This window comes from Lolium perenne, chromosome 6, assembly GCF_019359855.2.
Source record: "Lolium perenne isolate Kyuss_39 chromosome 6, Kyuss_2.0, whole genome shotgun sequence".
In the NCBI taxonomy this organism is placed as follows: domain Eukaryota; kingdom Viridiplantae; phylum Streptophyta; class Magnoliopsida; order Poales; family Poaceae; genus Lolium; species Lolium perenne.
Genome location: NC_067249.2, coordinates 245,935,031 through 246,007,119, shown reverse-complemented (window position 1 = coordinate 246,007,119; position 72,089 = coordinate 245,935,031). Strand labels below are relative to the sequence as shown.

General features: G+C 43.2%; 1 protein-coding gene and 1 long non-coding RNA gene across 3 annotated transcripts in view; one reads left to right on the top strand and one right to left on the bottom strand.

Moving 5' to 3' along the window:
• Window positions 1-56,942: 56,942 nt before the first annotated feature.
• Window positions 56,943-58,333, top strand: LOC127309903 (uncharacterized). Its single transcript, XM_071822493.1, has 2 exons — window positions 56,943-57,627; window positions 58,122-58,333. Exons 1-2 carry the CDS (start codon window positions 56,943-56,945, stop codon window positions 58,331-58,333), a joined length of 897 nt encoding a protein of 298 aa, XP_071678594.1.
• An 11,493-nt stretch (window positions 58,334-69,826) lies between these two features.
• Window positions 69,827-72,089, bottom strand: part of LOC127305612 (uncharacterized) — a 2,627-nt gene continuing 364 nt past the window's right edge. Inside the window, exons 1-4 of one of the 2 annotated variants that reach the window (XR_007854038.2) lie at window positions 71,717-72,089; window positions 71,025-71,104; window positions 70,643-70,862; window positions 69,827-69,934 (exon numbers count right to left, since the gene is read on the bottom strand). The exon at window positions 71,717-72,089 is cut by the window's right edge and continues 364 nt beyond it. This is a non-coding gene — a long non-coding RNA (uncharacterized lncRNA). The remainder of the gene's footprint in view (window positions 69,935-70,642; window positions 70,863-71,024; window positions 71,105-71,716) is intronic. The other variant, XR_007854037.2, reaches the window with a different exon arrangement.

Genomic DNA, 72,089 nt, shown 5'->3' with positions numbered 1-72,089 from the left:
CTTGTGGTAGGAAATAAAATGTGACATCTTAGAAAATATGTCTACTACCACAAATATAGAATCATGGCCTCTCTTAGTATGCGACAAACCCAACACAAAATCTATACTTATATCCTCCCAAGGTGTAGTAGGTGCAGGCAAAGAAGTATACAAACCGTGAGGCTTCAGCTTGGACTTGGACTTGTTGCGAGTAATACACCTCTTCACATACCTGTCCACATCCCGCCTCATCTTTGGCCAATAAAAATGGTCAGCTAGCATGAGTAGCGTCTTCTCACGCCCAAAGTGACCCATGAAACCGCCAACATGTGATTCCTGTAATAAGAGCAAACGCACAGACGATTCTGGAACACATAGTTTGTTAGCTCTAAACAAAAACCCATCATGTATGCGATATTTTTCCCGTGCTTTACCAATAGCACACAAGTGATATGGTTCAGCAAAATCATGATCAGTGGCATACAAATCACATAGTACTTCTAATCCAGGAATTTTAACATCAAGTTGAGTTAATATCATATTCTTCCTAGATAGATGATACGTCTCCGACGTATCGATAATTTCTTATGTTCCATGCCACATTATTGATGATATCTACATGTTTTATGTACACTTTATGTCATATTTATGCGTTTTCCGGAACTAACCTATTGACGAGATGCCGAAGGGCCAGTTCCTGTTTTCTGCTGTCATATTTATGCGTTTTCCGGAACTAACCTATTGATGAGTAGGAACTAAGCTTGGGGATGCTGATACGTCTCCAACATATCGATAATTTCTTATGTTCCATGCTTGTTTTATGATGATACTCATATGTTTTATACATACTTTATGTCATATTTATGCATTTTCCGGCACTAATCTATTAACAAGATGCCGAAGAGCCAGTTGCTGTTTTCTGCTGTTTTTGGTTTCAGAAATCCTAGTAAGGAAATATTCTCGGAATCGGACGAAATCAACGCCCAGCATCCTATTTTTCCACGAAGCTTCCAGAACACCCGAGAGTCGCCAGAGGGGAGCCCTGGTGGGCCCAGGAGGTAGGCCGGCGTGGCCCAGGCCCTGGCCGCGCCGCCCTATCATCTCACCGCCTCTTCGACCCTCTGACGCCGCCTCTTCGCCTATTTAAGCCCCCTCGACCTAAAACCTCGAGACGGAAAAACCACGGTACGAGAAACCTTCCAGAGCCGCCGCCATCGCGAAGCCAAGATCTGGGGGACAGGAGTCTCTGTTCCGGCACGCCGCCGGGATGGGGAAGTGCCCCCGGAAGGCTCCTCCATCGACACCACCGCCATCTCCATCAACGCTGCTGTCTCCCATGAGGAGGGAGTAGTTCTCCATCGAGGCTCGGGGCTGTACCGGTAGCTATGTGGTTAATCTCTCTCCCTATGTACTTCAATACAATAATCTCATGAGCTGCCTTACATGATTGAGATTCATATGATGATGCTTGTAATCTAGATGTCATTATGCTAGTCAAGTGGATTTTACTTATGTGATCTCCGGAGACTCCTTGTCCCACGTGTGTAAAGGTGACAGTGTGTGCACCGTGTGGGTCTCTTAGGCTATATTTCACAGAATACTTATTCACTGTTATGAATGTCATAGTGAAGTGCTTATTTATATCTCTTTATGATTGCAATGTGTTTTGTATCACAATTTATCTGTGTGCTACTCTAGTGATGTTATTAAAGTAGTTTATTCCTCCTGCACGGTGTAATGGTGACAGTGTGTGCATCGTGTTAGTACTTGGTGTAGGCTATGATTGTGATCTCTTGTAGATTATGAAGTTAACTATTGCTATGATAGTATTGATGTGATCTATGCCTCCTTTCGTAGCGTGAAGGTGACAGTGTGCATGCTATGTTAGTACTTGGTTTGGTTATGTTGATCTTTCATGCACTCTAAGGTTATTTAAATATGAACATCGAATATTGTGGAGCTTGTTAACTCCGGCATTAAGGGTTCGTGTAATCCTACACAGTTAGTGGTGTTCATCATCCAACAAGAGGGTGTAGAGTCTAGCATCTATCTATTTACTCTATTATGTGATTAATGTTGAGAGTGTCCACTAGTGAAAGTATGATCCCTAGGCCTTGTTCCTAAATACTACTATCGCTGCTTGTTTATCGTTTTTCTTGTATCGCTCTGCAATATTACCACCATCAACCACACGCCAGTCCTGGACAACAAAGCACTTTTCTGGTGTCGTTGCTACTGCTCATATTTATTCATACCACCTGTATTTCACTATCTCTTCGCCGAACTAGTGCACCTATTAGGTGTGTTGGGGACACAAGAGACTTCTTGCTTTGTGGTTGCAGGGTTGCATGAGAGGGATATCTTTGACCTCTTCCTCCCTGAGTTCGATAAACCTTGGGTGATCCACTTAAGGGAAACTTGCTGCTGTTCTACAAACCTCTGCTCTTGGAGGCCCAACACTGTCTACAAGAATAGAAGCACCCGTAGACATCAAGCACTTTTCTGGCGCCGTTGCCGGGGAGGAAAGGTAAAAGGCACTCATACTCCGGTTCCAGGTAACAGTACTTTTCTGGCGCCATTGTATGTGTGCTCGAAGCTATTTCCTTTAGATCCTGCAATTGCATCTTTTTGTTTCTTGTTTACACTAGTTAGGCATAATGGAAAACAACAAAAATATGAGAGATCTTTATGAACTTTATCTTGAATTAGGACATGATGTGTTTGAAGAGAGAATTAAAAAAACCCATGGAACTTTATATGCACTCTAATGGGAATGTTATTAATATGAATGCTTTGAACACTATTGTTGCTAATGCTATGGAAAATTCTAAGCTTGGGGAAGCTGGCTTTGATGAGCATGATATTTTTAGTCCCCCGGGCATTGAGGAGAAAATTTACTTTGATGATACTTTGCCTCCAATTTATGATGATTATAATGATAGTAGTCTTTTGTTACTACCTGTTATGGAGGATAAATTTGATTATGATTACAATATACCTCCTATATTTGATGATGAGAATAATAATGCTAGCTACTTTGTTGAATTTGCTCCCACTACAACTAATAAAATTGATTATGCTTATGTGGAGAGTAATAATTTTATGCATGAGACTCATGATAAGAATGCTTTATGTGATAGTTATATTGTTGAGTTTGCTCATGATTCTACTGAAAGTTATTATGAGAGAGGAAAATATGGTTGTAGAAATTTTCATGTTACTAAAACACCTCTCTATGTGCTGAAATTTTTGAAGCTACACTTGTTTTATCTTTCTATGCTTGTTGCATTATGCTTCTTGAATTTGTTTATTTACAAGATTCCTATGCATAGGAAGCATGTTAGGCTTAAATTTGTTTTGAATTTGCCTCTTGATGCTTGACTGCCTACAACAGGCGCGTGGTTGACGAGGGAGGAAATCCCTGTATTGTAGCTTTTTGTTCCCCGGCAACGGCGCCAGAAAATAGCTTGATGTCTACGCCCCCCTCCTTTTCCTGTAGACAGTGTTGGGCCTCCAAGAGCAGAGGTTTGTAGAACAGCAGCAAGTTTTCCCTTAAGTGGATCACCCAAGGTTTATCGAACTCAGGGAGGAAGAGGTCAAAGATATCCCTCTCATGCAACCCTGCAACCACAAAGCAAGAAGTCTCTTGTGTCCCCAACACACCAAATAGGTGCACTAGTTCGGCGAAGAGATAGTGAAATACAGGTGGTATAAATAAGTAGTAGCAACGGCACCAGAAAAGTGCTTTGCCCAGGACAGTAAACAAGCAGTAGTAACGCAGCAGTAGTAACGCAGTAAAACAGTAAAACAAGCAGCAATAGCAGTATTTAGGAACAAGGCCTAGGGATCATACTTTCACTAGTGGACACTCTCAACATTGATCACATAACAGAATAGATAAATGCATACTCTACACTCTATTGTTGGATGATGAACACATTGCGTAGGATTACACGAACCCTCAATGCCGGAGTTAACAAGCTCCACAATTCAATGTTCATATTTAAATAACCTTAGAGTGTAAGATAGATCAACACAACTAAACCAAGTACTAACGTAGCATGCACACTGTCACCTTAATGCTAAGAAAGGAGGCATAGATCACATCAATACTATCATAGCAATAGTTAACTTCATAATCTACAAGAGATCATAATCATAGCCTACGCCAAGTACTAACACGGATGCACACACTGTCACCATTACACCGTGCAGGAGGAATAAAACTACTTTAATAACATCACTAGAGTAGCACATAGATAAATTGTGATACAAAACACATTGCAATCATAAAGAGATATAAATAAGCACTTCACTATGCCATTCATAACAGTGAATAAGTATTCTGTGAAATATAGCCTAAGAGACCCACACGGTGCACACACTGTCACCTTTACACACGTGGGACAAGGAGTCTCCGGAGATCACATAAGTAAAATTCACTTGACTAGCATAACGCCATCTAGATTACAAGCATCATCATATGAATCTTAATCATGTAAGGCAGCTCATGAGATTATTGTATTGAAGTACATAGGAGAGAGATTAACCACATAGCTACCGGTACAGCCCCGAGCCTCGATGGAGAACTACTCCCTCCTCATGGGAGATAGCAGCGGTGATGAAGATGGCGGTGGTGTCGATGGAGGAGCCTTCCGGGGGCACTTCCCCGTCCCGGCGGCGTGCCGGAACAGAGACTCCTATCCCCCAGATCTTGGCTTCGCGATGGCGGCGGCTCTGGATGGTTTCTCGTACCGTGGCTTTTCCGTATCGAGGTTTTAGGTCCAGGGGCTTTATATAGGCGAAGAGGCGGCGTCAGAAGGTCGAAGGGGCGACCACACTATAGGGGGGCGCGGCCCCCCTTGGCCGCGCCGGCCTAGGGTTTGGTGGGCATGTGCTCCTCCTCTGGCGGTTCTCGTGTGTTCTGGATGCTTCCGGGCAAAATAGGAACCTGGGCGTTGATTTCGTCCGATTCCGAGAATATTTCGTTACTAGGATTTCTGAAACCAAAAACAGCAGAAAACAGGAACTGGCACTTCGGCATCTTGTTAATAGGTTAGTTCCAGAAAATGCACGAATATGACATAAAGTGTGCATAAAACATGTAGATATCATCAATAATGTGGCATGGAACATAAGAAATTATCGATACGTCGGAGACGTATCAGCATCCCCAAGCTTAGTTTCTGCTCGTCCCGAGCAGGTAAACGATAACAAAGATAATTTCTGGAGTGACATGCCATCATAACCTTGATCATACTATTCGTAAGCATATGTAATGAATGCAGCAATCCAAGACAATGGTAATTGACATGAGTAAACAAATGAATCATAAAGCAAAGACTTTTCATGAATAGTACTTCAAGACAAGCATCAATAAGTCTTGCATAAGAGTTAACTCATCAAGCAATAATTCAAAGTAAAGGCATTGAAGCAACACAAAGGAAGATTAAGTTTCAGCGGTTGCTTTCAACTTGTAACATGTATATCTCATGGATAGTTGTCAATGCAAAGCAATATAACAAGTGCAATATGCAAGTATGTAGGAATCAATGCACAGTTCACACAAGTGTTTGCTTCTTAAGATGGAGAGAAATAGGTGAACTGACTCAACATAAAAGTAAAAGAAAGGTCCTTCAAAGAGGAAAAGCATCGATTGCTATATTTGTGCTAGAGCTTTGATTTTGAAAACAAGAAACAATTTTGTCAACGGTAGTAATAAAGCATATGTATCATGTAAATTATATCTTACAAGTTGCAAGCCTCATGCATAGTATAATATTAGTGCCCGCACCTTGTCCTAATTAGCTTGGACTACCGGGATCATCGCAATGCACATGTTTTAACCAAGTGTCACAAAGGGGTACCTCTATGCCGCCTGTACAAAGGTCTAAGGAGAAAGCTCGCATTGGATTTCTCGCTATTGATTATTCTCAACTTAGACATCCATACCGGGACAACATAGACAACAGATAATGGACTCCTCTTTTATGCATAAGCATGTAACAACAATTAATTTTCTCATTTGAGATTGAGGATATATGTCCAAAACTGAAACTTCCACCATGGATCATGGCTTTAGTTAGCGGCCCAATGTTCTTCTCTAACAATATGCATGCTCCAACCATAAGGTGGTAGATCGCTCTTACTTCAGACAAGACGAACATGCATAGCAACTCACATGATATTCAACAAAGAGTAGTTGATGGCGTCCCCAGGAACATGGTTATCGCACAACAAGCAACTTATAAGAAATAAAATGCATAAGTACATATTCAATACCACAATAGTTTTTAAGCTATTTGTCCCATGAGCTATATATTGCAAAGGTAGAGGATAGAAATTTAAAGGTAGCACTTCAAGCAATTTACTTTGGAATGGCGGAGAAATACCATGTAGTAGGTAGGTATGGTGGACACAAATGGCATAGTGGTTGGCTCAAGGATTTTGGATGCATGAGAAGTATTCCCTCTCGATACAAGGTTTAGGCTAGCAAGGTTTATATGAAACAAACACAAGGATGAACCGGTGCAGCAAAACTTACATAAAAGACATATTGAAAACATTATAAGACTCTACACCGTCTTCCTTGTTGTTCAAAACTCAATACTAGAAATTATCTAGACTTTAGAGAGACCAATTATGCAAACCAAATTTTAGCATGCTCCATGTATTTCTTCATTAATGGGTGCAAAGTATATGATGCAAGAGCTTAAACATGAGCACAACAATTGCCAAGTATCACATTATCCAAGACATTTATGCAAATACTACATGTATCATTTTCCAATCCCAACCATATAACAATTTAACGAAGAAGAAACTTCGCCATGAATACTATGAGTAAAGCCTAAGGACATACTTGTCCATATGCTACAACGGAGCGTGTCTCTCTCCCACAAAGTGAATGCTAGGATCCATTTTATTCAAACAAAACAAAAACAAAAACAAACCGACGCTCCAAGAAAAGCACATAAGATGTGATGGAATAAAAATATAGTTTCAGGGGAGGAACCTGATAATGTTGTCGATGAAGAAGGGGATGCCTTGGGCATCCCCAAGCTTAGACGCTTGAGTCTTCTTGATATATGCAGGGGTGAACCACCGGGGCATCCCCAAGCTTAGAGCTTTCACTCTTCTTGATCATAGTATATCATCCTCCTCTCTTGACCCTTGAAAACTTCCTTCACACCAAACTTCTCATAAACTTCATTAGAGGGGTTAGTACATAATCAAAAACTCACATGTTCAGAGGTGACACAATCATTCTTAACACTTCTGGACATTGCTCAAAGCTACTAGAAGGTAATGGAACAAAGAAATCCACCCAACACAGCGAAAGAAGCAATGCGAAATAAAAGGCAGAATCTGTCAAAACAGAACAGTCCGTAAAGATGAATTTCTAATAAATACTTCCGTTGCTCAGATCAGAAAACTCAAAACTAATGAAAGTTGCGTACATATCTGACGCACTTAAATTGGCATATTTTTCTGAGTTACCTACAGAGAAAACAGCCCAGATTCGTGACAGATAGAAATCTGTTTCTGCGCAGAAATCCAAATCTAGTATCAACCTTCGATTAGAGGCTTCACTTGGCACAACAAAACACAAAACTAAGATAAGGAGAGGTTGCTACAGTAGTAAACAACTTCCAAGACACAAATATAAAACAAAGTACTGTAGCAAAATAACACATGGGTTATCTCCCAAGAAGTTCTTTCTTTATAGCCATCAAGATGGGCTCAGCAGTTTTAATGATGCACTTGCAAGAAATAGTAGTTGAAACAAAAGAGAGCATCAAGAAGCAAGTTCAAAACAAATTTAAGCCTAACATGCTTCCTATGCATAGGAATCTTGTAAATAAACAAATTCATGAAGCATAATGCAACAAGCATAGAAAGATAAAACAAGTGTAGCTTGAAAAATTTCAGCACATAGAGAGGTGTTTTAGTAACATGAAAATTTCTACAACCATATTTTCCTCTCTCATAATAACTTTCAGTAGCAACATGAGCAAACTCAACAATATAACTATCACATAAAGCATTCTTATCATGAGTCTCATGCATGAAATTATTACTCTCCACATGGGCATAATCAATTTTATTAGTAATAGCGGGAGCAAATTCAACAACGTAGCTATCATATATAGGAGGTATATTGTAATCATAATCAAATTTATCCTCCATAACAGGTGGTACCAAAAGACTACTATCATTATAATCATCATAAATAGGAGGCAAAGTATCATCAAAGAAAATTTTCTCCTCAATGCTTGGGGGACTAAAAATATCATGCAAACAAGCTTCCCCAAGCTTAGAATTTTCCATATTATTAGCAACAATGGTGTTCAAAGTATTCATGCTAACATGTTCCATGGGTTTTTTAATTTTCGGATCAAACCATCCATGTCTTAACTCAGGAAATAGAATAAAAAGCTCATTGTTGTCCATTATGCCAAACTAGTGTAAACAAGAAACAAAAAGATGTAATTGCAGGATCTAAAGGAAATAGCTTCGAGTACTTACAATGGCGGAAAATAGCTTGGTAGCCGAGGTCCGGAGTGTGAGTACCTTTTACCTTTCCTCCCCGGCAACGGCGCCAGAAAATAGCTTGACTGCCTACAACTGGCGCGTGGTTGACGAGGGAGGAAATCCCTGTATTGTAGCTTTTTGTTCCCCGGCAACGGCGCCAGAAAATAGCTTGATGTCTACGCCCCCCCTCCTTTTCCTGTAGACAGTGTTGGGCCTCCAAGAGCAGAGGTTTGTAGAACAGCAGCAAGTTTTCCCTTAAGTGGATCACCCAAGGTTTATCGAACTCAGGGAGGAAGAGGTCAAAGATATCCCTCTCATGCAACCCTGCAACCACAAAGCAAGAAGTCTCTTGTATCCCCAACACACCAAATATGTGCACTAGTTCGGCGAAGAGATAGTGAAATACAGGTGGTATAAATAAGTAGTAGCAACGGCACCAGAAAAGTGCTTTGCCCAGGACAGTAAACAAGCAGTAGTAACGCAGCAGTAGTAACGCAGTAAAACAGTAAACAAGCAGCAATAGCAGTATTTAGGAACAAGGCCTAGGGATCATACTTTCACTAGTGGACACTCTCAACATTGATCACATAACAGAATAGATAAATGCATACTCTACACTCTCTTGTTGGATGATGAACACATTGCGTAGGATTACACGAACCCTCAATGCCGGAGTTAACAAGCTCCACAATTCAATGTTCATATTTAAATAACCTTAGAGTGTAAGATAGATCAACACAACTAAACCAAGTACTAACGTAGCATGCACACTGTCACCTTCATGCTAAGAAAGGAGGCATAGATCACATCAATACTATCATAGCAATAGTTAACTTCATAATCTACAAGAGATCATAATCATAGCGTACGCCAAGTACTAACACGGATGCACACACTGTCACCATTACACCGTGCAGGAGGAATAAAACTACTTTAATAACATCACTAGAGTAGCACATAGATAAATTGTGATACAAAACACATTGCAATCATAAAGAGATATAAATAAGCACTTCACTATGCCATTCATAACAGTGAATAAGTATTCTGTGAAATATAGCCTAAGAGACCCACATGGTGCACACACTGTCACCTTTACACACGTGGGACAAGGAGTCTCCGGAGATCACATAAGTAAAATTCACTTGACTAGCATAACGACATCTAGATTACAAGCATCATCATATGAATCTCAATCATGTAAGGCAGCTCATGAGATTATTGTATTGAAGTACATAGGAGAGAGATTAACCACATAGCTACCGGTACAGCCCCGAGCCTCGATGGAGAACTACTCCCTCCTCATGGGCGATAGCAGCGGTGATGAAGATGGCGGTGGTGTCGATGGAGGAGCCTTCCGGGGGCACTTCCCCATCCGGGCGGCGTGCCTGAACAGAGACTCTTGTCCCCCAGATCTTGGCTTCGCGATGGCGGCGGCTCTGGATGGTTTCTCGTACCGTGGCTTTTCCGTATCGAGGTTTTAGGTCCAGGGGCTTTATATAGGCGAAGAGGCGGCGTCAGAAGGTCGAAGGGGCGACCACACTATAGGGGGGCGCGGGCCCCCCCTTGGCCGCGCCGGCCTAGGGTTTGGTGGGCCTGTGCCCCTCCTCTGGCGGTTCTCGTGTGTTCTGGATGCTTCCGAGCAAAATAGGAACCTGGGTGTTGATTTCGTCCGATTCCGAGAATATTTCGTTACTAGGATTTCTGAAACCAAAAACAGCAGAAAACAGGAACTGGCACTTCGGCATCTTGTTAATAGGTTAGTTCCAGAAAATGCACGAATATGACATAAAGTGTGCATAAAACATGTAGATATCATCAATAATGTGGCATGGAACATAAGAAATTATCGATACGTCGGAGACGTATCAATGCTCTCTTTTGCTTCAAATACTATTTCTTGCGAGTGCATCATTAAAACTGCTGAGCCCATCTTAATGGCTATAAAGAAAGCACTTCTTGGGAGATAACCCATGTGTTTATTTTGCTACAGTAATTTGTTTTATATTTGTGTTTTGGAAGTTGTTACTACTGTAGCAACCTCTCCTTATCTTAGTTTTGTGTTTTGTTGTGCCAAGTAAAGTCGTTGATAGTAAGGTTCATACTAGATTTGGATTACTGCGCAGAAACAAATTTCTTTGCTGTCACGAATCTGGGCAAAATTCTCTGTAGGTAACTCAGAAAATTATGAAAATTTACGTGAGTGATCCTCAGATATGTACGCAACTTTCATTCAATTTGAGCATTTTCATTTGAGCAAGTCTGGTACCTCAATAAAATTCGTCTTTACGGACTGTTCTGTTTTGACAGATTCTGCCTTTTATTTCGCATTGCTTCTTTTGCTATGTGGGATGGATTTCTTTGTTCCATTAACTTCCAGTAGCTTTGGGCAATGTCCAGAAGTGTTAAGAATGATTGTGTCACCTCTGAACATGTGAATTTTTGATTATGCACTAACCCTCTAATGAGTTTGTTTCGAGTTTGGTGTGAAGGAAGTTTTCAAGGGTCAAGAGAGGAGGATGATAAACTACGATCAAGAAGAGTGAAGAGTCTAAGCTTGGGGATGCCCCCATGGTTCACCCCTGCATATATCAAGAAGACTCAAGCGTCTAAGCTTGGGGATGCCCAAGGCATCCCCTTCTTCATCGACAAATTATCAGGTTCCTTCTCTTGAAACTATATTTTTATTCGGTCACATCTTATGTACTTTACTTGGAGTGTCTGTGTGCTTTTGTTTTTGTTTTTGTTTGAATAAATGCTTGTGTGGGAGAGAGACACGCTCCGCTGGTTCATATGAACACATGTGTTCTTAGCCTTTAATTTTCATGGCGAAGGTTGAAACTGCTTCGTTAAATTGTTATATGGTTGGAATTGGAAAATGATACATGTAGTAATTGCTAAAATGTTTTGGATAATGTGATACTTGGCAATTGTTGTGATCATGTTTAAGCACTTGCATCATATACTTTGCACCCATTAATGAAGAAATACATAGAGCATGCTAAAATTTGGTTTGCATAATTGGTCTCTCTAAGGTCTAGATAATTTCTAGTATTGAGTTTGAACAACAAGGAAGACAATGTATAGTCTTATAATGTTTACAATATGTCTTTTATGTGAGTTTTTCTGCACCGGTTCATCCTTGTGTTTGTTTCAAATAAACCTTGCTAGCCTAAACCTTGTATCGAGAGGGAATACTTCTCATGCATCCAAAATCCTTGAGCCAACCACTATGCCATTTGTGTCCACCATACCTACCTACTACATGGTATTTCTCCGCCATTCCAAAGTAAATTGCTTGAGTGCTATCTTTAAACACTTCAAAAGTTATTACCTCTTATTTGTGTCAATGTTTTATAGCTCATGAGGAAGTATGTGGTGTTTATCTTTCAATCTTGTTGGGCAACTTTCACCAATGGACTAGTGGCTTCATCCACTTATCCAATAATTTTGCAAAAAGAGCTGGCAATGGGATTCCCAGTCCCAAATTAATTAACTTAAATAGACACTCCTCCATGGTATGTGATTGTTGGACGGCACCCGAAGGATTCGGTTAGCCATGGCTTGAAAAAGCAAAGGTGGGGAGGAGTGTCATCATAATAAAACTAAAATAAAAAGGCACTCCTTCATGGTATGAGATTGTTGGCAGGCACCCGAGGATTCGGTTAGCCATGGTTTGTGAAAGAAAGGTTGGAAGGAGTGCCACACAAAAATAAAAATAAAATGGGAGCCGCTCTTTGAAGGTTTGTCTGGCAAGGGGGTTAGAGTGCCCACTACCATTCGTTGACAACAACAAACACCTCTCAAAATTTTACTTTTATGCTCTCTTTATATTTTCAAAATCAAAGCTCTAGCACAAATATAGCAATCAATGCTTCCCTCTGCGAAGGGCCATTCTTTTACTTTTATGTTGAGTCAGTTCACCTATTTCTCTCCATCTCAAGAAGCAAACACTTGTGTGAACTGTGCATTGATTCCTACATACTTGCATATTGCACTTGTTATATTGCTTTGCATTGACAACTATCCATGAGATATACATGTTACAAGTTGAAAGCAACCGCTGAAACTTAATCTTCCTTTGTGTTGCTTCAATGCCTTTACTTTGAATTTATTGCTTTATGAGTTAACTCTTATGCAAGACTTATTGACGCTTGTCTTGAAAGTACTATTCATGAAAAGTCTTTGCTATATGATTCAATTGTTTACTCATTGTATTTACCATTGCTTCGAATCGCTGCATTCATTACATGTGCTTACAATAGTATTGATCAAGATTATGATAGCATGTCACTTCAGAAATTATCTTTGTTATCGTTTACCTACTCGGGATGAGTAGGAACTAAGCTTGGGGATGCTGATACGTCTCCAACATATCGATAATTTCTTATGTTCCATGCTTGTTTTATGATGATACTCACATGTTTTATACATACTTTATGTCATATTTATGCATTTTCCGGCACTAATCTATTAACAAGATGCCGAACAGCCAGTTGCTGTTTTCTGCTGTTTTTGGTTTCAGAAATCCTAGTAAGGAAATATTCTCGGAATCGGACGAAATCAACGCCCAGCATCCTATTTTTCCACGAAGCTTCCAGAACACCCGAGAGTCGCCAGAGGGGAGCCCTGGTGGGCCCAGGAGGTAGGCCGGCGTGGCCCAGGCCCTGGCCGCGCCGCCCTATCATCTCACCGCCTCTTCGACCCTCTGACGCCGCCTCTTCGCCTATTTAAGCCCCCTCGATCTAAAACCTCGAGACGGAAAAACCATAGTACGAGAAACCTTCCAGAGCCGCCGCCATCGCGAAGCCAAGATCTGGGGGACATGAGTCTCTGTTCCGGCACACCGCCGGGACGGGGAAGTGCCCCCGGAAGGCTCCTCCATCGACACCACCGCCATCTCCATCAACGCTGCTGTCTCCCATGTGGAGGGAGTAGTTCTCCATCGAGGCTCGGGGCTGTACCGGTAGCTATGTGGTTAATCTCTCTCCCTATGTACTTCAATACAATAATCTCATGAGCTGCCTTACATGATTGAGATTCATATGATGATGCTTGTAATCTAGATGTCATTATGCTAGTCAAGTGGATTTTACTTATGCGATCTCCGGAGACTCCTTGTCCCACGTGTGTAAAGGTGACAGTGTGTGCACCATGTGGGTCTCTTAGGCTATATTTCACAGAATACTTATTCACTGTTATGAATGGCATAGTGAAGTGCTTATTTATATCTCTTTATGATTGCAATATGTTTTGTATCACAATTTATCTGTGTGCTACTCTAGTTATGTTATTAAAGTAGTTTATTCCTCCTGCACGGTGTAATGGTGACAGTGTGTGCATCGTGTTAGTACTTGGCGTAGGCTATGATTGTGATCTCTTGTAGATTATGAAGTTAACTATTGCTATTATAGTATTGATGTGATCTATGCCTCCTTTCGTAGCGTGAAGGTGACAGTGTGCATGCTATGTTAGTACTTGGTTTGGTTATGTTGATCTGTCATGCACTCTAAGGTTATTTAAATATGAACATCGAATATTGTGGAGCTTGTTAACTCCGGCATTGAGGGTTCGTGTAATCCTACACAGTTAGTGGTGTTCATCATCCAACAAGAGGGTGTAGAGTCTAGCATCTATCTATTTATTCTATTATGTGATCAATGTTGAGAGTGTCCAATAGTGAAAGTATGATCCCTAGGCCTTGTTCCTAAATACTGCTATCGCTGCTTGTTTCTCGTTTCTTTATCTGTCATCGCTGCAATATTACCACCATCAACCACACGCCAGTCCTGGACAGCAAAGCACTTTTCTGGTGCCATTGCTACTGCTCATATTTATTCATACCACCTGTATTTCACTATCTCTTCGCCGAACTAGTGCACCTATTAGGTGTGTTGGGGACACAAGAGACTTCTTGCTTTGTGGTTGCAGGGTTGCATGAGAGGGATATCTTTGACCTCTTCCTCCCTGAGTTCGATAAACCTTGGGTGATCCACTTAAGGGAAACTTGCTGCTGTTCTACAAACCTCTGCTCTTGGAGGCCCAACACTGTCTACAAGAATAGAAGCACCCGTAGAAATCAATAGAGCATCAGCAACAATATTATATTTTTCCTTCTTATGCTTAATAATGTATGGAAAAGACTCAATGAACTCAACCCACTTAGCAAGACGCTTATGCAAAGTAGACTGAGCTTTCAGGTATTTTAAAGCTTCATGATCAGAATGTATGATAAATTCTTTTGGCCACAAGTAATGTTGCCAAACCTCAAGAACTCTAATTAAAGCATACAATTCTTTATCATATATAGGATAGTTCAACTTAGCACCAGAAAGTTTCTTAGAAAAATATGCAATTGGGCGACCCTCTTGCATCAACGCACCACCAATTCGAATACCACTAGCATCACATTCAATCTCAAATTGCTTATTGAAATCAGGAAGTGCAAGCAATGGTGCAGAAGTTAACAATCTCTTAAGTTCATCAAAAGCATGATCTTGGGAAACGCCCCACTCAAATGCAACACCCTTTTTAGTCAATTCATTCAAAGGTGCAGCAATAGTACTAAAATTGGGCACAAATCTTCTATAAAACCCATCAAGACCATGAAAACTTCTTACTTGACTCACATTCATGGGAGTAGGACAATTTTGAATAGCTTCAATTTTAGACACATCTACTTCTACTCCATGCTGAGAGACAACATAACCCAGAAATATGACCTTATCTTTGCAAAATGTGCACTTCTCAAGATTACCATAGAGTTTATTATCACGCAACACTTGCAAAACATGTCGAATATGTATAGTATGATCAGATTCATTGCGGCTGTAGATTAATATGTCATCAAAGTACACAACCACAAACTTGCCAATAAAATCACGCAAAACATGGTTCATCAGTCTCATGAAAGTGCTAGGTGCATTAGTTAACCCAAAAGGCATTACTAACCACTCATATAAACCAAATTTTGTATTAAAGGCTGTTTTCCACTCATCCCCTTCTTTCATCCTAATTTGATGATAACCACTACGCAAATCAATCTTAGAGAAAATAGCAGCATCACTCAATTCATCTAACATATCCTCTAAACGGGGAATAGGATGACGATATTGAATAGTAATGTTGTTTATCGCTCTACAATCTACGCACATGCACCATGTACCATCTTTCTTAGGAACTAGAATAACATGAACAACACAAGGACTAAGGCTTATGCGGATATAACCTTTGTCGAGTAGCGCTTGTACTTGCTTCTGTATCTCCTTCATTTCTTCGGGGTTCGTTCTATTTGGTGCCCTATTGGGCAGCGAAGCTCCGGGGATCAAGTCGATTTGATGCTCAATACCTCGCAATGGTGGTAGTCCTGCGGGTACCTCCTCCGGAAACATGTCGCTGAATTCCTAAAAAATAGTAGAAGCACCAAGAGGAAGAGGGGTCATGTCGTTAGAAACCAAAACCGTACCCCTGTACAAGAGCACAAGAGGCATGTCTGTAGGATCCTCACTAAATTCTCTCATGTCTTCTTTGGTGGCTAATGAGACTAAGGAATTCACTCACTCACGACATTACAATTCTTTCGCCTATCTAAAGGAGCATCCTCCAAGTGTACTTCAACTTTCTGACGAGATTCATTGACAATTTGCTGTGTTGACATAGGCTGTAGGTTGATTTTCTTGCCCTTGAACTCCAAGTGATATGTATTGGCATGGCCATTGTGTTGCACAGAACGGTCATAGAGCCAAGGCCGACCCAATAGTAGGTGACACACCATCATAGGAACCACATCGAAATCAATGGAATCCTTATACGGTCCAATCGCAAATTCAACACGCACCATGTGGTTGACCTTCATCTCACCATTGTCGCTCAACCACTGAATATAGTATGGATGCGGGTGCGGTGGATACTTCAACTTCAGCTTGGTACACAACTCATTGCTTGCTAAATTGCGACAACTCCCACCATCAATAATGACCTTGCAAGCCTTGTCAGGACCAACTAAAGCCTTTGTTTGGAACAAATTGCAGCGCTGATTAGATGCACTAGGCAACACATTAAGAGCACGCTGAGACACAACTATAGTGCGAGCTTCAGAAGGATAAGCATCTACACCATCACAGTCATAATCATCATCTTCTGGAGCATTTGGATCAACATCATCTCCAGTCTCATACTCATTGTCCTCATTAACAATCATGACCTTGCGGTTAGGACAATCCCTCCTAAAGTGACCCTTGCCACCACATGTATGGCGATTCATATCACGGTTGCGCGCAGTAGACATGCTAGAACCACTCGTACTTGCAGCAGATTCGGACTTCTTTGTGTTAAGACAAATTGGAGACCAGTTTGCTAGGCGGAGTAGAATAAGGTGCGGAGTGCGTAGATGGCGCCGACGCCGTTGATGGGGCCGCCCGAGGCGTGAAGCGCCCAGCTCCCATAGTACGGCCTTTAACCTTAGCTTCATCAGCCAACTGTGATTCAGCTTCTCTTGCATGATGTAGCAACTCATTCATAGCGGTGTAACTGTAATGACGAACAATGCCTTTGATATCATACTTCAAACCATTGAGAAAATGATTCATCGTCATCTCAAGGGACTCACGGACACGGTCACGCTGCATTAGCATCTCCATCTCCATGTAATATTCATCAACAGTCTTCACACCTTGTCTCAATAGGGTCAACTTATCAAATATAGACCGCAAATAATTAGTGGGCACAAAACGTTCGTTCATTGCCGCCTTCATAGCACGCCATGTGATAATAGGCAGCTCACCATCTTCTTCGCGATCACGAACAAGTCCATCCCACCAATGCAATGCATAGCCATCAAATTCGGAAGAAGCAAACTTGATCTTCCTATCTTCAGTGTAATTATGTAAGCACCATAACTTCTCAATCTTCAGCTCCCAAGTGAGATATTCTTCAACATCAGCACCTCCTTCAAACTTGGGTATGGAGAACTTTGGCTTACCAATCCATCTTCTTCCTCAAACCCACGACCTGGACGTCGGAGTTCAACAAATCCACGACCGCGGTTACCACGTGCAGCACCACGATTAGCATTAGGTGCTTCATCTTCGGCTGCATCTTCGTCTTCTTGTTGCTGTAAATTTGTCAAATTGTCAACATCCATTTGCAAACCTTGAAGACTGCGCTGGATATCCGTCATTTGATCTTTCATTGTAGTGACGGTCGCACTAGTGGCGTCCAGCTTCTGGGAGATCCCTTGGATCGTCCCCCTAAGCTCATCATCCTGAGTGCGGAATTCACATCGCATCTCATTACGAAGAGCCTCATACTCCCTCCATGTCATTAGATCAGCGGCATCCTTGTTTTCCTGGTTAACACTTTTGGCATCACAAGAAGACATGGTTAGTAGGTTAGTGCACTAAATCAAAAATATATGGTGGTACTCTCACAACTCACTCAAAACTGATCAGAAAAGGAAATCTTACCGCTCCAAAGTGAATTAGTATTGCTTACCACTTGTTGTGACAACTAGTGCACGGATGTAGCGAAGCGAATATCAAGGGTATAAGAACAAATCACACGGCAAAGCAGGATATATGTGGGGCTGTAGGTGGGCTACCTATTTGCACCAATAACAAGCTCTAGCGCTGACTGTAGACAACCAATGATACTCACACAAGGCGATAAATGTGGCAATGCAACTATATGGAGGAAATGTTGCAATGCACTCGAGAGACGCTAGCAAAGCTCAACGGGACAGGCACAAGATTGCTCAACTACGGGTGCAGTTAAAGAAAACTTAGGCCTTCAGTTGATTCTAATAGCACTTCACTTTTCTTTTTGGATTTTCTTTTTGTATAACACACAGCTATGTAGCTCTTTTTGCTTCTTTTCAATTTTCTGTTTTTTTTATGACTCAACTCCTTGATAACACGGCCAACAGATAATGCAAAGCACCAAAACCCTAATGAGCAGCCTGTCGAGCGGTAAAACTAGTCTCTTCTGGGGAAGTTCCTAGTCACTTATATCGAAAGGCTGTGGCTATGGTTGGGAACAAGCACACTATACGCTATGGGGACTCGGAGTAACAAAAACTGAAATTAGATGATAGTGGAAACACAAACCCTAACAACTAGATGGAAGAAAAAGATACGCAAAAACAACTACAAAAAGCAACTAAAACTCGAAATTAGTGCAATCTAAGGCTATGGCAAACCCTAAACCTAATATTTTTGGCTTTTTCTGGATAGGAAACACTCACAACTCAACTATAGGGTGGATTGTGGATGGCTTACCGAGGAAACCCGAGACTCTGATACCAAGATGATAAGGGGTGGCCCGATCTTCTCAGTAAGCGACGGTGGTGATGATGATCACGGGATGAACACATCGGAGAATCACGGATGATGATGTGGATGATAACTTGTATGACGCGAAGAGATCTCTCGATTGGTCCCTGTCGCCAATGCAACAACTCTCAACCCTGCAAGATATTCGCAACTCCACACACTTGCGCACGTAGCCGCCGACCACGAAGCGGTAAGTTGCAACCTTCTAATTCCCAATGGAACAACAGATCATACAAGACTTTCAGATCTACACCAAATCAAGCAATATGGTGTAGGGGATTCAATAGTTTTGCAAAGCAAACAACTAAGAACTAGGGTTTATCTTAAACGTGGTCTAAATCAACTTTGGGGGCGTCCTGGGCACTTATATAGGCGTCCGGGATGACCTCTGGTCGAAGAAGTACGAAAATAACCGACCCAGAATAGATCTGGTCGAGACAGAGTCGGACACGACCGGTCTGGGGGCTGGTCGACTGGGCCTGGGACCGGGCATGCCGGTTTCAACCGGGCCTATGACCGGGTGGCAACCGGGTGCGGGACGTGTGGCTCAGTACCCCGCCCGGTTGGCATGAGCGGATCGCCCGGTTGACGCCGGGGTGGATCCGGCGGGCCGCCCGGTCGGACCGGGCCATAGACCGGGCGCGCCGGCGTGGCGACCGGTTTGACCGGATGCTGGGCCGGCCTGGACTTCGTCTTCCTCTCTCGTGCATGCTTCCCGCTCCTCCCTCGCGCGTCCATGGAATATCTTCATGTCCAGCTCCATGTCCAGCTTTACGTCCATCTTCACGTCCAGCTGGTCCTCTCCTCCTCGTGCGATGCTTGTCTCCTCTTCATACCTGATTATACATAAGTAACAAGACTTAGGCAGTATAAAGTTCTCATCAATTAAAGTATCATTTAGGAACAAGTTCACCTGTTGTTTAAGTAGCTTCGCACGAGCCCATGTAATAGGTCCAATCCTAACTTCATTGGACTTGAGCTTCACATCAGCTTCATCTTCATTTGGTAATGACGGAGGTAGTAGTGTGGTAGGGATGTCCTCATCACACCGATCACGTTAGATGTGCTCGTCCCTGCATAACCATCCGTCGCGATAGAAAACAATGACCACATGGGCCTGACCGGCGCGCATGCAGTGAGGATTCCAACAAGCGTCAACTAGGACCCCGGCGCCTCGTCTAGACTCTGCAGTGGGCGCCCTCCGCACCGACAAGAAAGGAGGAGGATGCGAGCCGACATGATCCCAACCCCCCTTTTATTTTTTAGTTTAGCCCTTTTAGTTTTTTATTATTCAAAAACATCCCTCTGGATGCTTGGTAGCTGCCATGTGGGGTCTAATACATGCCACGTCAGCAAAATGCGACGTTTACGCTCGCTAGTAACCGTTGTGACAGCCTGCGCCATCTTCAGTTACCATACATTATGTATTCCTATGTACGGTGGTTGAGGTGGGGAAAAGATAACAAGATTAGGTTTGCATATTCCTATGGAAATGCTTCTTTTTTTTGAAATTGGGGCATACCCCAGCCTCTGCATCAATCGATGCACACGGCCTTTTCATTTATTAAAATTCTAGAATTCAAAAGTTTACATTGTGAATCAAAGAAGGTTGAGACATGTGTCAACCTCCGAAAGCAAAATCAACATATAGCTATCCATCATGTATCCTACTAGTATGACACCACCCAGTAGCCCGGAAAAAGAAGTCCCGAGTAACCGTTAGCAAACGATTGCATCCATTATCCATAACCTCCCGCTGGTCCTCCGGGAGCAGGTACGCCCATTGTTGAATCCAGTGTGTAGCTCTGCGAATAACCTGCAACAAATTTGGACCCTTCTGTTTGTTAAAAATCAGATCATTTCTGGTGGTCCAAATAGACCAACACAAAGCCGAGACACCAATCCGTATTCTGACTTTATCTTTCTTTTCAACAACATTTAGCCAATTATCAAACATATTTGTAATATTTGCGGGAGGTGGTATATTATATGTAAAATAAATCATACGCCAGATTATTTGGGCAAAAGGGCAAGAAAGAAACAAGTGTTGTACAGTTTCTATAGAATCACAAAAGCAACATTTTGTACATCCCTTCCAATTCCTCTTAGCAAGAATATCTTTAGTTAGCAACACTTTGCTGTTTAAGAACCACATAAAAACTTTGATCTTTAGAGGAATTTTCAACTTCCACAAATACCGATGTAAGAACCTAGTATTCCCGTTCATGAGGTCAAGGTACATGGATTTGACTGTAAAAGTTCCGGTTTCAGTAAGTTTCAACATAAATTTATCCTGGTCGTTATTTAACTGAATTGACACCAATCGCTGACATAAATGGATCCATTGATTCCACTTATGATCATTCAAAACACGTCTAAAACCTATATTCAACGGTGTTTGTGATAGCACATTTGCAACCAACACATTTTTCCGTTGAACAATATTGTGCAGGGAGGGTATTGTAGTGCCAAAGAAGTTTTTCCAAGCCAAACATCTTCCCAAAAACGAACAGAAGAGCCATTGCCTAATTTGAAAAAACCCTTACTGAAAAAATCTTTTTTAACACGCATTAAGCCTTTCCAAAAAGGAGAATCCGTGGGTTTGGCTTCAACTAGTGCTAACGTCTTATGCTTCAGGTATTTATTGTGTAATTTTTTTGCCACATACCTTCTTTAGTTAGAAGTTTGAACAACCACTTACTAAGCAAATATTTATTTTTGAGCTCTAATACTTCAATACCGAGCCCCCTTGATCTTTTGGTCTACAAACCATATTCCATTTAGTTAATCTATACTTTTTCTTGTTATCATCTGTTTACCAGAAGAAACTAGACCTGAAAAAATCCAGACGTTTTCTAACTCTAACCGGTATTTCCAGAAAAGAGAGCATAAACATGGGTAAGCTTGTCAACACTGAATTGATTAATATTAAACGATCTCCATAAGAGAGCAACTTGCTACACCAGCAACCTAGCTTAGCACCAAAACGACACTCTACAGGGTTCCATTCTGAATTCTTTAATTTCCTGTAATGTACCGGAATACCAATATATCGAATTGGTAAAGAACCTACTTCGCAGCCAAAAAAATTCCTATATTGAGTCTCCATCTCATTGGCTTGCCCAAAACAAAATAACTCACTTTTGTGGAAGTTGATTTTCAAACCGGATAGTTGCTCAAAAATACACAAGATTAGTTTCATGTTCACCGCTTTCTCAGTATCATGTTCCATAAAAAATATTGTATCGTCTGCATATTGGAGGATTGACACACCGCCATCTACCAAATGAGGTATGAGACTACCGATCTAACCTTCATTTTTTGCACGAGCAATTAAAATAGCTAAAACGTCCGCCACAATGTTGAAAAGTATAGGAGACAAAGGATCCCCTTGTCTCAATCCCTTTCTTGTTTGAAAATTATGTCCGATATCGTCATTGACCCTCACTCCAACACTATCGCCTTGCATGAAACTCTTTATCATATCACACCATTTGGGATCAAACCCCTTCATACGCATGACTTGTTGCAAAAAAGGCCACTTCACTTTATCATATGCCTTCTCAAAATCAATTTTGAAAAGTATCCCATCCATTTTTTTCCTATGCAACTCGTGTATCGTTTCATGAAGAACAACCACTCCTTCAAGGATGTGACGTCCTGGCATAAAAGACGTTTATGTGGGTCTAACAATTTTATGTGCCATTTGTGAAACTCGAATAGTAGCTACTTTTCTAAAGATCTTGAAGCTCACATTAAGTAGACAAATTGGTCGATATTGTTGAATTTGAACTGCATTATCTTTTTTGGGAAGCAAAGTAATAACACCAAAATTTAGCTTATACAGAGGAAAGTCACCATTTTGAAAATGTGTAAACATTGCCATCAAGTCATCTTTGAGCACATCCCAAAAATGTTGATAAAATTCTGCCGGGAAACCATCCGGTCCCGGTGCCTTATTATGTTCCATTTGTGATATAGCTTCGAAAATTTCTTCTTGAGTGAAGTTTTTGGTTAGTATGGAATTTTATTCCGGCGACAATTGTGGAACATCAGCCACACACTCTTCCATCATAGAAAAAGTGTTCTGTTCAGGTGCCCCAAATAACTTTTTATAATACTCTGAGATATAATTTTTTAGGTTGTCATCACCGACAATCGTTCCCTCCTCTTGTTCTAATTGGAAAATCTTCTTCTTCCTATGCTTGCCATTTGCAATTAAGTGAAAATATTTAGTGTTATTACCTCCTTCCTGAATATGCTTAACTTTAGCTCTTTGAGACCATTTTATTTCCTCATCCCTTCTAAGTTTACTCAAGGAATCATGAGCATTTTTTAGAACCTCCTTCTCAGCATGATTCAAAGAATTGGATTCAGCCTTATAATGTCTAACATATCAATAATGTTTAACAAACGCTCTTTTTCTTTCTTATATTTTCCACTCAGGTTTTTTGCCCATCCTTTTCAAAAACGCCTCAAATGTCTAATTTTGTTCTACCAAATTTGAATAGGTGAATTCCCTTTAGATACCTTTGCCCATTCAGCCGCTACCATATCATGGAAACCCACTTGCTGCAACCATGCTATTTCAAAGGAGAAGCGAGGTTTATTCCCCAAATGGGCATGGTTCCCAGAATCAATGAAAAGGGGAGTGTGATCTGACCCGGTCCTAGTGAGTGCTCTCACAGAGACAAGCGGAAATTTTTGTTCCCACTCGACGCTCACCAGTACCCGGTCAAGCTTCTCACAAGTTGGATTTTCTCGTCTACTAGCCCAAGTGTATTGTCGACCAGAGAGTGCAATCTCCCTCAAATTTAAATTTTCAATAATCGCATTAAACACAAAAGTCCAGTGAGGATTATAGTTATTATTACTTTTATCTTCTTTACGGCGTAGAATATTAAAATCTCCTGCCAAAAACATCGGCAAGTGCTCTGGCTCACACATCCTTACCAACTCAGATAAAAATTCAGCTTTATGAGCTTCTTGCGCCACACCATAAACGGGAACAAGCACCCACTCAAAACCATCTAATTTGGATCTAATATGAAGTTTTACACAAAAAACTCCATTGTCTACTCTCTTAACAGAGAGGGTTCGTGTATTGATGCCAACCAGAATTCCTCCCGACCTCCCATGAGGAGGCAGACAAAACCAAGAGAATTCAAGCCCAGATGCAAGATTCGCCAAGAAAGGTCTAAAGGGCCTCAGATCTAGGTTTATGTTATGTGGTCTCGTTGAGTAGAAAAGGTGATTTGACCATGTAAGAAACATAGTAAAAAGAAAATCAGAAATTCATGGAACAATGCTCCGTTAGTATCAAACTGCTAATTACTATGTTCCTAAAAATCGAGTCCAGGTATACGCAAACACAAAAATAGTATTCGATCAAAACTCTTCTCACTTAACAAAAGCACAAAATCTTTACTATTAAATTGCAATAGGTGGTTGCCTGGTGTCACAAACGGGCCAAAGTTTTTTTCTCTAGGCCGGATGTCTCCTGCAAATCCAAGCCCAATATCTTTACTATTAGGCCGATCGGCGGTGGTCCTACATAATAAAACCAGCACGCAACTTACGTACGTCAAAAAAACCAGTCCTTCGATTGGAGAACCAGATCAAAGCGGCCTAAACAAAGCACCGATTGAGGGGAGTCGGTTTCCGTTCCTCTTTCTCTCAACCGGCCCCTTCTCCGATTCTCACCGACCGCCGCAAGGCTGCCGCCATCGGTCTCCATGGCGAGGATGTGTCAGGCTGATTGCCCCAAACCGATCTCTTCGTCCGACTCCTCTGGCCGCGCGCAGAAGATGGAGGCGTATTCGGCAGTCGGCACATGCGCGGGGTGGTGTCGGGGCACCCGATTCGGTCGTGGTCGGGCGAGTTGGAGCAAGCCGCCGAGATGCTGGAGGTAGTCGGCTCCGCTAGGGGTGAGCGAGGTCTGGGCTTCGTCGAGGTAGGAGGTGCTGTGCAGGGCAGGGCCAACCACATCGGAGAGGAGGCGGGGGCTCGGATGCGGAGCAGAGCAGAACGGGTCGACCACCCTCGTCCTCTTCTTCCTCTGTCGCGCCAGGCGCATAGAGCATCACCACGTCGTCTGCTCCGACGCGTCGTTGACCTGCTCGGCTCTGTCCCTGCGTCTCTCACTTCGATGAGCGATCCCGGTTTTTGCGTGTCCCCTGTTTATGCGTGCAGAGAAGCCAAAGTATGTGGTGCTGGCGCTGCCCGCGAACCGGGAGGTCCTGTACCGCGGCCGCTCCATGCTCACCGCCGCTCCTAATAGCCAGAGGCTGCCTAAAGCGACGACGAGCTTGGATTAGCTCTGCTTCTATGGCTCATCTACGCTTCTGTGATCCTATGCAGGAACACGGGCTATTCTGAAAACTTGCTGAATTAGGGTTGGTGTCTCCTTTCTAGAAAGTGATACCAAACCTGCGATATATAACTCTCTGAGGTGGTACTATGGAGTTACCAATCTCCATCTATCTGTTTTGTACAACAGAAAATTTGTGGTTTTATGATGATGAAATACATGGGAAACAAGCTAATGTGTACGTACTGTGCTATACAATAAATTTACTTGTTTATATTTTACAACATTGATTCCTAATGCTACTGTTAAGCTGAAGATTGCAATTTTAAAGCATCAGCATAGTACTAATGCGTGTCAACTAGGAGTAGGTGGTAATTAGCTAACTGAAGAAAACACAAAGTACCCCTATACGCGTAGATACTTCGAAGGAAGAAAAGGATCAAAACAAAAGCTAGCATTGACTCAGAGGAGAACGTAGATGATGTATCTTTTGTATGGTGAATATGATGATAATGGATAAAATCGACCTATTTGTTTTATTGCTAACTAATCATAAAAGCGTGCTCAGGAATGCTCATATTCCATCAGCAATGAATCCACAAGCAATGGTACTCCGTGAAAAGCACAGCGCCCAGCTATTTTGAGGTGGAAACAGATTGTAAACTATTGGTTTACCTCTCCAGCACAAGGCATCAACATCGAGTGGAAGTCCATGAAAACACCTACGGAATGAACATAATTTTAGTGCATCCATTTAGTTTATTAACCATATATTTAAAGCGTCACATAGAAACGAGGGGTGTGGAGAGGAAAACCTGACATCCGCTGCAACGCGCGGGCATGGGGTGGGGAAAATGAGCTCCACCAAGAGGGCGAGGGAAGAAGAACCGCGCTGTACGGGAACAAGCCATCGACGGGTCTTGAGGAGCCCCTGCGAGGAGCTCATCGTGCAGGCGCACCCGAGTGCGAACGGAGTAGTCACAGGCAACATGTGGGAATAGTTTTTTCTGACAAAAATCGGTGGAGATAGTTAGAGATTTAGAAAGGGCCATAACTGTGTACATGGGAGTTGGTCCACGACGGGGCGTGCGGGGGCAGCCTCACATGGATGTAGCTTTGCGCGAGACGGTTGGCTGTTTCGGGGGAGCGATGCAGGACGGGGAGGTGCCCGATGCCACGGCCGGCATGCCTTCACCCTGCACGTCATTTCCTCAACTTCCTACGACCAGCAGCCTCGGGAGAATGGCCCTATGTGTTAATCGTATTTTTTTTTGAGGGGTGAAACATCTCATATATTGAAATCAGACAATACAATGGAAATATTGAGGGGTTAATCGTATTTTTTTTTTCTGATAATAGAAATATAGATTCATTTTCTCTGGCCCCTTCATTCGAATTCTTTTAGAATGCTATTGGCTTATTAATATTTTTATTCCACAAACGGTTGTGAAGCTGGTGGTTCTATTCCCTTCCATTCACCTATCACATCTGTCGAAGCTCCCATACAAATTGTTTGATCGACATACAAACTTAAATATGTGAAAAGATATTTTCTATTTACCGTGTTACCGTAGCAACGCACGGGCTTTCAGCTAGTAAAGGTAGTGGACCGATGGGGTCCTCCGTTGATAACCAACAAGGGATAGTAACACCAGCATTGCCCCTGTAACTGGCGACCAACAAGGGATTGTCGCAATTTAGCAAGCAATGAGTTGTGTACCAAGCTGAAGTTGAAGTATCCACCGCACCCGCATCCATACTATATTCAGTGGTTGAGCGACAATGGTGAGATGAAGGTCAACCACATGGTGCGTGTTGAATTTGCGATTGGACCGTATAAGGATTCCATTGATTTTGATGTGGTTCCTATGACGGTGTGTCACCTACTATTGGGTCGGCCTTGGCTCTATGACCGTTCTGTGCAACACAATGGCCATGCCAATACATATCACTTGGAGTTCAAGGGCAAGAAAATCAACCTACAGCCTATGTCAACACAACAAATTGTCAATGAATCTCGTCAGAAAGTTGAAGTACACTTGGAGGATGTTCCTTTAGATAGGCGAAAGAATTGTAATGTCGTGAGTGAGTGAATTCCTTAGTCTCATTAGCCACCAAAGAAGACATGAGAGAATTTAGTGAGGATCCTACAGACATGCCTCTTGTGCTCTTGTACAGGGGTACGGTTTTGGTTTCTAACGACATGACCCCTCTTCCTCTTGGTGCTTCTACTATTTTTTAGGAATTCAGCGACGTGTTTCCGGAGGAGGTACCCGCAGGACTACAACCATTGCGAGGTATTGAGCATCAAATCGACTTGATCCCCGGAGCTTCGCTGCCCAATAGGGCACCAAATAGAACGAACCCCGAAGAAACGAAGGAGATACAGAAGCAAGTACAAGCGCTACTCGACAAAGGTTATATCCGCATAAACCTTAGTCCTTGTGTTGTTCATGTTATTCTAGTTCCTAAGAAAGATGCTACATGGTGCATGTGCGTAGATTGTAGAGCGATAAACAACATTACTATTCAATATCGTCATCCTATTCCCCGTTTAGAGGATATGTTAGATGAATTGAGTGATGCTGCTATTTTCTCTAAGATTGATTTGCGTAGTGGTTATCATCAAATTAGGATGAAAGAAGGGGATGAGTGGAAAACAGCCTTTAAAATAAAATTTGGTTTATATGAGTGGTTAGTAATGCCTTTTGGGTTAACTAATGCACCTAGCACTTTCATGAGACTGATGAACCATGTTTTGCGTGATTTTATTGGCAAGTTTGTGGTTGTGTACTTTGATGACATATTAATCTACAGCCGCAATGAATCTGGTCATACTATACATATTCGATATGTTTTGCAAGTGTTGCGTGATAATAAACTCTATGGTAATCTTGAGAAGTGCACATTTTGCAAAGATAAGGTCATATTTCTAGGTTATGTTGTCTCTCAGCATGGAGTAGAAGTAGATGTGTCTAAAATTGAAGCTATTCAAAATTGTCCTACTCCCATGAATGTGAGTCAAGTAAGAAGTTTTCATGGTCTTGATGGGTTTTATAGAAAATTTGTGCCCAATTTTAGTACTATTACTGCACCTTTGAATGAATTGACTAAAAAGGGTGTTGCATTTGAGTGGGGCGTTTCCCAAGATCATGCTTTTGATGAACTTAAGAGATTGTTAACTTATGCACCGTTGTTTGCACTTCCTGATTTCAATAAGCAATTTGAGATTGAATGTGATGCTAGTGGTATTCGAATTGGTGGTGCGTTGATGCAAGAGGGTCACCCAATTACATATTTTTCTAAGAAACTTTCTGGTGCTAAGTTGAACTATCTTATATATGATAAAGATTTGTATGCTTTAATCAGAGTTCTTGAGGTTTGGCAACATTACTTGTGGCCAAAAGAATTTATCATACATTCTGATCATGAAGTTTTAAAATACCTGAAAGCTCAGTCTACTTTGCATAAGCGTATTGCTAAGTGGGTTGAGTTCATTGAGTCTTTTCCATACATTATTAAGCATAAGAAGGAAAAATATAATTTTGTTGCTGATGCTCTATCTAGGAAGAATATGCTATTAACTCAACTTGATGTTAAAATTTTCTGGATTAGAAGTACTATGTGATTTGTATGCCACTGATCATGATTTTGCTGAACCATATCACTTGTGTGCTATTGGTAAAGAACGGGAAAAATATCGCATACATGATGGGTTTTTGTTTAGAGCTAACAAACTATGTGTTCCAGAATCGTCTGTGCGTTTTCTCTTATTGCAGGAATCACATGCTGGAGGTTTGATGGGTCACTTTGGGCGTGAGAAGACGCTACTCATGCTAGCTGACCATTTTTATTGGCCAAAGATGAGGCGGGATGTGGACAGGTATGTGAAGAGGTGTATTACTCGCAACAAGTCCAAGTCCAAGCTGAAGCCTCACGGTTTGTATACTCCTTTGCCGGCACCTACTACACCTTGGGAGGATATAAGTATGGATTTTGTGTTGGGTTTGTCGCATACTAAGAGAGGCCATGATTCTATATTTGTGGTAGTAGACATATTTTCTAAGATGTCACATTTTATTTCCTACCACAAGAGCGACGATGCGTCGCATATTGCTAACCTATTTTTCAGGGAGATTGAACGTCGTCTACATGGAGTCCCGAAGACTATTGTTTCTGATCGTGATGTGAAGTTCATGAGCTACTTCTGGAAGACACTTTGGTGAAAGCTGGGGACAAAGCTACTTTTTAGTACTACTTGTCATCCCCAAACTGATGGTCAAACTGAGGTGGTGAATCGAACCTTGTCACAACTGTTGAGATCCATGATCAAGAAGAACCTGAAGGAGTGGGAAGAGTGTTTGCTGCATGTCGAGTTTGCTTACAACAGGGCGGTACATTCTACCACGGAGCTGTGTCCTTTTGAGGTGGTGTATGGTTTCAAACCCGTTACTCCACTTGACTTGTTGCCTTTCCCCATACATGAGAGAGTTAATATGGAGGCATCCAAGAGGGCAGATTTTGTGCGAAAGATTCATGTGAAGACTAAAGAGTTGATAGAGAAGAAAGGCAAGAGCAATGCTGAAAGGATGAACAAGAAGCGCAAGGAGATGTTGTTCAAGCCTGGTGATATGGTCTGGGTACATTTTCGCAAGGATATGTTCCCGAAGCTGCGGAAGTCCAAGTTGCTTCCTCGTGGTGCTGGTCCTTACAAAGTGCTTGCCAAGATCAATGATAATGCATACTCGATAGATCTTCCACTTGATGAGTTTGGTGTCAGTAATTCTTTCAATGTTGCTGATTTGACACCATATGACGGAGAAGACCTTGGAGCAAAATATTGACTTCTGTCTTCGTGGGGTCCAATTCCGAGAATATTTCCTGTGTAGAATTTCTGAAACCAAAAACAGCAGAAAACAGGAACTGGCGCTTCGGCATCTTGTTAATAGGTTAGTCCTGGAAAATGCATAAAAATGATATAAAGTGTATATAAAACATGTAGCAATTGGTATAATATAAGCATGGAACATCAGAAATTATAGATACGTTGGAGACGTATCAAGCATCCCCAAGCTTAGTTCCTACTCGCCCTCAAGTAGGTAAACGATAAAAAGAATAATTTCTGAACTGACATGCTTCCAACATAATCTTGATCAATACCATTGTAAAGCATATGGGATGAATGAAGTGACTCAAAGCAATGGTCTATAGTTTGCTAACAAATAGGTAATGACTAAACAACTGAATCATATAGCAAAAACTTTTCATGAATAGTACTTTCAAGACAAGCATCAAAATGTCTTGCATAAGAGTTAACTCATAAAGCAATAGATTCTCAATAAAAGGTTTTGAAGCAACACAAAGGAAGATTTAAGTTTCAGCAATTGCTTTCAACTTTTAACATGTATATCTCATGGATAATTGTCAACACAAAGTAATATGATGGGTGCAATAAGCAAGCATGTAAGAATCAATGCACACAGTTGACACAAGTATTTGCTTCTAAGATAGAAAGAAGTAGGTAAACTGACTCATCATAAAGTAAAAGAAAGGCCCTTCGCAGAGGGAAGCAGGGATTAAATCATGTGCTAGAGCTTTTCAAGTTTTGAAATCATATAGAGACCACAAAAGTAAAGTTTTTAGATGTGTTTTTGTTGTCAACGAATGGTAGTGGGCACTCTAACCCCCTTATCAAACAGACTTTCAAAGAGCGGCTCCCATGAAGGACGTTATCTCTACCGGCAAGGTAGATCATCCCTCTTCTCATTTGTTTACACATGTACTTTAGTTTTATTTATGGATGACACTCCTCCCAACCTTTTTCTTTCACAAGCCATGGCTAATCGAATCCTCGGGTGCCTTCCAACATTTCACATACCATGGGGGAGTGTCTATTTGCAAAATTAAGTTGCTTACTAATAAATCAGGGCAAACCATGTGAAGATAATTATTAATGAAAGTTAATTAATTGGGGCTGGGAACCCCGTTGCCAGCTCTTTTTGCAAAATTATTGGATAAGTGGATGTGCCACTAGTCCATTGGTGAAAGTCTGCCCAACAAGATTGAAAGATAAAACACCACATACTTCCTCATGAGCTATAAAACATTGACACAAATAAGGAGTGATAAAGTTTTGAATTGTTTAAAGGTAGCACATGAAGTATTTACTTGGAATGGCAGAAAAATACCACATAGTAGGTAGTTATGGTGGACACAAATGGCATAGATTTTGGCTCAAGGTTTTGGATGCACGAGAAGCATTCCCTCTCAGTACAAGGCTTTGGCTAGCAAGGTTGTTCGAAGCAAACACAAGTATGAATCGGTATAGCAAAACTTACATAAGAACATATTGCAAGCATTATAAGACTCTACACTGTCTTCCTTGTTGCCCAAACACTTTTACCAGAAAATATCTAGACCTTAGAGAGACCAATCATGCAAACCAAATTTCAACAAGCTCTACAGTAGTTCTCCACTAATAGGTTTAAACTACATGATGCAAGAGCTTAAACATGATCTACTTGAGAGCTCAAAACAATTGCCAAGCATCAAATTATTCAAGACAATATACCAACTACCACATGAAGCATTTTCTGTTTCCAATCAAATAGCAAGAAACTCTCAAAACAAATATAAGTGAAGTAAGAGAGTACTTTCTATAAAATAACTAATAGCTCTGAATAATAGATACATGAAAACCAAGAGCTAGAAGCTACACAGTGCGAAAACTGAATACTCAACAAATATAAGTGAAGAATAGGAGTATTCAAATGAAAAAGCGGAGCGTGTCTCTCTCCCAAACAAGATAGATAGGATCCAATTTATTCATAGAACTAAGATAACAAAACGAAAATAAAAGCACACAGACGCTCCAAGTAAAGCACATAAGATGTGACAAAGTTAAAATATAGTTTCACTAGAGGTGACTTGATAAGTTATTAATGAAGAAGGGGATGCCTTGGGCATCCCCAAGCTTAGATGCTTGAATCTTCTTGAAATATGTAGGGATGAACCACGGGGGCATCCCCAAGCTTAGACTTTTCATTCTTCTTGATCATATTATATCATCATCCTCTCTTGATCCTTGAAAACTTCCTTCACACCAAACTCAAAACAATCTCATTAGAGGGTTAGTGCATAATCAAAAATTCACATTTTAAGCAAGGACAGAATCATTCCCAACACTTCTGGACATTACCCAAGGCTAATGAAATTTAATGGAGCAAAGAAATCCACTCAAACACAATAAAAGAGGCAATGCGAAATAAAAGGCAGAATCTGTCAAAACAGAACAGTCCGTAAAGACGAATTTTTTCGAGGCACTTAACATGCTCAGATGAAAAATTTCAAATTTAATGAAAGTTGCGTACATATCTGAGGATTACTCATGAATTTTTTCACGATTTTACGAATTTTCTACAGAGAGAAAAATGCAAAACCGTGACAGATGGAAATCTATTTCTGTGCAGAAATCCAAATCAAGTATCAACTTTCTATCAAAGACTTTACTTGGCACAACAATGCAATAAAGTAAAGATACAAAGGTATTGCTATAGTAGTAACAAGCACCTTGACTCAAATATAAAAAAAAATGCAGAAATAAAATAATGGGTTGTCTCCCATAAGAGCTTTTCTTTGACGCCTTTCAGCTAGGCTCAGTGATTTTTATGATGCTCACATAAAGATGAGAGTTGAAGCAAAGAGAGCATCAAAAAGAAAGTATGAAACTCTTTTAAGTCTAACCCTCTTCCTATGAAAAATAATCTTGTAAGGGAACAAGTAACGAAAGCACAAAGCAACAAACATAAAAAGGCAATACAAGCGCAACTTCAAGATTCTCAACATAAAGAGGGGAAACTTAATATTATTAAGATGCATATAACCATGTTTCCCTCTCTCATAATAACTTTCAGTAGCATCATTGATGAAATCCACAATATAACCATCACTTAAAACATTCTTATCATGGTTCATATGCATAAAAGTATCATTATTTTTGGCATAAGAAAAACTCTTCTCATTAATAGTAATTGGAGCGGGATCATTATCAAGAATTTGAACATGGTAAACAAGTTGCATACTAAGGGAATGATTTTTGGCAATCCCATCATAACTATGACAAGTTTCATAAGGATAATTATAACCTGTGTCATAGCCATCTCTATAACGATTATCTAAACCCGAAGATATAATATCATCATTTTCACTAAAAGTAAAGGTCTCAAATATAGGATCTTCAAGCACAACATCCCCAAGCTTAGAGCTTTCAATATCATCGTTTGAGGGAACATGGATAGTGCTAACATCATTACTTTCATAATCGGTACCAAAGAGATTTTCAGTATCAAAAGTAGTGTGCTCTTCCAAATCATGATCACTAATATAGGTAAAGGGCATAGGAAGATCATTGTACTCAGATTCATTATCATAATAATCATTCGGAGCAACATACTTACGGTTACCTATCGTTATCTCATACATGCAGGGATATGCCGTTACCTCTTTCTTTTTATTCCCCCTCTTCTTCTTCTTCGTTCCCTTCTTCTTCTTATTTTCCCCTTTAGGAGGGAGAGGCTTGAAAGGAAGCTTCTCCACATACCCTGGTTTATTATTAGAAACAATAGAAGAAACTTGGGAGGATACCTCTCTTTCATTAATAAGAACAAAACACATATTAGTCCTGTCATATTTTGGTAAAGTCCCATCCTTTATAACACTTTGTATGTAGGTGTTGGCATGGCAATTATTAACACAATAGAGATAACATCCATGCAACACACTATTCATATCAAGATCACTCATATCTAACAAAGAAATTTTTCTTGATAACTCTTCACACCCCAAAAATAAAGTAAGTTCATCATGCTGATTAGAAGTGATCATATTATCACAATATAGACTTGAAGTACTCATTAAATTCGAAATACTATCATCATGACCAGAACATTGAAAATTAAAATGACCCACTTCATAGCAAAGTTCACAAATAAAAGGATGGAGGTCGCAAACTTTTTCACCAAGATCTTTTAGAGCCTTGTACCACATTCTAGTTTTTTCATTCCTATGATGGATACAATATTCATCTTCGATTTGATTAATTCCACAAGGTCTATGCATTCCACAAAAATTAACATGCTTATAAGAAATAGTATTTTCAGAAGTTTGGGCATGTTTATTGCAATCATTAACAACAATTTCATTTTCCATGCAAGTGTCTTTAAAAAATTCATGATACATGTACCAATTTTCTTTAGGAACATTAATATGAGAAGCAAAGGCTCTATAGCAATCGACCGTAATTTGAGGATCAAGACCATATTTAGCACTAAGCTCTTGAAAATCAGCAGTTTGAGCGAAAGACTTAACGCAAATTTTCTCCCCTAAAGCTGGGAAGCTAAAAAGATCATAAAAACTAGCTTCCCCAAGCTTAGACTTTTCCATAGCATTAGCAGTAATTGCGTTCATACTAATAACATTGCTACTAGCATGCAAATAAGGTTCCATAGGTTTTTTAATTTTCGCATCAAACAATTCATGTCTTAACTCAGGAAAAAGAATAAAAAGCTCACTAATTTTGTTGTTGTTTTCCATTATGCCTAACTAGTGCAAAACAAAAACAAGAAACAAAAAGATGCAATTGCAGAATCTAAAGGAAATAGCTTCGAGCACTCACACACCGACAACAGTGCTAGGAAATAGCTTAGTAGTCGGAGGATGTGAATACCTTTTACCTTACCTCCCCGGCAACGACGCCAGAAAATAGCTTGATGTCTACGCACGCTTCTATTCCTGTAGACAGTGTTGAGCCTCCAAGAGCAAAGGTTTGTAGAACAGCAGCAAGTTTCCCTTAAGTGAAGCACCCAAGGTTTATCGAACCCTCAGGGAGGTAGAGGTCAAAGATATCCCTCTCAAGCAACCCTGCAATTAAGATACAAGAAGTCTCTTGTGTCCCCAACACACTTAATACACTTGTCAGATGTATAGGTACAGTAGTTCGGCGAAAACATAGTGAAATACAAATAATATGGATGATTATAAGTAGTAATTGCAATCTGAAATAAAAATGGCAGCAAGCAAACATGTAGCAGAACTTGTTGGAATCGGTGTTTCAATGGTTAGAAACATGGCCTAGGGATCATACTTTCACTAGCGGACACTCTCAACAATGATCTCATAACTGAATAAATAAATACTACTCTCAAACACTCTTTTGTTGGATAACAGACACCATTCATTGTGTAGGGCTGCAAAAGCACACCTCAAGCAGGAGTAAACAAGCTCCAGAACGTCATAAAGGAATCACACACGATGCGCACACTGTCACCATCACACCGTGGAGAGTAACTCCGGAGTTCATATTAAAGTAACCTCTAGAGTGCATAATAGACAAGAGCAACATCTACATATTCAACTAGATTACAAAGCTCATGATCACAAAAAGATCACACCATGGGAGAGAGAGATGAACCACATAGCTACCGGTAGAGCCCTCAGCCTCGGGGGAGAACTACTCCCTCCTCATCATGGGAGACAGCAACGGCGATGAAGATGGCGATGGATTCGATGGAGATGGCTTCCGGGGGCACTTCTGCGTCCCGGCGGCGTGCCGGAACAGAGACTTCTGTCCCCCGAACTTGGCTTCGCGATGGCGGCGGCTACGCAACTTTTCGTGGAGGAAGACCGATATCCCTAGGGTTTTCGCATCTAGGAGAATATATAGGCGGAAGGGCGGCCTCGGACGGCCCCAATGTGCCCTCCCCACCTGGTGGCGCGGCCAGGGGTGGGCCCGCACCCCCCTATGGTGTGGGGGCCCCTTGGCCCCCCTCTGGCCATTCTCTGGCTCTCTGGGTCCGTCTCGGCAAAATATTGACTTCTGTCTTCGTGGGGTCCAATTCCGAGAATATTTCATGTGTAGAATTTCTGAAACCAAAAACAACAGAAAACAAGAACTGGCGCTTGGGCATCTTGTTAATAGGTTAGTTCCGGAAAATGCATAAAAATGATATAAAGTGTATATAAAACATGTAGCAATTGGTATAATATAAGCATGGAACATCAGAAATTATAGATACGTTGGAGACGTACCACTCCACTTCACTTCACTTCATCCCATTTTACTTTATTGCACTTTACTTTGTTTTATTTGCATTAGCTTTACTACTTGCATTTTAATTTCAGCACTCATAGTCTTATTGTAAAAACCTCTACACACAACACCACATCTCCTAGCTTTCCATAGAAGGCCATATAATTGGGTTATAGTGCTTTAGAGAATAGATAGTTTAACTTCAGCTTCTCGTGGGTTCGACACTCAAATACTTATCGAATTGTACTACGGTGATCTCCTGCACTTGGGGGTTATCAGCTGTGCGCTCCTGCCGCCGCCCGCACCGTTGACATTAGCAGTGCACCGTCGCCGAAGAGCTTCGCCCCGTGCCAAGCTCAACACCAGCAGGTCTGGGTTCGCCCCCGCCAGATCTAGGCACAAAGGCCCCAGATCAATGGCTGCCAGGTCGCATCAAAGTTCCCGCACAAAGAATCATTGTGGAAGAGCCTTCACCACCACCAGGCAATTCGGCACGCCGCTACACGGGACGGGCCACGCCACCGGACTTCTCGAGCCTCCAAGTGTTGCATCGCCAGGTTGCAGACCTCAAAGCGCCGCACCGCGGCGCCAAGGCCTCCACATACGCGATGAAGGGCCCCATCGCCGCCGTCTCCTGTGCGGGGTTCGCCCAGCTGCGAGACAACCGCCGGTGGCAGGGTAGGAAACCCTAGACTACTATTTTGGCTAGAGTTCTTATGTCCACCATGCCAAGGTCTATTTCTTTATCAGAAGATTGGATTTATTAATATTTAATTGCTTATTATTTGTGCACTCCTTTGGAATCAATTTTTTTTATGTATTCTTGCTTTTGTCTTTAAACAAATCATATTAGTTTTCATGTTGTGTCCAAATTTTCAACAACTGTCCCATCGATTAATAGATAATATCATTAGTGGGTGTTTTGTATGACTTCCTATACAGCGCGGGGGGGGGGGGGGCTGTGCCTCCCAGGATAGCAGGGGTATCCATAAATGGGGCTTAATAAAACGGTGCAGCATATTTATTACTCCCTCTTCACATGAAACTTGTCTTAACTTTATTAAAATTTGGATGTATCTAGATGCTAAATAGTTTCAATATACATTCAAATTTGAACAAAGTTGACACAAGTTTAATGGGATGGAGGGAGTACTATTTTACATTTATGATAATAGCATTTTCATCATAAAAATGGACGGGCGCAGGTGCGTCAACGCGCGCCATCATGATCTAGTAGATAATAAAATCAGTTCACTGCTTGGATGTGGCTCTCCACAGGCACAAAGGCCCCAGATCGATGGCTGCCAGGTCGCAACAAAGTTCCCGCACGAAGAATCGGCGTGGAAGAGCCTTCGCCGCCAACAGGCAATTCGGAACACCGCTGCACGGGACAGGCCACGCCGCCGGACCGACGAGCCTCCGAGTGTTGCACCGCCGGGCTACAGACCTCCAAGCGCCGCGCCACCAAGGCCTCCACATACGCGATGAAGGGCCCCACCGCTGCCATCTCCTATGCGTGCTTTGCCCGGCAGCGAGACGATCGCCGGCGGTGGGGTAGGAAACCCTAGACTACCATTTTGGCTAGAGTTCTTATGTACACCATGGAAAGGTCTATTTCTTTATCAGAAGATTGGATTGATTAATCTTTAAGTGCTTATTATTTGTGCACTCCTTTGGAATCACTTATTTTTCTGTATTCTTGCTTTTGTCTTTAAAAAATCATGTTAGCTTTCATGCAGTGTCCAAATTGTTGACAACTGTCCCATCGATTAATAGAAAATATTATTTGTGGGTGTTTTTGTATGAGTTCCTATACAGCGTGTGGGGGACTTTGCCTCCCAGGATAGCAGGGGTATCCATACATTGGGCTTAATAAAACTGTGCAGCATATTTATGCTAGAGGGAGTAATATATAATAAAATCAATTCAGTGCTTGGATGTGGCTCTCCACAAAGGCACAAAGGCCCCACATCGATGGCTGCCAGGTCGCAACAAAGTTCCCGCAGGAAGAATCGCCGTGGAAGAGCCTTCTCCGCCACCAGGCAATTTGGCACGCCGCTGCACAGGATGGGCCAGGCCGCCGGACCGCCGAGCCTCCGAGTGTTGCACCGCCGGGCTGCAGACCACCAAGCGCCGTGCCGCCAAGGCCTCCACATACGCGATGAAGGGCCCCACCGCCGCCGTCTCCTGTGCGGGCTTTGCCCGGCAGCGAGACAACCGCCGGCGGCGGGATTGGAAACCATAGAATGCTATTTTGGATAGAGTTCTTATGTCCACCATGGGAAGGTCTATTTCTTTATCAGAAGATTGTATTGATTAATCTTTAAGTGCTTATTATTTGTGCACTCCTTTGGAATCACTTATTTTTTCTGTATTCTTGCTTTTGTCTTTTAAAAATCATGTTAGTTTTCATGTTGTGTCCAAATTGTCGACAATTGTCCCATCGATTAATAGATAATATTATTTGTGGGTGTTTTTGTATGAGTTCCTATGCAACGTGGGGAGGGGGGTTGTGCCTCCCAGGATAGCAGGGGTATCCATAAATGGAGCTTAATAAAACTGAGCAACATATTTGTGCTGGAGGGAGTGATAGATAATAAAATCAATTCACTGCTTGGATGTGAATCTCCACAAAATTCACCTTTTTTTCTTTGCTTTTGTGAACAGATTCCTATCACTACACTTTAAGTTCAAACACTAGTATTTTCACATTTTCGTCGCAAAGCAAAATAATAATTGTTCATCACTTGTAGGTAGTACAATTTGTTTTTGTGATTTTACTTGACAATGTCTGAAAGAACTGTGAGGCTCTGAGCACTATCACCGAGCATGTAACCCAATACCCCCGTTGTTCACTTTCAAGAGGTTCTCATCTATGCCCTGATAAAGGTGGTGGGATGAGGAAATTGCACAAAACAAAAATGGTTTGTGTATTTCTTGCACAGAACACAGAAATCAGACACTAGTGGCAGGTAACCCCAGGTTCTGGTCTAATATGTTGCACCTAGCCCAAACAAAGCCTTGATACATATCTTACATATGGGCCAATTCCTCTATACCGTATCCGTCATGTAGAGTACATAGTCTGGCTGGCCCATCCCTTTTATCCAAGACGAGAACCAGATAACAGTGGTGCTTTTTGGTAAATCTGAGTTGAAAAGTGATGGTTTTATGCTATTGACTCGACCTTGTAAGGAGCTGTGAAAATTTGGAACTAGTAGACTCTAATGAGACACTATAATTTTGGATACCTGCCATGAGTCATTTAATTTTCTTCAAGGTTATCTGCCCTCTGAAGTGAAGCGATATATTAACAGGGTGGGATAGCGAGGTAGCTATGCCGAGAAACTAAGATATAGTAGAGTTGAATATAGAATGTAAATGTTTAACTTTTGAATGCCCATTTATAGTGTAGTATGTGTTAAGTTCCTACTTCACTCTCATCTCATTCATACAAGATTTGCAACACAACTTGAGGTCTAAACAGAGAGGGAGTCTAGAGGGAGGAGCAGTTCTAGAGAGAGAGAAAGAACACGGGATACATGAAAGGGGTTCAGTCCTTGGTTCAACGACAAACAGCAAAGCAGCCACATGACACCATTTAACACAAGACTTGCCAGCCACGCTGGCACATGAACTTGTCATTGCCTCCATGTGTAGTCTTCTCATAGGTCATCAGCTGGTCCACTCTGGTCCGCTGATACGAGCCGGTCTTCTGCCGAACCGTCGAAGACGGCGTCTCTGCTTTCCAGTGGGTGATGCTGGTACATTCAGGTCCCTAACATTCCCCTCTTCTTGACATCCAGCTTGCCCCCAAGCTGGGAATTCAGGAAAGCGCGCCTCCATATCTTCCTGGCACTCCCATGTGGCCAAAGCATCGGGTAAGGTACACCATTTCACCAAGACCTGACGATGAGGGCTGGAGTTCTTCTGGCGCCATCGAGTGCCCAACACCTGCTCAGGGAGACAGTTAGTGTTTTCAATCATAGGTAGTTCTTTTTATACTACAACACCTGCTCCCACCGCCTTCTTCAGTTGCGACACATGAATCACCGGGTGAATCTGACTGTGACTAGGCAACAAGAGTTTGTACGCCACCGTACAGAATTTCTTGACAATCTGAAAAGGCCCATAGTATCTGAAGGCTAGCTTGCGAGATCCTTGCCTTGCGACCGATACTTGCACGTAAGGCTGCAACTTCAAATAAACCCATTTCCTTTCCTCAAAGTGATGCTCTGTGCGACGTTTGTCTGCCTGAGCTTTCATCCTTTGGTTCTGACGAGTTAGGTGTTGATGTAGAAGTGCAGTCATGGTTGCTCGATCCTTGAGCCACAGCTGCAGATCTGGAATAGCACAAGATTCGACAACATCGACTCCAAAGTGACGAGGGGGTGACCATACAGTACCTCAAAAGGAGTTTTTCCCAAGGCTGAGTGAAGAATTGTGTTATACCAGAACTCGGCCAAAGGGATCCAATCCACCCATTTGGTTTGACAGGATCTAACAAAACAACGGAGAAACCCTTCCAGACACTGATTCACTTGCTCCGTGACCATCTGTCTCAGGATGTCGAGATGAGCTCATTCTTAATTCTGTTTGTGTTAACCTGAAAAGATCTTGCCACAAGGCACTGGTGAAGACAGGGTCACGGTCTGAAACGATGGCTTCCGGCAGATAGTGGAGATGATAGATGTCTTTCATATATGCAGTAGCCACAGACAGAGCAGTAAAAGGGTGTGCCAATGGTATAAAGTGCGCATATTTTGAAAACTTGTCCACCACAACCATAATGCAATCATACCTGGATGATTGGGGAAGCCCCGTAATGAAATCCATGGTGACGACTTGCCAAAAGCCACTGGGAAGAGCAAGAGGTTCCAGGAGGCCCGGATAAGGAACTCTTTCAGATTTTGCTTGCTGGCATACTGAGCAATTGGCAACGAATGTTCGAATCTGGTTTTTCATTCTGGGCCAGGCAAACAAGTGCTTTATATGGTGATAAGTGGCATGGAACCCTGAGTGACCACCAATGGGACTTGAGTGCATGGCATGCAACAGATCCAATTGCAGTTTACTATTCCGGCCAATCCAAATCCTGCCCTTATAACGAATCAGGCCTTTATGCAAAGCATAGTTGCCATTTGGTGAGGATATGGCTAACTGGGATAGTTTTTCAGCAGCTTCCTCGTCATTTTTATAACCCATGTCCACGGACTCGAGCCAAATTGGTCAACAAGACGAGACAATGTGCAATTCCTCCGTCTCAGCGTGTATGTGACGAGATATAGCATCAGCCACCCGGTTTTTGACGCACTTCTTGTAGACGATCTTATACTGCAACCCCAACAGCTTCGTCAGAGCCTTGTGCTGCCATAGAGTGGTTAGGCGTTTGTCGTCTAGATGTGTCAGACTCGCTGTGTTGAAGATACGAACGACACTTGTCAATGGCCATTAAAATGGCGAGACATTCCTTCTCATAGGTTGATAAACCTAGGTGACGAGGGCCCAAGGCTTTACTGATGAACGCCAAAGGGTGATCATTTTGTAACAACACTGCTCCAACACCTCTACCACAAGCATCAGTTTCAATCATGAATGGTTTTGAGAAATCTGGCAAGGCCATCACTGGAGCTGAACTCAGAGCTGTTTTCAGTGCCTGAAATGAAGCTTCTGTAGCAGATGACCAGACATAAGGGACCCCCTTTTTTAATAGCTCAGTCAAGGTTTTGCTAATTATCCCATACCCTTTGATGAACTTCCAATAATAACCAGTCATTCCCAAGAAACTGCGCAACTCCTTCACATTTTTGGGTTGTTGCCACTGAAGGATGGGCTGCAGCACTGATAACATGACCGAGATAATGAATTTCCTGCCTTGCAAAAGTACACTTAGATTTCTTCACCTTAAGGTCATTCTGGAGCAGGACATCAAGCACTGCTTACAGATGTTTGGCATGATCCTCCAAAGTTTTGCTGTAGACCAATATATCATCTACAAACACTAAAATAGATTTTCTTAGCATGGGTGCCAGAATAGAATTCATAACACCTTGGAATGTTGCAGGTCCTCCTGTTACTCCATATGGCATGACCCTATACTCGAAATGCCCATGATGGGTCTGAAAGGCAATTTTGTACTCGTCACATTCTGCCATCCGAATTTGGTGGTACCCTGGGCGCAAATCGAGGCTTGTAAACCATTGTGCTCCTGACAATTCATCCAACAGCTCGTCAATGACAGGCAACGGGTACTTGTTCTTTACTGTGATAGCATTGAGATGCTTGTAGTCAACACACAAACGCCAGGAGAGATCCTTTTTACCCACTAACAAGACTGGTGAAGAGAAAGGACTAGAGCTGGGTCTAAGAACCCCTTGAGCTAGCAACTCGCGCACCTATTTTTCAAATTCATTCTTCTGCATAGGACTATACCGATAGGGTCGCAAATTAACTGGACTTGCACCCGCCAGCAAAGGAATAGTGTGATCAAACTTGCGGTGAGGAGGCAAGCCTGTCGGCTCTGCAAAGACATCTTCATGAGACTGTAGCAGCATAGCAATGATCTGTGGCACTTTTGTTTGTTGTTTCTTGTCATTAACATTATAGAGTTGCACCATATAATAGACTGAGTCCTGCTGCTGCAGTTCCTGTAACTCTTCCAGGGAAATGACCTCACACTGCTTTGTGTTGGGACATATGCCTTGCAACTTGCATTTAGCACCACCATGGTCGAATTGGAACCATTTCTCGCCCCAGTGATGAGTCATCAGACCCAAGTTCTCCAACCAACTCATGCCGAGGATGACATCATAGCATTGGAGTAGCAAGACTTTGAAGTCGGTATAGAATGTGTTCCCTTGACAATCCCATTGACAGTTTTGCATCTCTGAGTTCCCTGTCAAGATTCCTCCACCAGCTACGCGCACACGCACTGGTTCTTACATCTTCTGCACCCCTTCCAATTTCTCAGCTAGACTTGAACTGATGAAATATGCAGACGAACCCGAGTCAAGAAGGATAAGAACATCATGACCTTGGATATGCCCCAACAAACGCATAGATTTGGGGGCTTCAGAACCATTGAGAGCTTGTTTACTGATAGACATGAAAACCTCCTGAGCATCGTGCAAAGCATCTTCAAAGACTTCTGTATCTTGCGTGGACTGCTCACCCTCTGTATCTTCCACCGACAACATTGCTAATAATTCCTCCACAACATGCAAGGAAACAGTGGTGCTACATTTGTGGCTTGGTGCCCATTTCTCTCCGCAAGTAAAGCACTCCCAACGAGCCTTTCTGTAAGCACACAACGTGGCAATCTTAGAGGTTACTGCATTGGATTTATCAGCGCTTCGCTGATCTGGGCCCTTGACATGAGCAGGTGTAAAATTGTGCATGTGCATGGATTTATCCGCAACAGGTCGATGAACATTTTTTGGTTTCATCCTCTTCAATCTCCTCCTGCAGTAAAGCCAAGGAAACAACAGTTTCGAGGTCTTTTGGAGAATGAATCATAACCACACGCCTTATGTCATTAGTTAAACCTTCTATAAATCTAGTAGTGAAGAATACAAGATCCAAATCTGGCTTATACGCAAGCATGTGATGCATGAGACTATCGAGTTTTTCAACATAAGCTACAACAGTACTAGTTTGTTTCAGCTTGAAACATTGTCGGTACAACATTTGATACTGACCCTGTCAAATTGCTTACTGATCAACTCACACAAGTGATCCCAAGTGAGACGGTCTATCTTGCTCTCTACACTACGCAGCCAAAGTGCAGCATTGCCAGCAAAGTGCATAGTAGCAAACTCTACTTGATAACTAGGATCAACAGCAAATAAGCGGAAGTATTTCTCTGCAGCTTTCTGCAAGAGAATAGGGTTTTCCCCCTCAAATCGAGGAAACTCAGTGAGAGGTGGAGCAGGTGTAGTCTATGCCTCCCCAAATTTGGTAGGATTTACATGAACTAAATCAAGGATTCGTTGGCTGTTGTCCGTACCTGTGACCGGGGATGACACGGTGAGAGCAAGCTCACCTGCCATGCCCCGGTGGTCGTGGTGCCCGTCGTGGCCGTTTTGCCCGGAGCTTTGCTCCCGTGGTGCTGCGTCCGCAATGTGCGGCGCTGCTCCTGGCGGTGTGCCTAGGGCGCTGAGGCCCACACCCACCACCACTCTGTCCACCTATTTCCGCAGGGCTTCCATGGATACGGCTAGATCTGAGACCTGTGCATCCACACCACCGCGCCATGAATGGATTGACTGGAGGGACGATGAGTTGGCGTCGATGGAGGCCTGATTTTCCCCCAACTTGGTCTCCACGGCTGCGAGGCCATGCCTGAACTCGTCCTTCAGATCTGCACGCAGTGCGGCGATTTGCTTCAAGACCTCCTCCATCTTGTCTTCGAGCCCGTCGATGCAACCTGATGTCGCCCACCTCGTCTGATGTGGTCGATCCAGGGCTAGACCTACCCCTCCACAACCCAAATCTGGCAACCGATCAGAGGCATCCTTGCGGAACTTTGTGCCAAATTGCGCGAGCAATCCAGCGCCTGCCAAAGCGGATTAACTCTCCAGATCGAGGGATTTTAGGCGGAAACGGTGGATCGGAAGTGCTCTGATACCATATGTTAAGTTCCTACTTCACTCTCATCTCATTCATACAAGATTTGCAACACAAATTGAGGTCTAAACAGAGAGGGAGTCTAGAGGGAGGAGCAGTTCTAGAGAGAGAGAGAACACGGGATACAGGAAAGGGGTTCAGTCCTTGGTTCAACGACAAACAGCAAAGCAGCCACAGGACACCATTTAACACAAGACTTGCCAGCCACGCTGGCACAAGAACTTGTCATTGCCTCCACGTGTAGTCTTCTCATAGGTCATCAGCTGGTCCACTCTGGTCCGCTGATACGAGCCGGTCTTCTGCCGAACTGTCGAAGACGGCGTCTCTGCTTTCCAGTGGGTGATGCTGGCAGGTCCCTAACAGTCTGTCTAATACTGTAAGTGATGTCGTAATGCACACACGTTGCAGCATGGTTGTATCAATTACCGGATTGAAAGTATGATTTTTTTTCCACTCGAGATGTGTCTAGTGTGCGTGTGAAAGTTATGATGGCGAGCCACGTCAGCATGGTTTTGTGTTGACATAGATATGGTGGGAAGTACGATTACTGGAAGCATGGTGTGGAAGATCGACGATTAGCTAAGCTAGCTGCTTGTAAATTGCAGTTCACAACCAACGCAGTGCGTGTCAGGGCAGGGAGCCAATTACTCATGGCTAGAATAAAAGGAAAGGGGGAGAAAACAGTGGCCAGAAAAAAGTAGTATTAGGCTTTCAGTTAATAATAAGCTTCCCCACAATCCTCATCCAGAAAAATGTCGTATTAGGGGAAAGTGTCGTATTAGGTTTTCAGTTGATAATAAGCTGCCGTTCCACCTAGTAGGAACAGTACTAGTGGCTGGGGTATTCTTCTCCTGCTGCAATAACTTGTGGTGCTGCTGCTTAGCCTTCAGGGGAGGCAAAAGAGGTTCGAACTGGCTGCAACCATCGTCGACTGCTCCTGTTGGTCATCACCATGGACTCTAAGCAGCTAGGGAGCTATGCGATTACTCCATGGAAGCAGTATAGGACAAGGGCACCTAATAAATTCTTTGAAGATTCAGCCGCATCACTGCACCAGACGTTATAGGGCACAGTAAACTGACAATCTAGGATCCATGCCAAAATAATGAGTTGATAAAATCATTACAAGTGTCATTTTGTGTGTGTGTGGCACACACTATTTTTTTACGTAAAGAACAGTATAACAGTAGAATTCTCAACAAAACAGAGGCAGAACAAAATTTTATAAAGGAGGAAACTAAGCAAAACAAAACAATTGTGAAATGCCTAAGATGATCTTCTAGATTGAGTTTTCTTTTTTGTGACTTTTGTAGATTGAGTATTTGTAGGGATCTCTTCAAGCCAACAAGGCACATATGGAAAACCTTCGATCGTGCGAGCGTCATTAGGCAACATGAAATACTCATAACGTGTTGGTTTTACATTGCCTAAGACTTCAGCCTTGAAGCTATTATAGTTGTAGGCGAGGGGTGTCTTTAATCCAACCAGCAGCAAGAAAATAATCTCTTTGAATGGGTGAAATCCAAGTATCGTAATTGTTCCATCGTAGCAGTGCTTTTTAGCCATGTCTCTATTGGCAACAATGCCGCGGTCGTTGTCAGAGCTCCATTCGAACTACTCTTCATCTGATACCGCTTCATCTTTTTGGTACATGTATGTTGGAATGCGGTGTCGGAAGAAGTTGTAATTCATATCTTTTAAGACCCATGGTCCATGCTGATCAGACTTATGACATGCTAGTAGAAGATCGTGATCTTGTTTCAACATCCATTCCATTTTACCACATGATTCATCAAGGATCGAAACTCGAAGCCTGCATTCGTATATCGATGCAAAATACACCCCCTTTTTCGATCTTCCAAGATGCGTTTCTGTATATTCGTTCGATGTAGCACCTTCTGGAAGTTCAATTGCAGAAAACGTACCTTTCGACAAGGATACTCTGCAAAGTCAAAGCATTGACAGCTGAAATACGTTGTTCAAAGAGGTAAACCGAGTGTCAGAAAACTGAAAAATAAGATGGAGCATGTAGGTACCTCATAAGAAATCCCTTGTCGGAGTGCACGTAAAGTGTTTCTCGCCAGTAGACCGCACGGCGTCGCTGCCACCACCAAGAAGAAATATACTCCTTACGCGCTCGCATCTCAGCGATGGTCCCCAGGGCATCTCCTTCTCTGTGAAAAGACCTTGGCTCCCAACAATGTGTCCTTGATGAGAAGACGTTTAGGATGAATGTTGCCGGCGGCCATTCAGATTCCTCAATTGAAGGGTCAAGATGTTCACCCTCTCTCATCCAAGGGATATATGGGACCATGAACACCTCGTAGTGCGGTGACACCATGGGATCGAAGGCAAGATACCCGTCGCTCGAGAATTCCACCCCCATGACACGTAGAGGAGGACTGTTTCCCAGAGAGTCCCAACGGCGCGTAGCAGGGTTGACCACGTATTTGGGAACCCCGGCGTCCTCGTCTTGGAGCAAGAGCAGCCCATTGCAGTGATCCTGGACCTCACTTCTCGTTTTGTTGGCGGAAGGAAGGAAGTCCATCTTGCCGGTGATGGGCGTACCGGGGCGGGAGAAAAATTCAGGGAACTTGTGGAACGAGAAGTACATGAAGATGCCGTGGAGCCTGAGCGGGAGCATCTCTGTGCGGAGGAGGCGGCGGGCGTCGATGGTGGCTTGCCAGGTCTTGCAGACGCTCCGGGACACGGCTAGATAGCGCGGCGCGAGACGGCCGAGGATGTCCACCAGCAGGTCGTCGGGCAGGCTCGCCGTCCGGTTGTCCTCATCTTGTACCATTGATTTGATCGCTTCTGGTTCTCAAAAAAAAAAAAAAGATTTGATCGCTTCTGTTTCGTGGATTCCGTCGGCAACCATGCTTATACGGATCGTTTGCTTGACTTGCACGTTCTGGCACACAAAATTAATCTTTTTCTGGGTATATATGTTCAGATGGAATACGATGGCAGAAGAAGTTGTAGTTTGACTCGTATGCGTGTATGAGGTATGAACTCGAAAAAGATCACATCCTTGTTTTGGGTACCGGTTTGAAAAAAATCTCAGAGAGGGCTGAGATTTCCGGTAACCACGGTTACCGGAGATAACCGGTCAAATACCGGACGAAATTCTCAAACAAAATTTGAATTCCAAACTGAAAAATGTCTAAAGATTTTTGAAAATTAGGTTTTGAGGAGAAGAAAGTGAAAGATTCGGACAATAACTTGGGGCATCGGGTTATAGTGGAGAGGAAACAAGTACGATTTAGGTTGGCTAACCAATCAGCCTAAATTCATACCAAATTTGAATAGACCGAGATTTTTTGGCCGATAATTTCATTTACCAGAGAGGGCTGAGAATTTCGGTTACCGGCCGGTAACCGCGGTATTCCAACCGGTTTCCAAATCCCTTGAAACTGTTCGCACGAGAAAGTGCTGTGGCGGATCTGAATTTCCAGCCGATCACCTATTTTTCGATCTCCTCCAACTTCAATCCGGTGAACATGCTCCTGATTTATGAAATGAAATTTTAGCATATTAGAAAATATCGAAAATTCCGACAAACAATGTCACACACACATCTTGATGTTTTATGTGTTCGTAAAGTCGTTTAACGGAAAACCCATATTTTTGTGTCATGTGTAAAAAAGACAAAATTTGGTGCTAAAAATAAGCTTTCGACAAGACATTTTCCTTTTTTATGCAGAACACAAAAATGTCGGTTTTACTCAAAACTTAGCATGCACACGTCAAATGTCGACATGTACGAGCAAAAATTTTGTTCAGATATTTTTTTTACATTTTAATATGTTTTTCCCGATGAAAGGAGCATATGTACCCATAATCAAAAGTAGATTTCCAATCTGATGACGACTACTTCCTTCAGGTTTCAGCATGGTTTCTGGTTCCTGGAAGAACAGCTATACCAGTGGCTTCGAGCCGTATAGCTAACCTAGGACGAACTGATAGGATAGCCCTTCTTGTAGTACAGGACCCCAAGATTCCATTGATATTCCACAAGTATAGGAGATTATGTGTAGCCTTTTCGATAAGTAAGAGTGTCGAATCTAATGAGAAACTAAAATTTGGATAAATATTCTCTCAAGTTCTATCAACCACTGATACAACTCTACGCACACTAAACGTTGCATTATCTAGGAAATAAAACTAGAGCAACAATACGGGTACTAGAGATAGCTTTCATGATAATAAATAACAAGAAAGTAAAGTTAGTTGTTGCAGCAATAAAATACACTAAACTAACAGAACCATGAGTATGGAATAGTGGTGGTAATTATGCTGGCTTTGTCCAAGTTTAATTAGCAAATAAATCGGGTTCATTGTTTTCGATGCAGTTTTCTATGTGGGAGAGGCTAAATATACATGCACTCCACTATTTGGAATTACATGTACTATATGATTGAATTGTTAGCAAGCATCCGCAAATATTAACAATCCCCAACTATAGCCTTAAGTTAATGGTTCTCATACTCCCATACGTGCAACGTTCCGCTTCGGTCCTCAGGCTTCTGTCACTCCGGCAGAACTTTCCCCTTCCTCTTACACATACTACAAACCCTATGATGTTTAATCCATGCGCGCATAAATATAATGGACACCAAAGAACTGTACCATATTAACATACAACTCTAATGAACCAAAGACATTCAATCAAGCAATCAAAAGATAAACTACACAAACGTGACATATATAGATCATAGGATTATAACTTATAGCATCAAGCACCATGTTTACATAGAACGGTACAGATGTGTGTGGGAGGATGAAACACTGTATAAAAGGAGAAGTTTGTGATGTAGATAACGCTGAAAATGATGAAGGGGGCAGCGAGGAGCGCAGGGCGGCAGCAGCGCCGGCGGCGACGCGGGGAGCTCCTTCCCTGCCGCCGGCATCATGGGGAGCGCCACCCCTTAGCCCCCTTCCTTCATGGCTTCTTAGGAGCCCTCCCTCATGGAAATGTGATCCATGGGGAAGGCAAAAAAAGTGGCTTTGGTGGCCGCAAATTCGTGGTATGGGGTGTCCATCATGAGTTAGGTTTCCTCCCTTTATATAGCTTCTCGGATTTCCGTCACCCCATCTAGGATTGCAGTAAATCGGACCTTTTTCGGCTGTCCGGATTCGGAATCAGTTAAATGTTATGTCCAGAACGTTTCTTGTCAAATTTCCAACAATTTTGTAGTTGGGGAGTTTTCTGTTTGACGCTGTCTTCGACCTGTAACCTGACCATCTTCGAAAATAGTTCTGATTTCTGGAAAGTCCTAATTTGACTCCAATAAATTTTCCTCTTGTATTCTTGATAATTACTACACATCAAAGTGTAAAAAAAAACATTGTACACTTTTGCAACTATTAGTCGGTTAGTCCAAATAAATCATAAACTTTATATAAAAACAAGTGCGAAAAGCATATTATTAGTATAAAGCCATAAAAAATTATAGATTCGATATGGACGTATCAACCATCCACTATTCATCATTAGGAGCCCATGTCGACGCATCTTCTTTGACGTACTCCACTTCATATTATGCACTCGTTTGCCGCTTTCCCGCTCTAGTCGCTCTCCGGCCTCTCCGTCTGCCTCTCCTTCCAAAATGTGATCCTGGTTTCTATGGTCTCTACACCACTGCGCCATGAACTGCTCGTCCGCCGGGGCGATGGAAATTCACCGCTGAACTTGGAGGTAGCGCCGTGCTTCCCCCTCTGAGTGAAGTGGCGGCTCAGGAGCGAAATTCTCGGCTTCCGTCAGAGACCTGACCTCCGGGAAGTTCATTTGGTTGTGTGGCCGGGAAAACCTCCATGCCACACTATCGTACGAGCAACATCCTCCTTCCGGTGCCAAGTCACACATACACACTCCAGTGGCGCTGATTTCGGCCGCGAAATGGCCCCCAGGCCGCAAGCGAACGCCGATGAAGCCCGTGTTGCTAAGGCGACGATGAGCCATCTCAAGGCAGCGGAGCTGAGAGGATTATGTGGTGGTGTTGGAGGAGAAGTGCTACTGACGTTGTTGTGTTGGAGCAGAACTGCCCAAGACATGTTTATATGTAGAGGGAAAACATGACAGGAGAGAATGGGCGGGAGAAAAACAGCAGGAAAACACAGCGGGAGAGAAAGGGCAGGAGAAAATAGGAAAAAACGGCAGCTTCTACGCCAAGGGTGACTCTCGGCGTAGAGAAAAGAAAAAAAATGGGCCTTGGCTGTACCGAGGGCAGCCGTCGGAGAAGAGAAAGTCAACACGTGAAAGAAGAAGAGCACACCGAAACAGCGGTGACTAAAGAGGGGGGCAACAGCAATTTTTAGGATTAATTGCGAAAACCAATTTGAACTCGAGACCTGGGGCTCTGATATCATGTTAAGCTTCATGCACTAGCCACTTGAACCAAAAGTCCGAACTGATGGAAAGGGCTAGGCAATCCACTTATACACTTTACAACATAGTCAATTTATGAGTTTATCTCAGCTCCTTGCTGACCCTCTCCGAGCATGGATCAATCGGCCATTGACCGAACATTGGCTTTGTCGAAAAACTAAGTACGTAGTAGACTGGAGTAGAATGTAAATGCTTAACTTAACTGTTGTAACTAATGCACATAGGTTGCGGCATGGTTGGATCCTCGTAGATCAAATACTGGAGCCAATGTATGATTTTTTGTTTTACTGGAGATGAGTGTCTAGCGAAAATTTGTGATGGTGAGCGACGTCAGTATGGTTCTGTGTTGATATAGATCAGTTTCTCCTCTCGTCGCCTCCTCCGTCTCTGGCTCTGTCTGCCGCTGTTTCTTCTTCCAAGATGTGGATCATGCTGTCTTTCACCTAGTGGTAGTCTCTCCTCCAGCTTAAGCTCGAGTTCAGGGGTACGTAATTGATGATTCTTCTTCTCTTGCCAATTGAATCAATCTGAATGATGTATCGGTGCAGCAAGTTGTGGTGGTGCTGCTTGCGTTCAAAGGAGACAAAAGTGGTTTGAACTGAGGCGGCAACCATCGTCAACTCCATGGAGGCAGCAGGGAAGCTACGTTTTTTCTTTAGATAAAGGAGCATCGTTCCAGCCTCTGCATCAATAGATGCACACGGCTTCTTTTATTAACAAACGTATCTAAAATACCAAAAATTCAACATCCCTTATTACATTCACGGATCAGCTAACGTGGCTACATGAATCAACCAATAGAAAATACAGCACACAGACCCTCTATGCATTTGCTAATTTATTAAAATGTCGTCACCCAGTAGTTTGAAAATAGAAGTCATGAGCAACCACTAGTATCCGATTGCATACAGTAACCATATCCTTCCGCTGGTCCAAAGGGAGAAGAAAAACCCATTATTGAATCGAGTGAGCAGCTCGCCGGATAACCTGCAAAATTTTTGTTCCATTTTGTTTGTTAAAAATAATGTCATTTGTACTTCTCCAAATCGCCCAACAAAGAGCTGAAACTCCAATTCTGGTTTTGTGTTTATCATTTTTTCTGACTCCATTAAGCCATCTACCAAATATATTAGTAATATTAGCTGGTGGAGGAATATTATAAGTTAAATACATCATATGCCAACTAATCTTTGCAAACGGACAAGCAATGAACAAATGATTAACAATTTCAGTGGAATCACAAAAACAACACTTTTGACATCTATTCCACTTTCGTTTAGCTAAGTTATCCTTAGTTAAAAGCACCTTATTACTAAGGAACCACATAATTTTTTTTATTTTCAGAGGTATCTTCAATTTCCATAGATATGTACATAGGTAAATAGCATGCTCATTCATCAAATCCATATAGAAAGACTTAACAGAGAAGAAACCCGAATCAGTAAGTTTTCAAATAAACTTATTTGGCTCAGTTGTTAAATTTATTGTAATTAACCGTTGGCATAGATGTATCCATTCTAACCATTTGTTATCATTCAAACCTCTCCTAAAAGAAATATTAAGAGGTTCAGAAGCAAGCACAGTTGACACTAACATATTTTTATGTTGTACAATATTATAGAGTGCTGGATATTGATGAGATAAGGGCACATCCCCATCCAAACATCTTCCCAGAACCTAACAGTTGTGCCATCGCCAATTTTTAAATAACCTCTCTTAAAGAAATCATCCTTAACATGCATAAGATCCTTCCAAAAAGGGGAGTCATTAGGTTTGGCTTCTACTTGTGCTAGCGTTTTATATTTTAAGTATTTGTTACATAACAATTGCTGCTACATCCCCTCTTCCGATAAAAGTTTAAACAACCATTTACTCAGTAAACATTTATTTTTTAGTTGCAAAACCTCTATTCATAACCCACCTTGATCCTTTGGTCTACACACAATATTCTACTTGGATAATCTATACTTATTCTTATGTTCATCAGATTGCTAGATTTTTTTTGATCTACAGTAGTCTAACTTCTTCCGCACTCCAATTGGGATTTCCAAAAAAGAGAGCATGAACATAGGAAGACTCGTTAGAGCATCTCCAGCCGCGTCCCCCAAACCGTCCCCCAAACCGCGCCGGATTGAGCGTTTGGGGGACGTGTTTCGTTCGTGCCGCCTTTGGGGGACGTCGCTCCCCAGTCGCGTCCCCCAAACAAAAATTCGGAAATTTTAAACTTAACGAGATTCGACTAAGATTCGTCCAAACTTACAAGATTCGAACGAAATTTGACTAAATTTAAACTAAACCTAATCTAGAACCACTTGCGGCGGCCGGAGGCGTTGTAGTACTGCTGGAAGTTGTACATGTCGTCGGTGACGACCTCCTGCTTGACGCGCTCGCCGACGGGCTCGTCGACGGGCTCGTCCTTCACCGCGCCGCTTGGTCCTGCCTCGTCGTCGTCGGTGAGGTCCACCAGCGGCTTGCCGGAGTCGCGGATGGACAAGGCGATCGCCGCGTCGAGGTCGCCCCTCCAGGCGTCCTTGTCGTCCATGGACGCCAAGAACGCCGCCCGCAGACCTGGGCAGTCCTCGGGGTCGTCGCTGCTGGCGATGAGCCGCTGCTGCCGCTCATACTCCGCCAGCAGCGCCGCCTGCGACGCTTCCTCCGGCTCTTCCTTCACCTCCGGCTTGGGGATGAGGAGGGCGCCGTCGCGCCTCCCTTGCTGCCGCCGGCTGCCGCTGCCGCCACGCCTCGTGTTGACGGGCGTCGCCGGCTCCTCCTTCACCTCCCGTTTGGGAACGGTGTACGGCGCCGACCGGTAAGACGAGGACGGCGTCGATCGCGCCGGTCCTGAGGAAGAAGAGTGCGAGGAGGACGAGTACGTCGTCCTCCTCTGCTGCCATTGAGGAGACGGCGGCGGCGACGGCGGCATCTCCAGCCTTGGAGCGCCGTTGCGGATGCCGCGGATGACGTTCTCGAGGATGCGCCCCGGAACGCCCCAGAACAGGGCGCGGCCATCCTTGTTCCAGCTATTGGGGCCGCCGACGAGCCCGTCGGTGCTGTGCATCTCGACGTCGTACTTCGCCTGGAAGTACGTCGTCCACCAGGCGTCGTTGTTGTCGACCGCCCACGTCGGATCCAACCGCTCCTGGGCGGTGAGTTGAGCCCGACGGGCCTTGACGGCGTCCCACCATTGGTCCGTGCGCGGCTTCGGCGGCGGCGGAACGCCAATGCCATTCACGGCCATCTTCCAGCCGCCGCTGCTTGGCAGCCGCATGTCCGGCGGGACTGGATACCGGGCGCGGTACAGCGCCCACGCCTCCGCCACGGTGAGGCTGCCGCGGCCGAAGCCGTTCACCGCGGCGATCTTGCGGGAGGACGAGGTCGACATTTTTTTGGAGAGACGAGGAGAAGATCTGGGAGGGAGGAGGCGGCGGCGATTGTGATGAGCGGCGAGAACTGCAGGGCGTCTTAAAACAGCGGCGGCAGCGGGTGGTTGCATGCAATAACTCCGGCGCGGACGGCCACGCGGGCATGCACGACGAGACGCGTCCCTGCGTCGCCTAGGAAAACAGGAACGCCATTAACGTCGCTTGACCAAAGGTAGGCGACGGGGTTTTAGCCTTCTGTGCCGCTGACGCGTCGGCCCCGCCACTCCCCGCCTCGCTTTTCGTTGTGTCCGGCGTCCCCGGTGCGTCCCCTGTGGGACGGGGACGGGCTCGGGGCGCCGGACACCGAATGGGGGCGCGCCGGACAAAAAAGGGCTTTGGGGGACGCGGCTGGAACGCATTTTCTGTCCGGCGCGCCCCAAATCCCTTTGGGGGACGCTTTGGGTGACGCGGCTGGAGATGCTCTTAGAACCGAATTAAGCAGATTGAGCCTATCTCCATAAGACAACATTTTACTCCACCAACACCCTAATTTAGACGCAAAACGGTTCTAAAATATGTCTCCCTGGGAACGCCGTCTGTGTAGGCCTAAATACTTTCTGGGCTACCTCCGAATATGATTTGTTGCCACCTTTGTGAAAATTTTGAAACTCACATTCGGTAAACATATCGGCCTATATTGTTGTATTTGCGTTGCATTCTCCTTTTTAGGTAATAACGTTATCACTCCAAAATTTAATTTGTACAACAGTAGATCACCCTTCTGGAAGCACTCAAACAGTGCCACCAAATCAGATTTGATGACCCCCAAAAGTGTTGATAAAATTCCGCAGGAAAACCGTCTGGACCCGGCGATTTGTGATGCTCCATTTGAAAAATAGCATCATGAATCTCCTCCATCGAGAAGTTCGCTATTAACAAGTCGTCCGTTCTATCTTCATTCAAAGAGACAGAACTAGGTTGTGGGCTGCCAAACAACTTTTTGTAGTACTCTGAAATATACACTCTGAGATTATCATCTCCTACAATTATATCTTCTTCTTGTTCTAGTTAATTTTTTTCTCTTTTTCCTATGTTTACCATTTGCAGGGAAACTACGTGGTCGCGTTCAGGGCAGTACAATGAACATCAGCTAGAGATATAGTACCAGCTGCCCACTACTTTTCAAAATTGAGACATTTTTTTTCTCCAAGAACCAGTTCCTTTGGTTGAATAAAAAAATTGAAAAAATAGCAAAAAAAAAAGTTAAAAATCTGATTTTTTTCGTACAATGAACATGAACAAGTGTTCTAACTGCTCACCAAAAATCTTCGAGAAAATACATATATAGTAGTCTGTGCAAAAAAATGTGGTGCTGTTTAGAACATCTATATGTGTTGCTTACATCACTTCGATTTCTGACCACTACATATCTCCTCTCGGAGATTTTTGGTGTTTAGTTAAAACAATTGTTCATGCTCATTGTACAAAAGTTTCAGATTTTTTTTGAATTTGTTTGCTATATTTTCGATTTGTTTTATTCGACCAGGAGCATTAACACCGGGGATCAGAAATGCCTTGTCCCATCTTTTTACGGTAGATACATACTGACATCCTTAGTCTTCAACTCCATGGAGGCAGCAGGGAAGCTACGTGATCGTTTTTCAAGGTTACCCTTAGTGAAAATAACCTCTTTACCTAGAGACCACGCGAAGATCTTAGTCTTCAACGCTATCTTCATTTTCTAAATCTTTCTATAATTAATTATCGGCTTAAAAGCTTGGATCTCCTGAAAATGATACTTGAAAGCGCAACGCCAGGAACTCATCCCTTTGGGGACATCCGATAAAAAAACGGATGTGCTAATTTGATTAGGTTAATCTTTGGGGTATTTTTTGGTACTTGCCGTACCATGTGAGCCATATACGTATAGTCGAGTTAATCTCCATGTATGCATGCATGTACCGATGACGATGTATGTCTGGTGCGTACGTCTCGGAGTCTACCTTGGTAGTATCTCAAATTAGGTAAGAGCATGTGTGAGTTCTAGTAGTTTACGTGTGTTCAGTTTGATTCGATGTCGGATTAGTCTTAGTCCAAGTCGTACTAGTATTGGTCTGGACGTAAGCATATATATATGCACACACAGGTCGAACGAGTTCTGCATCAGATTAGTACCGTGAAAATTCGGAGAAATAGAAAAGAGAGAATACGGAACCCTTGACAATAAGATTCTGAGCATGTCGTGCTTTTGACTTACGCATATGTGACAGATTCGTCGGCAAACCCCAAGATAATGTATGCATCGTCGCTTGCTGAATCCAGTAAATCAATGGGGCAAGATGTGGACAACCGGGCGGCGAGGCTGCCCCAAGACTGGCTGGTGGACATCCTCCACCGTCTCGCGCCGCGCTGGCTTGCCGTGTCCCGCTGCGTCTGCAAGGACTGGCAAGCCACCATCGACTCCCGCCGCCTCCTCCGCACAGACATGCTCCCGCTCAGGCTTGAGGGCATATTCATGTACTTCACGTTCCACAAGTTCCCGGAGTTCTTCTCCCGCCCGTGGACGCCCATCACGGGTGAGATGGACTTCCTGCCTTGCGCCACTGATAACCCAGATGATGACCTGTGTGAGGTCCAGGATCACTGCAATGGGCTTCTGTTGCTCCAACACTACGGGATTCCCAAGTACGTGGTAAACCCTGCGACACGGCGTTGGGACTCTCTGCCAAGGTGTCCCCCCAAACGTGTCATGGGGATGGACTACTCCTGGGAGGATGCATATCTTGTCTTCGATCCCATGGTGTCACCACACTACGAGGTTTACATGATCCCACTTATTCCTTGGAAGAGAGAGGGTGAACATCTTGACCCTTCATTTGAGGAATCTGAATGGCCGCCGGCAGCATTCATCCTATACTCCTTCTCATCGAGGACACGTTGTTGGGAGCCAAGGTCTTTTGAGCGAGAAGGGGGCGCCCTAGGGACCATAGCTGAGATGCGAGCTCGTTTGGAGCGTACTTTTTCTTGGTTTACGCAGCAACAACAGCGACGCCGTGCGGTCTACCGGCGAGCAACACTTTATGTGCACTGCCAGAAGGATTTTCTTATAAGGTACCTGCATCATCCATCTCACTTTTCAAAATTTTCACACTCAGTCTACCTCTTTCGTTGTTAGTATCTGAGTCATCAATGCTTTGACTTTGCAGAATATCATTGTCAGATGGCGTTTTTTGTGCAATTGAACTACCAGAAGGTGCCATATCAGATAAATATACAACAATGTATCTAGGAAGATCAGAAAAGGGGGTATACTTAGCATCGCTACACAACCATAGCCTTGGAATTTGGATCCTCGATGAATCGTGTGGTAAGATGGAATGGGTGCCCAAACACAAACATGACCTTGTGCTACCAGGTCATGAGTTTGATCGGCGCGGACCTTGGGTCTTACAAGATATGAACTACCACTTCTTCCGCCATCGCATTGATGATCCATACACATCCACAGACGAGGAAGCAATATCAGATGAAGAGTGGTACGAATGGAGCTCAGACAACGATTATGACGTCGCTGCCAATAGGGACATGCCCGAAGAGTGCTTTCATGGAGACATTGTGTTACTTGGATTTCACCCATTCAAAGAGATTGTCTTCTTGCTAATGGATGGATTGAAAAGATCAGTAAAGACAACACTGGCCTACCATATTACAATAGCTTGAAGGCTGAAGTCTTAGGAAATGCAGTGCCAACAGAATATTACAATTATTTCCTATTGCCAAATGATCCACGCACAGTCGAAGGGTTTCCATATGTGTCTTGTTGGCTTGAAGAGTTCCCTACAAATACCCAATCTGGAAGCTCATCTTAAGCATTTCGTAATTGTTCTGCTTTGCTTATTTTTCTGTTCTTTTATGAAGCTTTTGATGACTCTGTTCTGTTGTGGATGTTGCTAATCTAGAATTCTTAGCAAATATGATTAAATTATTACTACTAGTAGTACATAAAAATATGTGGATCGTTTGTTTGACTTGCACGTTTTGGAAACATGGCTGAGATATGGAAACTGTCCAAGAAATGTACTTGTCTCAGTAGATTTAACTGATTCCGCTACCGTTTACATGTGCCATGCATGGGCCGAAGTCCCCCACTGGTCTATTTTCCTTTGCTAGGCTAGAAGTGTTGATAGCGGTATCTGAATCAGCAACATTAGTAATTTTGTATGGACTAGAAGCCCACCTTTCATCTGTGAACGCTTCCGTGTGGATATGCTACAGAATTGTTTGCACGCTTGCACAAGCAAAGTCGTCCGTGCCGCGCGAACGCGACAGATTCATCTTGCATATGCGCCAACAAGTTGCCCTTGTGTGAGAGTGCTTACCCATGAAGATACGCAATCACGCATGCTTGTTGCATTTTTTTTAGGGGGCATGCTTTTGCATGTGTGTATACTTGTTCGTGTAAGAGACCACGGCTAAACATATGCTCAGTTACGCGTTGATGATGTTTCCTTGGACTCTAGCTAGCTTTGTTTTTTTGAGGGTAAGAGCACCTCTAGTTGTTGGGGCTTCCCGGCCGAAATTCGGCGCTAAATAGCGCTAGATGAATGCAAATTTCGGTCTGATGTTCCATTTTTCCAGCAGCGAGTCCAGAGGAGAATTCAAATAGAATAAGACGAAATACATTCAAATTTAGGTTAAATTTAGAGATATTTAACATACTAGCACAATGCCCGCGCTTTGCTGCTGAAGAGCAAAAATTGTTAACTTCAAATACATAAAACTGCAAATTGTAGACTTAAAAATAGAAAACAACACATCGGAAAAGGCATGGTTACAATAGCGTATTTTTACTTATTATGGAAAACAACGCATCGGAAAAGGCATGGTTACAATAGCGTGTTTTTACTTATTATGTTGTCGAAAACATCGCATCGGCAAAGGCATGGTTACCATACCTTGTATTTTTGCTTATTGTTATGTGTATTGAATGTGTATACACTTGATAGAATAGGTCATTATTTTGAATTCTTAGTGCTCACTTGTGCTAATGCACTGCTATAAGAAATATAAGAAAATTCTGACTGCGCCCAAGAGATGCACCATCAGTTCATCACTGTACGATTGTATATTCTGCAAAAATAGACTATCAGACTGTCCGTGGCATGAACTTGTCATGTTGTATTGAAGCTGGCTTGGACTTCTCGTTCGTTTTCCAGAAAATGTTGATTGCTTGATCTAACTGAAACCAAAATGTTTAGTTCCTTGAAAAAGACACCAACACGAAATTTATTCATCAAACTAAAGTTGAATACTAAAGAATTACCGTGGGAATTTCATTTATAGAGTGTGAGCCATATACATTAGTTAGGCAGATAAATTCCTCAAGAAGAAGAGTTAAACAATGCTAGAATGTACTTATTGCTCGTTGTTGTCTTTCAGTTGTAAGCTTCCTTTCATGTTGATTGAGCAACCCCCCAAGGCAGCAGCTACCAGTTATACAAGTAGCATTGAGATAAGAAAACTGACTTCACGACCTTGGCTGTCGCGACATCTAAATGATGCAGGTCGGTCTGATAAGTTCCTCGCTTTTCTTGCTTTGTTGACCCACGTCTTCTTTCTTCCCCCAAATTCGTTTCCACCGACCGAAGCTCGGTCGCCTCCCCCTTCCAATTTGCGTCCCAGCGAGTACAAGGATACCTTGACCAGTCGCCTCAGACTCTCATTGAATCCGCTGCTTGCGTAGGCCTCTTCGCCGGGCGCTGCGCGTTCGTCCAGGATCCAGGTGATGTAGGTTGTCCGTGGGTGTAGAACCTAGGTGACGGAGGTGGGGGGTCCGCTTGGACACTGTCGAGGCGATGCTAATCTGAAGAGCTGGACAATGTGAAGCGAAAATTGCAATTGATCCGCGGTTTCGTTTAGTCATTTTTATTGCCTACAGTCCGCCGAGGGAGCAAAATAAATCCAGCTTGATCTGAGGGAGTCGTGCTCGTCGTGGAGTCCCTGCGTGAGCAGGTCTGGGACGCGTGGTGCTTTTCCGCGAGGATCACGATTGAGGGAAGGTCGAGTGGGCTTGTCCGTTCCGTTTCGCCTCAAGCCCATAGTTTCCGCGAGCCGACGTCCGGTTGCGACTTGCGACGTACACGCACGAATAGCGCATTGCAATTTAATAGTTAAGAAAGATATATAGGCGAGTTCGTACATATATATGCCGATTTTGTAATATACTGCCCAGCGTGGCCGTGGCATGGCGGCGCCGGTACCACTCATCCTCGCTGTTGTCCTCCAGCTTGATGAGCGGCGCGCCGCGGGCGGGTGCGGCGCAGCGCCACGCGGCCACCAGGTCCAGAAGACGCCTCCTCCCTCTCCCAGTCTTGCCTGGACCAGGCGAGCACCACGTCCATGGGGAGGGCGTTGTCGGCTGGGACGAGGTCGTTGAGCGACCTCGCGATGGCCTCGCGGATCGCGACATCCTCGGCCAGCACGGCCTCCTCGGCAGCGAGGTCAGAAGCCGATGCGGCCGCTGCGTCATCCTTCTTCATCTTCCTCTTCCGGCCACGTGACAAAGATGAATCGCGTCCCCCCCTCGCGGATGACGAGGGCGCCGCTGCTGCGCCCTCTGGTTTGAGGTGGGAAGGCCGGCTCCTTCTTGACAGCGCGCAAAGAGGTCCTCGGCATCGAAGGAGGCGCCGATCCGCACGAACGGTAGGACGAACTTGACGCCGAGCCCGACGACGAGGAAGACGCCATCCACCGTGGCATCCAAGAGCTTCTGTGTCGGCGCGACACGGATGGCACCACCGTCGGCAGCGGCATCCCAAGCACGGCGAAGTTGCCACCCTCGATGTGCGCGAGCACGTTATCGAGGGTGCATCCCGATGCGCTCCACCAGCGGCGGCCGCCGGTGGCGTTGTTGCGCGCAAGAGGTGGGGGACGGCCATCGTACGCGGCTAGTTTGCAGTCGTACCTTTGCCGGAAGAACTCCCTACACGACTCGTAGTTGTCGGGGAAGAAGCGCGGGTCGACGCGCTGCTCGTCGCTCATGGTGGCGAGCACCGCGTCAATCTCCGCGTCAATCTCCGCGTCAAGGGCATCGCCTTGCGGCGGCGGCGGAATCGGGATGCCTCCCGCGCTCAGACGCTAGCCTCCAGGTGGGCGGAAGTCCGGCGGTGCCGAGTAGCCCGCCATGTAGAGGAGTTGCCTCTCCCACTGGTGCGGGGACCGCATGCCGAAACCGTTGTTCGCCGCGCCGTCGCTGGCGAAACAGTTCGCCATTGGAGGAGCCGAGGATTTTTTCGGCGAGAGAAGAGCGGAGAGAGATGGGGGACGGTGGTGGTGCGTGCGGCCAGGCGCGGTAGCTTCGCGATAAATAGAGGGAAGCAACGCGTGAATTGGAGGAGATGGCATTAACTCACCACGTGGAAGCTACGCGTCGTGGCGACGACTGATCAGCGGCAGGCTTTTACAGCGTGGAAGACGCTGCGATGAGGACGACGATCGGCCTTTCTCGCCGGCAAGTCGGGGCCACCAGGCGCGCGAGAACTTTACTCGATGCTCCGGACTCCCCGAGCGGGGGTCGGGGTTGACATGGGCTCGCTGAATGGATGAAAGCCCAAATCCGAACGAAAACGAGAATCCACATACACGACTGCCTTTTTTCACCGTCCAGATAAAAAAAAGACTGCCGAGGACCTCACTGGATGTGCACTAATGGACTCTAGCTACTTCATTCCCGGCCCGAAGGTGGACAGGAGCCTTCTCACAGTTCACGTCAAACACAAGTATTTCAAGTAGACGACGTATGAACCACTTATAACCGTTGAGGGGCCTTGTGCAAGTTGACAAACAGGGGCTTTTTGGTTGAATAAAATCACACAAGTGTCCTAAACTTTCATGATTTTATTTTGGTTGCACATTTCCTCTAAAATGGCATCACAAAAACTCACTCTATACATGTCATGATAAACTCTTATGTATTAACTTATTCCTCGGATGCAATAATTTTGATTCCGTGTTTCTTGAACGTAATATTTTTGTTACCCGAAAATACTAGATGTGTTCCTTGATGCAATACTTATTCTCCGAGTAGGCGAAACTCGTTCCCGAGTAGATAATTTCAAAATTTAAACTGTTATCTTATTTTATTTTATTTCAAATGTTAAAAAATTAAACATTGATATTTTAATTTTTTAACATTTTGAAATTTGATGTTTTAAAATGTATGAGTTTCTTTTTCAAAATTTGAAAGGTTTCAAACTTAGTATTTTTTCAAAATGAAATAAAAATAATAGGAGAATGAGTATATTACCTCCATCTTAAAGCTTAAGACTTATTTTTCTTTAAAACGTCAAACCAACTAAGTTTGACCAAACGTTCAGAAGAATCTATCATCAAATATAATATTTTGTAGATACCGTATGAGTGTTTATTTCATTATCTATCTAATGATATTGGTTTATATTTTGCATGTTAATATTTTTTGGTAAAACTTAATCAAACTTAACATAATTTGATTTCCCAAAAATAATATAAAAATTAAATTTTAAAATGGAGGTAGTATGAAGCAAGCCTCGTTCCTAAGGGCACCCACAATGTGTAGCCAAATGTGGTTCCATATTTCCCTTTTGGCTTTTGGAACTAGTTCCCTACACTGTGGAGGTAGTTCCAAAACAAGCAAAACTGGGAACCGGAGCAAGTAGTTGCTCCGATGCCAAGTCTGTGGCCAAATTCTTGATGGAATAAACAATGCATATGTAGAGAAGAAAGAGAAGATAGTTGAGGTGAGAAAGAGGGATGGCTGGAAAGAGAACACTTCTTTAAATTATTTGTGTCGGTACCGGGACCTAGTGTACAGACATTTGGAACTAGACAACATTGTGGAGTCATGGCTAAATTTCACATCGATGCTAAATAGTACACTATGTCAGATTTGGCTATTTCAACGTTGTGGATGCCCTAAGGGTATGAGCAATGGAAGCATATGCATGTTCCTGCCCCATAAATCCACGTAGGAAAAATCAGCTGTAGCATCTACAAAAATCACAAGTTTCCAACGCAAGCTGCACCCAGTGGAACCCACTTAGGCAGCTTTTCATCACCCGGTGCTCTCTCTCTACAAGGTTTCTTCCCAATGTAGCCACTTTGTGCTTAGATTTTTCCTTACTTTATCTCTATGATTTGTTGCTGGCATGGAGGAGGCCACCTCCCCTGCAAGAGACCACTTTGGCTTGCAAGCAGCATGCAACGTTCTCCTGGGCCACCCGAGCCTACGTGGATTGCTGGGGAAGATGTCCAGCATGGAGCGTTGACCATGTCCTAAGTTAGCCCAACAGGGACATGCAAACGAGGCGCTGCATGCAGGAGCTACTCGGAAAAGACTCGCTAGCGCGCGCTACCAACCACCGTAGCGCTGAAGGGCGGGTGGTATTAGGCCGGCCCATCTGTCGAGAGCGCATAAGATAAAAGTGCGCTTAAAATGCGCAAAGTTGGGATTCAATCCCTGGTATCGAGTATACCACACTGGCGCTTGCCACTGCCACTGATGTTGCGTTGTTTAATTTAACCGTGCACTCTCCTTTTTAATGTATCTTACGGCGCGATATCTGAGTATATTCTGGTTCGAGTAGCTACCAGTGTGGTTCCGGTTGAGAATTGTACCTATACATGTTTAATCAGTTATGCTAATTTTTTCAGTATGTTTTCTCTTAACTGTAGAGTTAAGAGAAAGTGTTTTTCTTTCGTTCGGAAAGTGTTGTTTCTCTTAACTCTACAAAATTATTAGTTCCACTAATTTTTGTTCCCTGGTGTATAATTAGTTGTTCCCTAATGAATAATGATTTGTTCCTTCATACAGAAAATTTTGTTCCTTTAACTATAGAGAATTAGTTCCAATATTTTATTGTTCCTAGGTGTATAATTAGTTGTTCCCTAGTGAATAACTATTTGTTCCCCTATGCATTTGTTCCTTCGTTCAAAATATTGTGTTCCTCTTAACAATACAAAATTAGTTCCACTATTTTTTCCCAGTGTATGATTAGTTGTTCCCCGGTGAATAATGATTTGTTCCTTCATTCAGAAAGTTTTGTTCCTTTAACTTTATAAAATTAGTTCCACTATTTTCTTTTGTTCCTAGGTGTATAATTAGTTATTCCCCGGTGAATAATTAGTTGTTCTCTAGTGTATATGTATTTGTTCCTTCGTTAAGAAAGTTTTGTTCCTCTTAACTCTACAAAATTAGTTCCATTAATTTCTTGTTCCCCGGTCTATAATTACTTGTTCGCTGCTAAATAATGAGTTGTTTCTTCATTTAGAATGTTTTGTTACTTTAACTCTAGAGAATTAGTTTCACTAACTTTTTTGATCTCCGGTGATTAATTAGTTGTCCCTAGTATAAATGTATTATTGTTCCTTCCTTCAGAAAGTTTTGTTTCTCTTAACCCTACAAAATTAGTTCCACTAATATTTTGTTCCTCACTGTATAATTAGTTGTTCCCGAGTGTGCAAGGTTTTATTCCTTGATTGAGTAAGTTTTGTTCCTTTCCCTCCACATAAACAGTTCTTTTTTTTCTATTCCATGTGTATAATTAGTTGTTTCTCTGTGAATAATTATTTGTTCCCAAGTGTATATTTATCTGTTCCTTTTGTTCTAATATATTTGTTCTCTTGTTCTAGAAAATTGATTCGAGAATATAAATTCCACACATTTATAGTTTTTTTTTTACGGTCGATAAAGTTTTTGTACGATTGTGGTTTTGAATTTGCCCCCTCGCAGTTTCCCCAAAACTATACGTGTGTTGGTGCACCGGCTAGCTTACTTACTAACTACGTCTGGTGCACCGGGCCAGCTCACTTGCTAACTACGTAGATGTACATGCAAGTGCATGGATTTTGCGGCAAGGTGCGTCATGGTGATGCGCATGCACATGCATGGATTTAGAGCATCCCCACTCGTTTGGGCTCCCCACGCCCAAATCCGGCGAAATTTAGCGCCGGATGGATGTAGTTTTTGGCCTGGGGAGGCCCATTTTCCCAGCCGCGAGCCCATGGACGCGCACCCACCGCGTGCATAGCGACGGCGCAGTCACCGGGAAGGGCAATCGTCGGAGTTCCCTCGACGCATTGAACCGTCGCGAAGTGGACTGGAGAGCCGGAACGACTCGTCGGGAACGGTCGAAGTGGCCTCGATGCGAGAACCGCCGTAATGGAGCACGAACTCCGGGGAAGAGCAACCGGCGCTCTCTGTCGTCGAGAGACCTACATATACGGTTTTCGACGGGCGACGCCATTCATCTGTTCTCTCGTCACCATCCTCCGTCAACCATGAGCGATATCTCTTGGCCATCGGACACCGACAGCGAGGGGAAGCCGCCTGGATGGCGCCATTGGTGGATCCAGCTGCATCGTCCAGCAGCGACGATTCCCCCCCGCCGGCCAGCGAGGACGAGTTGGACGACGAGGAGGAGGACGAAGAGGCCGTGGAGCAGGCCGAGGAAGAGGCCGAGGAAGAGGAGGAGGAGCAGGAGCAGGAGGAGGAGCAGGAGGAGGAGGACGAAGAAGCTGATGAGGACGACGACGAGGACTCAACTTCCTCCGACGAGGAGGTGGCGAGCCGGAAGCGTCGCCGCGACGACGATGAGGCGGGGCCTTCTAAGAAGAAGAAGAAGTAGTTTAGTTTTAAAGTTTTTATATGTAATTCTTATGTTTATTCGAATTATATTCGAAATATATATATTAATCTATCTATGTTGCACCAATTGAGAGTTCAAAGCTTTCGTTCGACGAGGGTTTTGCCGTAGATCGGGAAGACGAGGGTTTTGCCGTAGATCGGGAAGACGAGGGTTTTGCCGTAGATCGGAGGCCATTGTCGCCGACAAGTTGGGGCCACGCGCGCTTTCGCTTCGTCCGGAGTCCCCGAGCGCTCCCCGGGGGGCCGGGGATGTCGTGGGATCGCCGGATGGATTTAGGCCCAAATCCGGACGAAAACGAGGAACCGGGGGCGCGACTGGGCCGAATTACGCCGTCCGGATGGAAAAAACGCTCGCCGGGGGCCTGTTCGGGGGGACGAGTGGAGATGCTCTTAGTGGCAAGGCGTGATTCATGCTATAGCCGTGGAGAGAGTACTAGCACGTACCGGCAACGATTGGTACCTGCTGCCAGCTGTAGACAGACAGCGACATCTACATGCGCAACCGGGGAACAACTAAGAAAATGTCGACGGGCCGACTAAGAAAATGCTCATCCTTGCCGACGTTCAGCGACGCGGGAGATCGGTGGCGCGCATGCGCTAGGGAGGAGGGTCCAGCTACTCTGGCGAACGGGCGTTACGGGCTTCCGTGCGCCAGGAAGCGTTCACATTTCTTTTTAGAGAGACTAGTACAAATGCCCGTGCGTTGCCACGAGTTTCAAATTTTATTTCTTAATGCACATATATAGAATAGCATCAAGCACTCTGAGCAACATCTTCAACCGAGAAAGGGGTATCTCCTACACGGGTACTATTCTGGTTACTCCAGCAAGCAGTCATCGGTTGAATCATCAATTACTCCGATATTTCCCATACGATACGTAGTGCCTCAAGGTGAACATGCTCCATTCCATGCTTTGGCCACACATCAGATTAACCTCCTTGCACTTGATCAAAACATGTGCTCCTTCCTCCTTACTTCTATAGTTATAGTAAAATGTATGTGCACTCCTTCCTCCTCATTTCAAGAGTTATAGTAAAATGTTCTTGCATTGGTACGATCCCACGATCGATATCTTTAGGTTTTGACAACCATATAGTTTGACATTCAATTAGAATGCATTTTGAGAAGCCATAATTTCTAGCAACCGAGTTTTCAAATGAATTTAGGATACTGATACATATTGAGAAGCCGTAATTTTGCAGCCATATAGCCGTAATTTCGCAGACACATATACGCATAATCAAACTTTCTTTTTAAGCCTTAATTAACATGAAACTTTCCTTTGAGTTATGACACTGCGAAAAATTACTTTGAAGTTGCTGAAGCTTTTAAAATTTACACCCCACAATATCTGGAATGCAACCTCTACTCAGCAGTAGGCGTCTACCACATTTTTAAGCACTGTATTTATTAGTACTATCACACATAAACATACAATTTGATGATATAAATATAAAACCATTTGTCTACAAAAATAAATTGCTCCAAGTAACATTACATAGTACACATACATGTCAGCTAGCAGCCTCTCTGGATTTCAACCACTCGATCAGACTAATCATGTAAGGGATCTTGCTACCATGAATGATCCTCTCTAGTCAAAAATAGTAAATTAAAAAATAATGCTAGATAAATTATAGCATAAGCTAGCTATTACAAGAGATCAATAGAAGAGTATTGACAGGAAGGGCAAAACTGAATCTATCTGTGCATATGGCAACAAAGACAGCTTGGCAGGCCTTCCAAAACCATTGGAGGATAAGTAGTAAGCTAGGAGTTGAATGCCACCAAATGATATGGGCTCTGAGATGTGGCCTGCAAATCTATTGTAAAATGGAATCGCCAATTAATACTTTGTAATCTACAGCCAAATGCCTAGATGGAAAATAGGAAAACATGATGGTTGTTCTTGCTATCATTCCATGCCAGCACTTCATGCCAAGTTACCCTGGCAAAAGGGCATTCAAACATTAGGTGGCCCATTGTTTTTGGGGCCTGGTCGCAGAGAAGGCATCGTGTGTGGTGTTGCAAGCCATGCCTTTCTAAGCGCTCCACATTACTGTTTACATATTACTGACAAAGTCTGGGCAAAACCATGAGGTACAAATAGCAAGCAGGATTAACATATATATATATATATATATATATATATATATATATATATATATATATATATATATCATAGAGGTTATTTGGAGGGAGCATGGTGATCAAGGTAGAATTCGAGGTGAATGGCTGAGAATGTGGTGTAGCTTACCTTTTATATATCTTCGAAATTGGACGAGAATCCTGATCTGCGAGGTTTCTTCAGTGGCTATGCAAGGGGAATGTAATTGAGTTAACCAATTCACATTGCAAGCATTAGTTATGTATAAAAAACTAAACTGGCAATTCCTATGAATCGAACTTCGCATTACAGAATATGCAAATATATTGTCATATAGGACCATTTACTTATACATATACCCCTACTACATATGACATAATAATATGATTTCATAACCATGTTCTCTTGATAACCCGTAGAGTCAGCACACTTCTACTAATATGTAAAGCAATTAATGACAAATGCAAGTAGTCAACAAACATAAAAACCAGTGAAGAAACCAGAACAATGGAGCCACTTTAACTCTCATTGATGGTGTTTTGAACTGATCAATTGCAGGATTAATGGGATTACAATGCAGATGCAAGCCATACAAAATGAATAGTTGATGGTACACAACAGAAATGGCACCATAGAAGCTGGAAACTAATCAACATGATGGTTGCCTGATTGGTGTTCTAACTTTTACCATTTGAAATGACAATTTACTCTCATATATTCATAAAAGTAAATAATAAATAAAAAGTGATATGAATGGACAAACCCATGACCACTAATAAGTATTGAAAAATACTAAAAATGAGTGAGGCATGCTCATCATACAAAATCGCCACAACACTTTCAGTTCAACGTGAAAGACCCTTCTACAATATCACTTATGAATGGACAAACCCATGACCACTAATAAGTATTGAAAATATACTAAAAATGAGTGAGGCATGCTCATCATACAAAATCGCCACAACACTTTCTCATCCAGACTGGCAGTCAGAGTTCAAAATAACTTTGGAATGGAAATGGAAATTAACAGGGTCAAGAAGCTTCACTATTTCGACAGGATAACCCTTGGTCACATCAAACTATTAATCACTCAAGGCAAAATATTTTGCCGCCTTCTATTTCGATAGGATAAGCCTTGGTCACATCAAACTATTAATCGTTGAAGGCAATATCTTTTGGTGCCCTCCCAGATCAAATTAATTTACAACCACATACATGTGTTCTTAGCAAAAAAACATTTCTTACCAAAGTACCGCAAGAAATGTTCTTAGCAAAGTACCGTAAGCCAAAAATACCATTTTTTATATAGTAAACTTCCGGTACTGTCTATTTTACGAATGCAAGTTTAGCTACTAATTTCTATACAGGATTGACCAGTAGCCTTGTTTTAAACTTGAAGGAAGAAATTATGAGTTCTCACCATGGAGACTACATCTTGTCATCGTGGTGAGAAATGCTCTGATCTCTGGAGGTGCATTCCCAAGTTAAGCAGCTCGGCAATCTCCGTCTTGATCCAAATATCTGCTTATTCTGTCCAGATTTCATATTAAATACACTGTTAAAACTATCTCAATTCAGGACTGCGTCCGCCTAGGTATAATTCTCCCGAATAAAATTCATGGCGAGTATGCACAGCAGTGGAAGAAAAAAAAATCTGTTGGTAATATGTTTCTATTGTCGAGAAGTCACCAGGGGCTGGCTAACACCACGGGTGGTGGTCTAGGCAGCCTGGATTCGAATCTCACCTTCTTAATTAAAGTAGTATCTAGTTCCTCCTAGACACTCCTTCAATATATTTCTAACGTCATTATCAAGTCACCATAAAAATTACATAACCAGACTAAATCTAATGCTTAGAAAAGGCAGTAGTTTTTTTTAGAATGGAAAAGGCTATTAAGCACTACTTGCAGCACTCAACGACTTGGATCAACCATGCAAACTACTTGCATACATCTTGAAGGTGCCAGTGCTGATTTCTAACTAATCTTTCATGGATCAAACCCCATTGCGTAACAAATTTCAATCTACAATCCGATGAGACAATTTGTCAGTCAAGTTATAGGTGTTCATACACATGGATGCGGGGAATCAATCTCTCATCTTACTGTAAGGTTGAGTCCAAAGAAGGGAGGTAGCAGTGCCATAACAGATTCATTAATTAACTATTCGCTTCAGATGAAGCAACTGACATCTCCACCAAAAGAAAATCAATATCCATTTATTCAGCCTAAGCGTTACCTTGAATCGTGCCTGGCATGGACGAAGCGGCGGCATCCAGACTGGCGTCATGTGTTCCATGACGAGTAGTTTGGGAGGACGTGTGTTGTAAGGATCAAACAATGGTCGACCACAGCTTGTAAACCGGTGTGATCCCCAACAGTTGGAACATCTTTCGCATGACGATCACAGTCGCTTCACCGAGCAGCACCCGGCTCAGCTCCTCCTTTGATCCTACCACCTGTGGAGTTAGCAAAGATAGCGGTTAAAACCTCATGAGCCAAGGCAGGTGGCATGCTTAATTAGATGCTAGTAGGCGGAATGCGTTGGCATTTTCTCATGCACCGCGAGTGAATATAACGATAGAAATATAGACAAGTGTACCAGACAATTGGTGTAGAACCTTGTGAACATTTCAGATAGGTCGTATAGGTATTTGCACAGAATATTTATAAGGAGTTCAGTGCATGCCTCTTCAACAACCTGAAACAGATAGCAACACATAAATCAATTCAAAACAGGACCATTCCTAATTAAGCCATGTCATCTTAACAATATGTCAGATTAAAGTTTAGCTGATTCTGAGATAGTCCATTGAATGATTAAATTTAGTTAATAGTGTCAATTGTACCTCTGCAAAGCGGATGGCCAAGAGAGCTGTTCCAATTCTAAGAAAAAACCCGCAATTCAATTTGTGTCTGATGGCCAAAATTATTCATGCTGAAACTTTTTAGAATTGACAGCATTAGCACATAAATTTAACTCCCTACAATGGAGCAAGCATGAGCATGTGTATACGGAAGATAGACAGCAGTAACTACTAAAAGGAGTAAGCAAAAAAAGATGGCGGGTTAGAAAGCACATATTAATAGGATTTCCATTCATGCAAAAGAATGGTCATAAAACTATGGCAGTAACAGAAAACACAAGAACAAAGATTGAATACAGAGTATATATAGTGTAAACAAATATGCTACTGCGGCAGCTGATAACAGATAAATGGTGAAGAATGCAAAGGCGAAATAATTCAATACATAAACTGAAGTCTGGAAGACGTTTGTGCAAATTTGGCTGCAATAATAAACACAATATTACCTCGAGGGTGGCTTGGTTCCAGCAGGAGTTCATTCACCAGGAACTTTCATGTACTTGTCAAATTTATCAAAATATTAACCTGTAAATACTTGTCAAAGCAGTGTGTTATGCACCGGACATCTTGTCAATATCACAAACACTTATCCTGCAGGGAGTCGAAGTAGTCATGCATGTAGAAATTAGAAAGGAAGGGAGGCAAACATGGGAAGGAGCAGGAGATCACGATGCTAGAGAGGAAGAGGGCGTCAGTGGCAGGGAATTCCGCGCGTGGAGCGAATTCCGCGCGTGGAGCACAACGGCTAAATCCAGACTACCGAAGTATGCGAGCATGGCGTTGTTGTGGCGGCGTCGTGGTGCTGCAGGGCAGTCCGTG

Excerpts from the sequence above, each read along its gene's own strand:
- LOC127309903 (XM_071822493.1), top strand. The coding sequence starts at position 56,943 with ATGGGGCAAGATGTGGACAACCGGGCGGCGAGGCTGCCCCAAGACTGG. Across the intron at positions 57,628-58,121 it reads GATGCGAGCTCGTTTGGAGC|ACGAGGAAGCAATATCAGAT; the intron begins GTACTTTTTCTT and ends ACACATCCACAG.